At 45.3% G+C, this 68,855-nt stretch overlaps 5 protein-coding genes and 1 pseudogene across 26 annotated transcripts; 3 read left to right on the top strand and 3 right to left on the bottom strand.

Moving 5' to 3' along the window:
- Window positions 1-7,478: 7,478 nt before the first annotated feature.
- On the bottom strand, window positions 7,479-15,378 carry LOC120809179 (formin-binding protein 4). 2 transcript variants are annotated; one of them, XM_078082046.1, is made up of 17 exons: window positions 15,111-15,378; window positions 14,582-14,659; window positions 14,370-14,488; window positions 13,505-13,676; window positions 13,024-13,171; window positions 12,788-12,890; window positions 12,342-12,683; window positions 11,830-12,022; window positions 11,598-11,737; window positions 11,419-11,523; window positions 11,005-11,138; window positions 9,865-10,022; window positions 9,020-9,318; window positions 8,805-8,922; window positions 8,484-8,677; window positions 8,175-8,332; window positions 7,479-8,036 (listed from the first exon to the last, which is right to left on the bottom strand). In XM_078082046.1, exons 1-17 carry the CDS (start codon window positions 15,232-15,234, stop codon window positions 7,946-7,948), a joined length of 2,676 nt encoding a protein of 891 aa, XP_077938172.1. In that variant the 5' UTR covers window positions 15,235-15,378; the 3' UTR covers window positions 7,479-7,945. The 2 variants fall into 2 exon arrangements, with proteins under 2 accessions (XP_077938172.1, XP_077938173.1); XM_078082047.1 differs by having other exon boundaries at window positions 15,231-15,371.
- A 24-nt stretch (window positions 15,379-15,402) lies between these two features.
- LOC120809602 (seipin pseudogene) lies at window positions 15,403-19,128 on the top strand (annotated as a pseudogene). Its single transcript, XR_013451068.1, has one exon. The product of XR_013451068.1 is annotated as a seipin pseudogene (transcript).
- Window positions 19,129-19,515: 387 nt separating this feature from the next.
- lrrc10 (leucine rich repeat containing 10) lies at window positions 19,516-21,820 on the bottom strand. Its single transcript, XM_040163527.2, has 2 exons — window positions 21,607-21,820; window positions 19,516-21,362 (listed from the first exon to the last, which is right to left on the bottom strand). The coding sequence occupies exon 2, from the start codon at window positions 21,213-21,215 to the stop codon at window positions 20,373-20,375; it is 843 nt and encodes a 280-aa protein (XP_040019461.2). The 5' UTR covers window positions 21,216-21,362; window positions 21,607-21,820; the 3' UTR covers window positions 19,516-20,372.
- A 1,426-nt stretch (window positions 21,821-23,246) lies between these two features.
- On the top strand, window positions 23,247-30,298 carry LOC120809605 (CCR4-NOT transcription complex subunit 2). 8 transcript variants are annotated; one of them, XM_040163535.2, is made up of 15 exons: window positions 23,247-23,520; window positions 24,522-24,650; window positions 24,761-24,836; window positions 24,936-25,083; window positions 25,201-25,383; window positions 25,504-25,583; window positions 26,155-26,280; window positions 26,511-26,635; window positions 26,749-26,869; window positions 27,204-27,360; window positions 27,653-27,714; window positions 28,105-28,154; window positions 28,261-28,361; window positions 28,677-28,821; window positions 28,900-30,298. In XM_040163535.2, exons 2-15 carry the CDS (start codon window positions 24,534-24,536, stop codon window positions 28,984-28,986), a joined length of 1,578 nt encoding a protein of 525 aa, XP_040019469.1. In that variant the 5' UTR covers window positions 23,247-23,520; window positions 24,522-24,533; the 3' UTR covers window positions 28,987-30,298. The 8 variants fall into 8 exon arrangements, with proteins under 8 accessions (XP_040019469.1, XP_040019466.1, XP_077938179.1 ...); XM_040163532.2 differs by having other exon boundaries at window positions 23,293-23,520; window positions 24,740-24,836; XM_040163533.2 differs by having other exon boundaries at window positions 23,415-23,854; window positions 24,740-24,836.
- On the bottom strand, window positions 29,404-40,508 carry washc4 (WASH complex subunit 4). 9 transcript variants are annotated; one of them, XR_013451072.1, is made up of 34 exons: window positions 40,356-40,508; window positions 39,693-39,832; window positions 39,542-39,595; window positions 39,397-39,462; window positions 39,068-39,113; window positions 38,908-38,975; window positions 38,740-38,822; window positions 38,497-38,539; window positions 38,299-38,402; window positions 37,954-38,074; window positions 37,724-37,847; window positions 37,505-37,632; window positions 36,805-36,965; window positions 36,588-36,714; window positions 36,331-36,456; window positions 36,102-36,209; window positions 35,858-36,004; window positions 35,696-35,775; window positions 35,289-35,394; window positions 34,944-35,060; window positions 34,649-34,817; window positions 34,296-34,450; window positions 34,138-34,212; window positions 33,959-34,063; window positions 33,721-33,855; window positions 33,434-33,542; window positions 33,170-33,236; window positions 32,895-32,981; window positions 32,567-32,763; window positions 32,332-32,428; window positions 32,056-32,252; window positions 31,550-31,646; window positions 31,145-31,227; window positions 29,404-30,023 (listed from the first exon to the last, which is right to left on the bottom strand). XR_013451072.1 is itself a non-coding variant. In XM_040163530.2 (34 exons), exons 1-33 carry the CDS (start codon window positions 40,414-40,416, stop codon window positions 31,181-31,183), a joined length of 3,498 nt encoding a protein of 1,165 aa, XP_040019464.2. In that variant the 5' UTR covers window positions 40,417-40,508; the 3' UTR covers window positions 29,404-30,023; window positions 31,145-31,180. The 9 variants fall into 9 exon arrangements, 5 of the variants coding, with proteins under 5 accessions (XP_040019464.2, XP_040019462.2, XP_040019463.2 ...); XR_013451071.1 differs by having other exon boundaries at window positions 31,145-31,230; XM_040163530.2 differs by having other exon boundaries at window positions 32,567-32,714.
- A 63-nt stretch (window positions 40,509-40,571) lies between these two features.
- Window positions 40,572-46,196, top strand: LOC120809607 (solute carrier family 41 member 2). 5 transcript variants are annotated; one of them, XM_078082056.1, is made up of 12 exons: window positions 40,572-40,931; window positions 41,859-42,151; window positions 42,241-42,309; window positions 42,616-42,723; window positions 43,506-43,577; window positions 43,699-43,843; window positions 44,282-44,428; window positions 44,568-44,715; window positions 44,893-44,972; window positions 45,407-45,538; window positions 45,628-45,776; window positions 45,854-46,196. In XM_078082056.1, the coding sequence occupies exons 2-12, from the start codon at window positions 41,966-41,968 to the stop codon at window positions 46,028-46,030; spliced, it is 1,413 nt and encodes a 470-aa protein (XP_077938182.1). In that variant the 5' UTR covers window positions 40,572-40,931; window positions 41,859-41,965; the 3' UTR covers window positions 46,031-46,196. The 5 variants fall into 5 exon arrangements, with proteins under 5 accessions (XP_077938182.1, XP_040019472.1, XP_040019475.1 ...); XM_040163538.2 differs by having other exon boundaries at window positions 41,859-42,309; window positions 42,613-42,723; XM_040163541.2 differs by having other exon boundaries at window positions 41,859-42,309; window positions 42,613-42,723; window positions 45,876-46,196.
- Window positions 46,197-68,855: the final 22,659 nt, after the last annotated feature.

Raw genomic sequence — 68,855 nt, forward strand, 5'->3', positions numbered from 1 at the left:
CCGTGTCCCCGAGCCGCCGCCGCCGACTGCGGAGGTGTTCCGTGTCCCCGAGCCGCCGCCGACGACAGCGGAGGTGTTCCGTGTCCCCGAGCCGCCGCCGCCGACTGCGGAGGTGTTCCGTGTCCCCGAGCCGCCGCCGACGACTGCGGAGGTGTTCCATATCCCCGAACCGCCGCCGCCGACTGCGGAGGTGTTCCGTGTCCCCGAGCCGCCGCCGACCCCCCCGGAGGTTTCTCGTGTCCCCGAGCCGCCGCCGACCCCCCCGGAGGTTTCCCGTGTCCCCGAGCCTGCAATTCCAGAGACGTTCCGGAGCCGGCCAAATGGCCGTCCGCCAGGCCGACCCCCAGAGGCTCCCCGGTCGCCTGGCCGCCCGCCAGAGTTTCCCGGGTGGTCCGACCAACGTCTCGGGTTTCCCTCCCCCCCACCCCTTCTTTCGCTCTAGTGTGAGCCGCCTGGAAGTCGGCCCTTGAGGGGGGGGTACTGTCACGGTGTGGTTCACTTCCTGTTGTATTTTGTAGTTTTCTGCCACTCGTGTCCCCGGGTAACTTCACTTCCTGCCTTGTCCCGTCATCCCCTGTGATCGTCTAATAGTTTCCACCTGTGTTCAATCACCTGCACCTCCCTTGTGTATTTAAGCCGTGTGTCTCTTGTGTCACTTGTCGTGTCATTGTCTCTTGTTGATGTCCGTAGCTTCTTGCCAGCTGTTCTTCCCTTGGTTCCTGTGTTTTTCGGCCTTTTGACTATTAAAGTCCTTTTGTTTCCCGCAAAGTCTGCTTTTGAGTCCTGCCTCCCACCCGCATCCCTGACAAATTGTGGTTAGACGGTTTCCGTTTCCTAGTTTATCTAAAGATGATCTATACTGGACACGTTTCATCACTACTCAGATCAGACGAGCGGACCCAGAATCCATATTTACCAATATGTTCAAAGAATATAGCTAAAGGGATGTGGTTCTGAATCAAGGAGGCTCTAGTTGTTTGCGTCGCAGTGAATTCCAGACATTTCATTCCATCTTGAAACAAGCACAAGGTCGTTGTAGAGGATGACACATAAGCCTTGATTATTGCTTCATAAAAGCAGCTTTTTTTACCATAGCAAAGGATATCACTGTATTGATATTTTGATCTTCACCTGGTCAACATCCAAGACATGTGATATAATGGTGGGAAGATAGAGTACCGCCTTCAAACACAGCAATTTTCAGTTTGTGTCCAATATGTTTATAAGACAGCCACTCATGTTACTCAGTTGATCACACGCTTCGAAAAGTGTCTCCAGTTCCATCTCTGTGGTGCCTCCCAAAACACATCTCTGTGACAGGATCCAATTCCTCTCGCACAGACAGAAGCATCATCGCGAGTAACCGAGTTGTCCCCGTGGGGCGAGCAGTTGGAAGACAGAGAGACTCGAGACATGTTTGCAGAAAACAGCCCAGAACCCGAGCAGCGAGGCACAAAGCCAGCGTCTCGGCAGCCTCGCCAAGCGGCCGTGGAAGGTGCACGTCTTCTCTTCTCAGTAGCAGGAGTGAGCACGTGCACTGTCCCGCTGGACCGCCAGCAGAAGCGACGGACCCCAGAAGGGACGGCTTATGCACAGCCTGGGGTTCAAGTCCACGGCATCCTGAACTGATCAAATCAAGTGTTTGAAGTCAAGTGAAGATGATCAACCTCAGTGAATAATTGACAGCGAGAGTGAATGAAAACCATCACGCTGCAGGCTGTGAAACCAGTAAAGAAGATGAGAGCTAAAACGCTCCATGGAGCTGAGGCGGGTTGCAGGGTTTAGATCGTGACCCTCTGTGGGCGAGTGTGATCCATTATTAACAGGTGGAAACCGAGCAGCTGGAACGTGCGAGGCCAATGTCCCAAACGGGTGACACAGATTGTGTCTTTAATGGGAATCCTGTGTATTAAATGTTCATCTACACTGTTCTGCAGGGGTCCTTGAAACGTGCTCTTAAAGATTGCTCGAAAAACACGAGCACAAGCGGATTATATATAGATCAACTCTTCCACATATTGTGTGTTTCTGTTGCTAATTGAAAAAACAATGGTCCCCATCCCATCTTATCTGAATATATTTACACGTCTATCATCAGTTTTTGAAGTAAATATATTTCTGATTTCTGGCACCTGCATCACATTTTTTTCCATTTTCTTGGAGCACCACAGAAAGGACTCTTTTTAGTTGCCTTCAGGTAATAGTTGTTCATTATCCATGTGATTTCTGCCCACTTCCCTTCCCGTGATCCCCGGCTCGCACTATATGGATGTGGGCTTGAGAAGAAAGGCGGCTGATGGATGTGTGCTGCAGCCATCAGCCGCCTCCGCTGACACGGTAATTGAAATGGTAATTTTCTGATGCAGCATGATGACCTGTGTTCATCCAGAAATCCCAGGCCTTATTGGATAATGAATAAGGAGAGACTGGACCCATCAGACTCATTGCCGTAATCACTCACAACTCAGTCGCTGGAGAGCTATTTGGGTGTTTATTCACAGAGGGTATGAAGTGCGAGTGTGCGTCTCTGTCCTCTCCATTACTCTCCATTTCTGTTCTTTTTTCATTCCACATCAGTAAAGTCTTGGCTCTCATCCCTTAATAGGTGAAGATTCTTTCCTTACATTCACTTTGAACGCATTCAGAAGCTCTTTACTATCGTCTAGATGTGTAGCACTGAATATCTATGAATATCAGTTTGCACAAAGGAGTTTCCCCCTATTCTTTTTTTTTCACATTTTCTAAATGAGTTAACTTTCACAGAACAATTCTGTCTGCGTCTAGTCACCATAAGACCTGACCGGTAAATGCCAGAAGGGTACATCTGTGTTTTCACTTTCAAATCATTATCTTAATTGCTTCGCGTTGACCAACCTGCGTTGACCGACTCCTTTTTCATTGCGTCTCTCTGTCTCTGTGTTCACTTCCCAGACAATGATGCAACCCACCGCCCAGCTCCCAGCGCAAACGTTTAGCAATTAGTCTTAGCTAATTAACAATGTGGTCATTAGAATAATTACTTCTAACGAAGCGGAGGCACACTTGAGTTTTTAGTTATATTCTTATTATGCTCCAGTAATTGTGACTGAATAGGTTTTGTTTATCATCAGATTTAAGTAGATTCATCCTCTACCTCCGCTCTAATTCCTCATTGAACCTGCAATAATAAAATATGATTTATGGCCACTTTTGGGCAGCGGAGACAAGCTGTAAACACCTCTGAAATATGAGAACTTATTGAGTTGATCTAGGGAACTTCGAGGAAGCAAACAATTGCATATTTAAACACCCAGCGGATACAAGGCCCAGGCACAATAAAAGCATTAACTGAAGTTTTTTGATATGACCTCAGTTACTGGTCCTGTAGGCTACAGATAAGATAAAATGAGGTTTTTGTATAGGATCCTACATTTGCTTCCATATACCCAGTAAAGTCTTTCCCCCTCGCTGCTTTAACAGTTCATTACATTTCAACAAAGTCCATTCCATTGTTTCAACATACACACATACAATACCCCCAAGCAGTGGTTTCCATGGTGACCATACCTGAACGCGAGGGTAAGGGAAGGGACGAGTGATCCTGCGCTGTCCCGCGTCGCTTTGCAGTGTCTGTCTGCGTCTCTGCTCAGCAGGCTCCATTCAAACGGGGTGTAATATAATGTAAATACGGCAAGATGAGATTTCAGCCAGCGGGAACAAGCGGGGAACCAAGCAGGCACTGACTGCAACGGCCAGCCGAGGCTGACGTTATGTGCACAATAATTTCTTGGTTTTGTCCCCATTAAATGTGGCCTGTTGATAAATGGGTTGGAGGTGTAAATAAGGACTGATGGTAGGAGATTGCCCTGCGTACCAAGCATCATTTCACAGAGATGCTGATATAAGCACACAGATACGGGTTAATTTTCCTGCTCTGGCAATGCTGGGAAACCCCTTGAAGTTTTTTTTGGGGGGGAGGGGGGTTGCTCTTTTGCAGAAATGCAGAAATACTCAAGGAATTACTGCGAACTTTCAATGCAACGTTGCATTTGGGCTGTCAGACATTACTCGACACATCGTCTGGTGGTTAATGTTTATTTTGAGGTAATTCCCTTTGAAGGCTGGGTGGCGGGGGGGGGGGGGGGGGTTCATTAGCTCCCGTGCCCCTGTCTGACGGCAAACATTTTACCTGCACTCGTTAGGAATCAGACATGACACATCAGAGAGACCGTTCTGCCAGTGCTCAGGCTGCTGCGACGCCACGCTCTGCCCTCGCTGAGCGACCTGCCAGAGCAGGGAATCTCTTCTCTCACGTCCTTAAAAGATATTTGTCTTAAACTGAGTATTTAGTCATGGTTAAAAAAAAAAAAGTGTCTTCTCCCGCTTTGTGCCAGAATGTAAAGTCAAGGGGTGAAATGCACCTCAAGAGCTTCAATTCAAACCTTTTAGTAATAAAATGTGTGCCTCTTTCGAGGATTACTTTGCGCACAAACCTACTATTTGTATGCCAGTAACTCGCGGCCTGTTAGCTTGAATCCTTGAAAATAACTAAAATTGAATTGAGATGTTCTACTGGAGGTCTTGAATCAGTCCGTTTTTATGAACCGACTATTTTAGAAACACACAGATGTTTTTTTCATCAATTATACATTTGAACTTGTGGTGTTTTAGTTTGAGCGTGAACATTTTATTTAAAAAATGGTTAAGTTAAGTTTTGTAAAAAACATTTACAGCAAGTGTTTGATTTTAGCCTGTTTGTTTAGTGGCAACGTTGAAATACCTTTTTTCAAATGCAAATTTGGAATAAAACATTTGGATACATTTACATTTTGGAGCTTTCAGACTGCATTCAACCACTATTATAACTTTGACACCCAGTGGCTTAAAGCAGACTGGGGGGGGAGTAGACTAGAAGAGGAGTCTCCATTGTCTTCCATTACAGGCTCCCAGTGCCCTCTGGTGGTCCTCAGAGCAGAGGACACCCCAACTCCCCATGTCTTCCTCAGCTAGGCCCTCTATTAATAGCTTAGTGCCGCTCCAGCTCCCGTTGTTATTCCTCCCTGGCTGCACGCCGCTCTAAGGATGTCGCATGTTAATCCGACCACAAATATCGTGCGCCTCGGCTTTAAGAGAATGAACTTCTAGGGAAAGTCTCCTCTGAATCCAGATTTTTCAAGAGTCCTCCTCTTGAATTCTTTCTCTCTCTGCTCTTCAATACACGTAATGCCACGCCAATAACTGTCACATTGTGCATAATGCAAGCCAATGCTTCTCTGGCTATTCTGACCTACAATACTACGCGCAGCGACTGTAAATCAGCAAAAAGGTCAGAGTTCAGGGTACAATGTTATGAAGAAGTAGCGGGTCCCGATCGAATCCAACGGTACGCACTTTGTAAGGGCGGCTGCAGCGTGTCGGAGCAAGTTGGAACACCGTGTTAATCTTCGTTGACCTCTTTGACCTCGTCTCTGGCTGTCTGCGACCTCTCGGGAACGGCTCGATCATCGATGTCAGAGGCAAGCAGTGGGCCGACTCTTGCCCTCTCTCGCTGCTCAATGGATTGCAAAGATCCAGTTATATGTGAAAAGTGGGCCGCTGTCGGAGCCTTTTGGAAGCCGCTGCAATTGGATATAATAAATGCGTCAGCTAATGTTGTGCACATATATCGCACATATCGATCTGCAGCATTGTTTAGCACCCGTGATCGGAACGGGTAACTGTCATTGAGTCTGCATAACTAGGACACTGTGTCATCTGAAATCAGTCGGTCCGGTTAACGTGGTGATCCATCACTTTTCTTAGGTCAAAATTGAGCCTTGTGTGCACACGAGTGGTGTGTCACTGAAAGTGGGTCATAGCTTGCTGGCCTTGTTGTGACTTAAAAGCACAGCAGCATTTTGTTTTTGTGTGCAAAGTCTCATACAGATTAATACAGATGTTTCATTACTGCTACATGCAGAAGACAGTGAGCTACGTGTGGTCCCTGTTATCGGTTGAAATTTGTCAAAGACTTTTTCAAAACAGTAACAATTTATGTCAGAATTGGCTTGTTACTGTTATCAGAATGAGAATGAGAAGACGGAAAGACGACGAAGAACACGTGACATCCAACCCGAGTCATACGTCGCCTGCTCCCCATCGTTTTTATCCATCAAAAATATACTTCGCCACCGTTTTGTAGAGCTTCCTGACATTATTAATTATTACATGCATGTGGCCTTTTTGTTTGGATTTATGTGGGATCATTAGCAGAATAAATGGCTGTGTGTAAATGCTTTCTGAAGCTATAATGTGCGTGGATAACCTGGTGTTTGAATGCACTCTGCAGGCTATTTCAGGAACTGCAACCGGCAGTCCTGTGGTTTAATTAGAGTGGTACTAAAAACGTGTGGATTGCATCATCCCGTCTATTAGAACAGTATCCCAAAACCAACAGAATGCTTCCAAACAAGGCTTTTTTGTTTATAGTAACTCCTGCATTCCCTCGTTTTCCATCTGTAACATTTCTCCTGTCTTTTACATCGTTGTGCTTGGACTTCCCTCCCTTTTGTAACCACATTGTAAATATGTCAAATAAAACTAAAGGTAAGGCTGACCTGTCACCTGACTAAGCCTATAGATACATTGTGTTTTAAATAACTACTCGAATGTAATTTATTCCATGAGGGCCGATCCTTTCACGATTTAAGATCTTCTCAGAAAAAAAAAAAAAAAGAAGTACAAAAATGAACAGTACAGTAACGAGCAAATGGAATCCACTACTTAGACATTGGAAATAATACAAAAAAGATATTCAAAATAAAGGTTTATACCTTTATACAGTTATATCTAATTCATAGTTAAAGCTGTTTAACTGATTTCTAAAAGTTCTAGTTATGATTAAAATACTTTTGAGACAGTATCTTCTCAATGCCATTTCTAACTATTATCGGTAATAAGGATTAATGTGTGACCCAGCGCTGCTGCAGTAGGTCCTGGTTCCTCCTGATGGGCGGCATGCAGGCAGTACCTGGAGGACCTCAGCCCGACATAACGTCCCAGAGGTGTTCTGTCGGCCCATCAGAACACAACATATTGAGGAGCATTTTGAGTGGCAGAGATTTCATTTAGGTCCAATGGACGAGCCTCCCACATTTTTTTCACTTGGGATTTTTTTGAGGGCCTATAAAATGTCCTCTGTAGGTTGTATCCATCAAAAGATGCTGCATACTTTTGTTCATGAGACATTAAAGGTGTTCTGCTTTTTGGGGTGTTGTGCTTGTTTTGTCTTATATTTTATTATTAATTTGCAAAGTTGATTCTGAAAAATGTTGTGGCTGGGCTCGATTATCAACCAAGACATGTAATTATGATACCTCATGATGAATTATGCTTAATTAATGCAGCTTTTGTAAAATTAATATTAAGATAAAATTTCTACTTTTGACTTTAAAGTAAAAAGTAAATAGTCTATTGGTAAGTGATCATCAAATATACAGCAAACAAATGACAAACAAATGTAAAAAATGAAAAAAACTTTAATAACTTTACAAAATGTACAAGTCCAGCGACGCTTCCCTTCACAAATCATTGCACATAACATTATACATGAATGAACGGAGTTGTAAAAAAACTCAATAAAATAGACACACTCCCTCCAAACAAACTGCGGTGGTCATCGATTTCGTGAAGCTCGACAAAACGGCGGTGAAGTAGATTTTGATGAACCCCAATGAACCCAATCATTTTGGCACATTTACAACAGTCACTACAAAAACAAAAGAGCATTCAGGTCCTTCTGTGGAATGGCCTGCCATGTAAGGACCTCAAAATGTCTCCATTGTCCACCATAAAATGATAAAAAAAATCCAACGACCATAAAAATAAAACGTTAATCCTCATCCTCTGGGGCAGGATGACCTTGTATTAAGGGATGGAGCTGAGTAAAAATGATGGTGAGCAGGCGATTTATGACCCGGGTTGGATGTTACGTGTTCTTCGTCGTCTTCCGTTTCTTCAGTCGGTCCCTCCAGTTATCGGGCAGCGTCTCAAAATTAGCATTCTTTGAAGCTTTTCCTCTGTGGAGTAAAAAACAGTTAATGAAGTTCCTTAAAAAAAAACGTCATAAGAAAGTCCAGGAACTCAACAGCGTAGCTGCATCCATACACAGTCATCAAAACCACTAAAAAAAGAAAAATGTTACTTGGTAAACATACGTCATGAGCTGCTGTGTCTTCCAGTCCTCGATACTCCTCTTGTTGAGCTGATCTCTGTCCTCGTCGCTGGAGCTGCTTTTCTCCTCTTCGTCCAACTCCTTCTGGATGCTCTGCCACTTCTTCACCAGAGACGGCATTTTGATCTTACTCTTCTTTGACTACATACGAGGAGATATAGGACAAAAATGTGAAAGAATGTGAGAAGCTAAATCAACACTAGTCTTCAACCATAAGTTTGTGCTGTGGTTTATACATATAGTTTTTTTCTACTGCCCCTTTTACAATTGATGTAAAATGGCCAATACTGACCTTATCCTTTTTTATTTTCTTGGTCTTGTCTGCGGCCGGAGCTTTGACTCCAGGAGGTTCAGAGGGCGGCTGGATTGGCGGCAGTGGTGGCTGAGGAGGTAAGGCCGGGACAGGTGGGAGAGGAGGCTCACAGGGGACCAGGGGAGCAGGGACCGCTGGCACGCCCCAGTAAGCCGTTGCAGAAATTAGAGGAGCTGCACAAGGAGGAAACCGTCATTTAGCGAACAGGGCTCTGGTCTGGTTTCAGAGGACGTGGAGCAGACAGGTATGCATATTGGGGAAGTACATCATTTAACAGCAGATGTTGTGATCCCTTTTTACCTGCGCTAAAAGCCGGCTGGGTGTAGAGAATGGCGCCACTGCCAATAGTGATGGATTTACTCAGCTGGCCGGCTTTACGTTTCTGACCCTTCCCCAAGGGAACCGACGACTCCACAATCTGTGGGACACGAAACATTGTTAAAAAGGTTAAATACACACACAATCATGTCCATTATTAACTGCATATTGCTAAATTAAATTGATGTCTCCCATACCTTCACGCCGGCGCTGCCTGGAGGCAACGGAGGCCTCGCAGAGCCGTCCTCCTCCGTTCCAGGAGCAGGCGGCTCGCTGTCATTGTCGTCGTCCATCTCCATCTCCACCTCCATGATCTCTTCGTCGCTGTCAGGAGGAGGAGGTGGTGGAGGTGGGGAGCCGGGGGGGAGAGGCGGTGGTGGGGGCTGTCCAGGAGGGGGAGGTGGGCTGTCAGGAAGGGGGGGTTGGGGTGGGGACCAGAGAGACGATGCAATGGGCTGGGGCGGTGCTGGTGGGGGGGCGGCTGGGGTGAAAGATCCTGTTAAAAAGAAGAAGAAAAAGATAAAATTGTAATATTGGGAGAAGCATAATTCATACATTTTCATCAATGGATTTCCATGACCAAACATTTAGTGAAATCAATAAGTGAAAAATGTACATATTTAAAGCGACAATGGAGAACTCCAAAGCAGACATTGCGTCCCAACGGGCACAGCACGGACACGTGCGCACACACACGTTAGAAAGGTTGAATGTTTTGCCTCCACATAACACACACAACCTACATTTTGCTTGTCCCGGGTCTTTGTCTACCCATGACATTTTCCACATGTAGAGAGCGTACGCCTGTTTATATTTTGAGCGTCTCTCATGCATTCTTTCAAACTCATTGAAGAATATGACTAGAATACTTTCCATTTTAAAATCCCATGACTTTTCCCAGCTTTTTCAAGACTGTATGAACCGTGTAGATAGCTTTGTCACATTGTTTTGTTTTTTATTATGTAAGCCACATGTTCAGAGGAAAAACAGGACAATAAATATACTCGTCACTCTGCGGTTAACCCGGAGGACAGAGACTGACCTGCGACCCCACCAGGAGATGCGGTCAATGTTTTGGTGTTCTCTTGGCTGGAAGTCTGTGTCTCTGTGCCTTGCAGGTCTTCCTCCTTGTCCTCTTTTGGAAAATCCCACTGGGAGGCACTGGTCCGGTCGTTCACATAGAAATACCGCCTGTGCTCTCTAAAGAGTGGGACAACAGAGATAGGAGGCAAGAGTCTCAACGGCTGTCCCAGCAACGGCATGAGTGGCGGGATACCCTGGGACAGTGGGGGTGAGGGGCAAGGGAGTGGACATAATGGCCACACTAAGGGGCAGGAGTGTTGGTATGGACAGCGACTTTAGCTGTCCAAAAGCAGGGCCCAATTGGAGTGTGGTCAGGGATGTGGATAGGGAACCCACCTTTGCTCTCAAAAACAAAGAAAGCAAAACAAATCATCTCTAGGGTCCTGAAAGTAGCAATCAGCAGCTCAAACCATGGTTGTCACATTTGTTCCGTTTTAGACAACCATTCCCTCCCAGACACAGGAAGACGCCAGAGAGGAAACACCATCATGATCATCGAGAAGCATAGGTCAAAAATTACGAGCACACACTCAAGTCTTTTTACATCAGAAGGGAAAATAATAAAAACAGGAAGACATATGAAATAGAGTAGGTCTGACCTGCTGGGTTCCCGTCATTGCTCCATCTTCACCTTTTATTAGATGCGTGACACTCCTCGCTTCCTGGACATCACTGTCTGCATTGCATTCTGGGTGGTGTAGTCCTGTAAAGTTCAAAGCTCTCCCACGCAACCTTCCTACCATACACCCCCCCCCCTCCACCCTTCCAAAATTTCCACTGACTGGACCCATAATCAGTCTGCAAATGCCCTGACAACAAAGGGCTTAAGAGTCTGTTATGTGGACATGGAGCTTTTTGGAGGCAGGAATATTTAACAGGAAGCAGGCCGGCCCCGAGCGGATGCTCCCTTATCAGTATGTGCCAGGCAGAAACCTGCAGAGTCTGTTTCTGGAAAGTATTCTGATCCTCCCAGACTGGTTAAGCGTCTCCCCAGGTCATGAAACAAAGTCTGCAACCGCGGCACTTAGAAGGGTGTAGTTTTGTTTTTTTGGGTGGGGGACGAGGGAGTTTAGAGATGTGAAAGGTAAGGAGCGCGTACCTGTCCCAGTGGCAGGACCAGCCTTTAGGAGTGGCGTTAAGTTCGTAATATTTTATGTGTTCGGCAGCTTCCTGGAGCCTGCGACGAAGATAGACCCCATTCAGAGCGCCCTCTCTCCAGTCAGCAATCCGAGTCTGGGGGGGAGACAGAGCGGAATAAAACCCACAAAGTATAAGTAAAAGGATACAGGAGACATTAAAGCCAAAAGATAGATGTGAAACTTGGAAACGTAATTACATTTCCCGATGATGGATTATAATGAGAATTTTAAATATTAAAGTACTTTCGACGTGGCTTTGTGCAAAATGATGTGAAACAAAATGAAGCGTTAAATATTTTAAATGTCACACTTGGATTTCAACATCTGGAAACTAGGATGGTGTTGGTTAGAAAATGAACCGGTTTTCCTCTCACCTCAGTTTGTAACAGAAGAAACTGAAAGTTTGAGATCGCCCTTTTGTTTATCCCCAGGAACTCCATCTTGCTAGTCAACGTATTAGCCAGTTCTCCAATCTGAAACTAGACATTCATCCGCGTTACAAACTGTCCCAAAAAAAGAGCCACAATGGACAGTGGTAACCACGTTTTTTTACCTTGAGCTCAGGCGTTTCTACTTTCAGCTCCGGTGTTTCCACCTCTTCTTTAACCGGAGGAATTGTAAGCGCCTTCTCTTCTGAACCATCTGTTTCCTTGTCCTCCACTTCTTTGACGCTTTCTTGAGCTTTCGAAACGGCTACAAGAAAAAAAAAGAAAAGAGGCATTTAAATATGTTGGGAGATGAGAATAAAAATGAAATGAATGGAACGTGCATTCGTTTGGACTCACTTGTCTCCGTGATGTCCTGCAGGTCGGAGCCGATGCTGTTGGACTCTGGACTGGGAGCCGAAGGGAAGGCGGTCTTCCACCGCTTTTTCTTTAGCAGAATGCCTCGAGAACCAGAGGCTTCTTGGCTGGTCTCGGAACAAGGACTGGAGCCCCCGGCACTCACGTCGCCCTCCTCTAGCGCCCGCAGCTCAGCCTGAGAGTCAGAGAAAGGACACGTTGTCCCCAGTGCACACTTGGCAATACTATCACCGCAGCCTCAAACCAGAAAAGCGTCTCGTGGCCGTATGTCTCGGCCAACCAGTCAAGCAGCAGCTCACAAAATGTCATCACTTCACTTTGACTTTGTTTGAATTGATCAGAATTATGTAGTGACCTTCAACCTCTTAATTATGTTCCGCCTTGAGTCCAAGTGGAAGTTTGTGCCAAATTCGAATAAAATTCTCTCCAAGCGTTCCAGAGATATTGCGTTTCATTCAAGTAAACCTTTGCTGGAAGAAAAACAAAAAACTCACCTTTTTCCTCTCCAGGGCCAGTTCCAGCTCCATGGTGTCTTCTTCCGTCTCCTCCTCTGCATCAGAATTGTCCTCCAAGTCCTTGTGGCAAACGTCTTTCTGGACCGTGGGGATTGGGTCAGGGTCCAGCGGAGGGGTGGATTGAGATACTGCACTGCGAACGCCTTCCCCGTCAGAATCTAAACTGTTCTCAGTCTCATCCAAGCCTTTAAGCAGCTTTTTCCTCCATCGCTCTTCTGATTCCTTCACTTCAGAGGGGATCAAAGGCCCGAGCAGAGACGCCGCCACTCCGTGGCGCTCTTCTTCTTCACTTGTGAGGCCCACGACACTCTCAATAACCTCCTTTTAGATAAAACATCAGGTAACAATATCAAAGCTTAGAATGCTTATTTTTATTTAAACACCAGAGTCAAATTTTATTTATTAATGTGTGGAATGAAACTTGCCTTCACTTTGGTCTCCTTCACGGACAGCGGGGCTACAACAAATGTGGCATTTTCCTTGGCCTGATAGGCTACATGCGCTGTGCCGTTGCCGTTGATACTCGAGCTACAAAGACGAAATAGAAAACTACATCTTACACCTCTGAATGTCTTTACTTGAGACAAAAACAAAACGTTCAAAGAAAGGGTACTTGGGATGAGATAGGGAGCGTGGCTTCAGGGGTGCCTGTTCCTCCTACCTGTTGGTATTCTGGCCCAGAGTTTGCACCTGATCAGCTAGATAGTGCGGCAGCTCCCAGGACACCTCGTTGGTCCGAGTGCTCCAGTAGTAGTAGCAGCCAGAGTTCTCGTCCCACACCTCCTGCCAGTCTCCCATCTCTACACCCACTGCAAAGCAAAGCTGATTTTAGGTAATGCTAGCACACAAAATTCCAAAAGTCAAAACAATCTTCACCAATGTATAGCAAGGTAGAAACAGGCGATCATCAGGACCGATTCATATGAAAAGAGGTTGCTGAAATGTAGGCAGTTTATTTGTAATGTGAAACTTATATTAATGTTATTAAATGAAGGGATTGTTTTTCTTCCTAGTAAGCAATAATCTCAAAGCAGAAAAGATTTGCAAACAAATATCGGCTTATCAGGTCATGAAGACAGCTATAATTAATATTATATTGGGCTCTTGTGAACACTTCCATCTTAAACATAGCACACAGTTACCTCCAGAAAGAGAGCACTGAGTATTGTACTCAAACTCTGCGCTTTGTTGGTTTTGAGCTGCACTGGCAGCTGGCTGCCGAGTGTCCACATCAGGTCTGGGTGGTGCGGCGGTTGGGACCGAAGGTGGAGTTGCATCTTCAGAATTTGGCTGGGTGGTGATGGCATCAATTTCCTGTGGTGAAAAATGGCCAAAAGGAATGTATGAACAACACACAAAAGATTTGACCCTAACGTGGACAGTCCACACTACCAACAATGGCCTAGCCTGAAGATCTATTTACGATCTCTCCTTTCCGTTGTCAACTACGTACTGTGCTGTCAAATTGCTCATTTAGAATGATAATCAAAACATTTATTCCAGGCTCATGGTCCAGATTGTATTTCATTCTATTTAATGTTTTGTACTAACAAAATTCAAAGTACACAGACCTACGAATGCTTTATGTATCTGTAGCAATACAGCTGGGCCTTGTAGCGCGTAGTATTAAACTAGGTTTGACAATTATAATTTTATTTAGACAGTTTGTAAAGTATTAAATCTTGCAGCCACAAATATCGCACTGGCACTGCACCATCTCTGTCTCTTTAGTATCCTCATGGCATTATGAGCTACTTGGAGGCTTTTTGGTAATTAGACCACAAGTGTGCAGTGTAGAGTGGTGCGACATCCTCACTCCATCAGTACACGTACTAAACTTACATGAGAGGATGTTTGCTTGTGCATGCATCCTAGGACATTGCCTATGGATCAGTGATGATGCATAAAGAAATGAATATTGTATTCTTGGGTGCATTTCAGAACTGGTCTGGTCATATATGCATGAACTTATCTTCCGATACAAGACATTCAGCAAATTATACTCACAGCCATGAAATTGGCCAATGTACTGTCGATGTCTGTTGACTTTGCAGTGGAAAGCGGAAGAGCGTCTCCAGCCTCCTCTTCATCGCTGTCCTCGTAGGCTCCAAGCAGAGACAAGCCCTCTACAAGTGGCGGCAAAGCAGCTTGATCAATCATACGTGATTTGCTTTAAAAAAGTTACAAAAAACATCTCCCTGCATATACTGTTACTCTACCTGTGGCCTTTACTGCGGCAGTCTTCATGTTTGTGAGTCTTTCTCTCATAAATCTGTGTCCATCAACCTCCTGTTCATCTGCAAAAAAAAAAATGTCAGCCAAGAGGTTAGCCTTGAGTTAGCTACAGCAAGCTAACTGTTAAAAGCTGACGTTATTCTCCCACACGGACAACATCCTCACACTGACACACGTCAAACGTAATGGCGACACTCGCGGTGTACAGCTAATCACGCTTGGGTCCACAGCCATTCGTGGTAAGACTATGTTGGCATGCGCACAGAAACGTCTAACGTTAGCTTAGCATGCTACACGATAGCTTCTGGCCGACCCGTTAGCTTAACGTTAGCTAGCATACTGCTATCACTTGGGGTTATTAGCTATTGGTGCTGATGATTTATCCTTGCACCTAATGTTAGCTAACTCGATATGAGCATTTTGTCAGGTTTTTAAAACATTGCCACATGCTTCACAACTCCAGTACTTAGCATTCAGCTAACAAGCCACTGAGATGACATTATTAAGAAATACCATCGGATCCCGAGGGGGCTTCTTCCCTCTCTCCGACATTCCCGCCGCGCAGCCCGGGAGGGGAAAGCTGTAGGATCGTTCTCCGACCGACCGCTCCTCCTGTGAGGCGATTTTTCTTACCCATCGATGTCCGTCAGTCTAAAGGGCCTGCAGACTTCCCTGGCGTCGTTGTTGCGGCTCGGCTCGGCTCGGCTGCTTTACAGTGGCACAAAAGAAGGCATCGCCTTCCGGTTCACGCGGTCATGCCTTGGAAGAAGCTAAACCCGGTGACTGGGTGGCAGCTAACATGCTAACAAAGCTAGACAGACTGGAGACACCAGATGGGGGAAAAAAGTTCGATTGAGGTTCAAAAGGTGGAGGAGAAGTACAATGTTGTGGAGATTTGAATAGTACATAATGGTAAAGTGGTGATGGTGGCATTTGAATGGCTATTAAAGAGCTTCTGGATATTTAATATAGACTAATGTAAATTGTAGGAAGTGAGAAACTACTTAACACCAGAACAGACATTACTTTAACTATCTGACTCGGAAGGGGGTTAGCTTTTGGATTATATGATGAAGCAATTAGTTCTTCAAGCTTTTGAAGTAAGTTTTCAGAATTTTATTGAATATAAAAGGTGGATCATTCAAATACATAAAGGAAAGAAATTGTGTCACTATATAGGGAGGATGGCAAAAATGGATAAGTATGGACTTTTTTTTTTATCCTAACATGTGGCGAAAAAAAACAGCAGTGCGACATGAGGAAGCCGAATCTTGGAAGAAACCTTTGATCAAATTCGCAGATCAATTAACACATCAAGGCAGAGGGAAGCTACAATAGCGGTGAATGCATATGTACTACAGCGACATGAAACTACAATAGTGGTGAATGCATATGTACTACAGCTAAATGAAACTACAATAGTGGTGAATGCATATGCATTACAGCTAGATGAAGATATTAACGAGGAAGACAGAAAAGGACGATGATTTTTTGAGTTTATTGGAAAATGGTTGAAATTAAATCTGCACGAAGAAGCATGAGCAATCGGACACCGCAGCAAGGCAAAAGTACATATACAGATATAATCGATACTCTGCAAAACAACAAGAAGTGGGTCTTATCAAGTACTATTTTAGTATGTTAGACTAACTAATATTATTTAGAAAGTATGTGCCCATTCTTTTATTCATTTTGACATCCTCCCTCCCAACCATCTGGTGGCGCTAATGCACCAACCCGCAGTTTGCCACCTGCCGATAACCTTTAAAGAAGGAGAAGAAGAAACGCGGAAGGAAAACAAGCTTAGACAGCGTTAAGTCAGGTGGACACCGTCACAGTCTAACCTTCAGAAGCAAATCATTTCATTTAGATTTATTTGTTTCGGGTAGTCTTAAAACACGTCAGCTTTGCGAGCCGACCTAGCTTAAACACAAGCTCGGCCCTCGACTAATGCTCCATAATGTAGCCCTGTGAACAGATGCACACCGACGTTAGGCACGGGAGGCATGCGAGGAGAAGCGATCAAACGGTTTCGGACGGACACCGCCCACTGATGTACGACCACAGGGATCCACCGCCGGGGCTGCAGTCTCAGGGAGCCGAGGGAGGAACAACCGACCAAACCAGGACCAGAAGAAAGTCCGGATCGGACGCTATCATTAGTACGATGGGAGCGGTCCTCCACTGGGTCCACGACGTGGCCTCCGTCACTCTCCTGAAAGCACGCCGGACTCTGCTGCAGGCCGCCATCCTGTTCTGCGTCCTGCTGCTGCTGCTCTGGGTGTCCGTCTTTCTCTACGGCAGCTTCTACTACTCCTACATGCCCACCGTGAGCTTCTCCACCCCCGTGCACTTCTTCTACACCTCCGACTGTGACGCCTCCGAGTCAGTCCTCTGCTCGTTCCCCACGGCCAACATCTCCCTCATCAAGAACGAGAGGGACCAAGTGATGGCCTACGGTCAGCCGTACCGGGTCTCGTTGGAGCTGGAGATGCCAGAGTCCCCGGTGAATGAGAACCTGGGTATGTTCATGGTCAAGATGTCTTGTTACACCAAGGGCGGGAGGACCGTCTCGTCGGTGGGCCGATCCACGATGCTGCACTACCGCTCCGGCCTCCTGCAGAGCCTGAGCACGTTGCTCTTCTCTCCCTTCTTCGTGACCGGGATGGCCGAACAGAAGCAGCTCATAGAGGTTGAGCTCTTCTCCGACTACAAGACCAACGCTTTCCAGCCCTCCATCGGTGCGGTCATCGAGATCATGTCCAAGCGAGTGCAGATCTACTCCTCTCAGCTGCGCATCCACGCCTACTTCACCGGCGTGCGATACGTTCTGTACAACTTCCCCCTGATGTCCGCAGTGATCGGCGTGGCCACCAACTTCGCCTTCCTCAGCGTCATCGTGCTGTTCGGCTACCTGCAGTTCGTGTGGGGCGGGCTCCTGCCTCCGGAGCAGGTCCGGGTCCGGGTCATGATGGGGGACAACACGCGCATCCAGCAGAGGAGGGAGGACGCTCGGAAGCGCATGGAGAAGGAAAACTCTCAGAAGGACCTCGGCGCTCCTCAAGTGATCGGACCTGCGAACGGGGCGTCTGGTGCCCACGAAGGCGGCACGGGTCCGCCGGCGTTTTCAACGGGGCCCCCGGAAGCCGCGGATCCCCCCGGGGGCGACGCGGCCGACGGCGAGGAGGAAGGGCCTCCCGGCTCGAGGGCGTCCGAGGAGGATGTCGGCTCCGACGCGTTGGATGGATCCAAACGGCCTGGAGAGGGTGAGACGACACTCCGACAGAGACCCGGGGCGTGGATGAGCCTGTGAAGCATGCCGCTGCACCCAACACAAGCACTTATATAGCATATGCTCAATGTTAACACAAATGTAATAGATGCTTTGGGAGCCAACTAACTACTGCGTATCGTCCTTGGCCTAGTTGTAACTTTTGACTTCTTCTCTGTTCGTTCTGCATATTGTTTTACCATGTGTGTTGTTGTTGTTATTATAACGCCCATATCAGAAGATACGACATTCCAGCTCTGGCGTGGCGTCAAGCAGAATATGAACTAACCACTCGGATGTCAGCGTGACATTTCAGCGCGTGCTTCAGATGTCTGTCCAACTGCGTATGTGGCGTATTTCTCATAATCGCGGCCAGCCTTCGATAGCGGAATGCAGACATCCCGACATTTCTCCCGCGATAATACAAGCAGACAAGTCTTTTATTTACCGGTTCATGCATCCGTGGACGGGATTTTGTTTTTGAAAGTAGCCGCCGCGTACTTGTTACGGAGATTAGAGACTTCCTAGAATGTTTCACACCCTTTTTTTAAAGGTCACAGATGAGCGAACCTCGTGCTGCTCTTTCACAGAGTCTCTTTCAGAGCGATTGGATTTGGAAAATGTGCAACAAAACACGGTCTTTGTTTTTAATTGCTCACTGTACAACGTATGTGAAGCCTGAGGGAGACTTAAGACATTTATTTTACTTGTTCATTCAGAGACGTTCCGTCTCAGTTTCATGAGTGATTTTTACGGCTCTTTTGTACTTTAGAGCTGCAATGCTTTAACAAAGCAGGTTTTCATTCCATCAGCACTATTCCTTTGTATTCAGTATCTGTTACACTGCAATTTTATTGTCGGGAAAGTGTTATTTATTTAGTTTTCAAAAAAAACACCAATATTTTAGATGTGTCTTTTAAGTTGTGTCCAACATTAAGGAACAGTGTAAGAAGCATGAATAAAGTTACTGTTTAATATACTGGCCGTTAAAGCTGATGAAGTCAAGATGATGCAGGAATTGTTGGGAATTAAGAACTGCCTCCAAGTATTTATCCTGCACTCCGGGGGAGCCAAGGGTTTAAGCCTCAAGGGAGCTTATGCAAGAGTTTTGCAGGGGACATAGAACTCTGTACCAAAGAGACTGTTGAGTGTGATGCACTTGTATGATGTCATGGAAATATCCTTGCAAATGCATCTGAAATGATATGAGTAGGTGTTGTTTATGTGTTGAACAAATTAAATAAACATGCAGTGGCTCACGTCCCGTGTTTCATAGGGTCTTGTTTACGTTTTGGTGACATCTCTGTTTGGTTCTGCATCGGCATCACTCTCACAGAAGGTAGCAGCTCTCAACTCAATATGTTTTGTCTGGTAAAACGTCGTACTTCTTAGACAGTAGAACAGCATTACCACCTTTAGCCACTGCGTTTTTTTTCTTCATTTTTTGTTTACTTAATGTTTTATTAAACACAGGGAAAAGGTCATGTGGAAATCTGGCATGGTTTTTTTTCCCACATTTCATTCATTTGATAGAATAAGTTAAGTTTAAAATCAGAACAGCACTGCGCCATAGCCGTCTAAGGCCTGAGGTGTGAAGGCATTGCGGGTCTTTGACACAGCATTTAAAGGATGAAACAGAAACATGTCTGTGTATGTTCCCTAGAACCTCTGGGAGATTCACACATGGATCGTTTTATTGACATGCTGAATTAAAGGCAAAAAACAGTAGCTCTGTGTGTCCTGACGTTTCCAGTGAAAAGACTGATATGATTCCGGTAATTTATGACACATATTGTGGAACAACACTTTACTCTGTTCAGAGAACACTTTCCTGGTACCCTGAGGAAATCGACAATGACATTTACGATCAGTTTCAGATGAAAACCTTATGGCGTACGATGTTATGGCCCATTAGCAGCCTCTATTCAAAGCCACAGCGCCAATCTATCTGATGAATTATGCATTGGTCTGGATGGGAGTGCACTAATTGACTTAAATCATCCATCATTTGTATTAAAAACCTCATGTCAGCAGGTACAGATATTATCTGAAACTGGCTACTTTTCTTTTTTTCAGTCTCTGCTCTACTGACCAACTTCACAGTCAAATTTACTAGGAAAGTACATAGAAACATGTGTACTGTGTGCCTGTAATATTGTGTAAGAGAGCTTATGTTGTGTATGTAATATCAAGTAGTATATTATAGACGGAAGATTTGATGATTTTTTTAGGTAGCTAATGGAAATTGTGTATATAGAGTTTTACTAATTCAAATAAGACACAAACCTTTTACACAGGTGTAAATAAACAATCATTTTCAGCTGTTTTTTATTCCTGGGTTGACATTTCTCCTTTTGCACGTTCGTAAACAACTCGCGCAACAACCTGTCATGGCCGTATATGGTCCAAATGCCACCGGCCCGATAAACAACACTCCACTCAACTTTCTAAGTGTTCCACTTGAACGTTGTCTCCGTACTGCCAGAACTCTCCCAGGCTGAAGGTCACTCTGTTCCTTGACCCCGTACGCTAGGCTCCTCCTCCGGCTGCACCTCCGTGACCTGCGCCGCAGTCTCGCCCGCCGCTTTGGACCCGTCCCCTTCCGGCACATCGTCCGGGCTGTCCGCCCACCGCCCGACTCTTCGGACTCCCTCGCCCACCACGGGGGGATTAACGCAGGGGTTGTGGTCATAGATGACCAGTTTCAACCCCTGCAGGTGAGACAGGCCCGGGAAGTGACGTATTTTGTTTCGATCCACGTCGATGACGGCTAAGAAGTGCATTTCCAGCAACACCGACGGGAACGCCGCCAGCTGGTTCCCGGCGAGCCAAATACTCCGAAGCTCCTCCAGCAATCTCAGCTCAGTTGGTAAACTCTCTATCTGGTTATAACCGAGGTGCAGGGTCTTTAAGTTAGGGAGCTCACAAACTACCTGTGGAAAAACCGTGAAGCAATTAGTCTCGAGCCACAGAGTGTTCAGTTCCTTGAGCTGGCTCAGTTCTCCGGGGAGGCTGTAAAGCTTGTTGTTGCCCAGGTAAAGGATGCTGAGCTGAGGCAGTCTGCAGACCGCCGCAGGGAGCTCCTCAAAGCAGTTAAAGTCCAGGGCCAAGAGCTGCAGCTTCTTCAGGCCCTGCACCTCGGCAGGTAGAGTGCTGAGGTTGTTGTCACTCAGGTAGAGCTTCACCAGCTCGTGGAAGACGCAGGCGGCGACCGGCAGCCGGCGCAACTGCCGCCCGCTGAGGTCCAGGGTCCGATCGGGGGGCATTTCCCTCAGGTCCCCCACCAGGTAGCGCTGACAGCGCTCCGAGGGAACGAAGGCGACGGCGCCTCGCACGGCGTTACCCATCTCGCCGAGTCTCGGGTGCAGGGCTGGTCCTCTGCGCCAGCTGAGTGCCGGACGAGGGTGGCTCTGAAATGGGCAGTTGCCGTCTTGAAGTCGATTTCATAGCATCCCAATAATTCCCAAACCACAGCCCCCTCTGGAGTTATTGATCTTTGGGAGAAACCAAACAAGTTTTGCAACAATGTAATGGATCTCTGTCATACTGCATCAGCGTTTAAAGCTGCCATTTAGCAGCAATTACAGGATTACGATGCTGAATCGCATCCGTTCGTTTGAAAAACAGCACAAAAACGCGGTGGAAATAAGCATCTTTTATAAAACTCGTCGACAAGAAAGAAGAACACACAATAAGTGTGTGAGGATAGTCACAATTGGAGATTTAAAACGCACCTACCTCCCAATGTTTTCCTGTTGATGTCCATGACTCTCACCATCTCTCAGCAGTGAGCCATTTGTTTATCCAATCTAATGGGCTGCAAATGTATTGTATTCCCATGGCAGATGCTCCCCAGTGCAGTCCTCTCACCATCTCTCTGTGGCTCTGAGCTTTGCCCTGACTCTCATGGAGATAGCAACAGCTAGCCACTCTCTCCTCCCTATTTGTGCCTAATGACTTTCCCACCCTACTTCACTGAGATGACAGAGGTGGGGGAGAGAGAGAGAGAGAGAGGGAGGGAGAGAGGGAGGGGCAGGGTGCAAAGCTTAAGAAGGGCCTTGTGATGAAAGAGCAACGATGGTCATTTACATCATGTTTCAATCCACCCAGGCAGATTTCTGGGTTTGTGCCACACAGGCAGTCAAGTGGGAAATTACAGAAGGTGCAGAAGACCAGAGTTTGTATGTCTGATGTTGATTGCGGTAATTAATTAAGTGTTTTGCCAAGGAGGAAAAAAATTTAATTACAGGATCCCAGAAATATTAAGAGGTGCACTGAAATGTCACTGACACGTTGCTCTGTACATTTTGTAAGTGTCGCTTTTTAAACTGTGTCGTCAATCATTGCAGAGACAAGATTTTAGTGCTGTAATCCCGCTTAAACCCTCCAAGTGGGCTTTTAGTTTTCCACACTTAAGAACTCAATATAATTTCCTATTTGTTGGGGGAAGTACTTCTCTGTTGCCCAAGGTGTGATTTGCAACGGCTATCTTGCATACTTTAATTAGAGCTACTTTCCAACTCGATAAAACTGAGAAGGAATTTCATGTTCCTTATCAGAAGGGATACTGTTTGCCCCCTTGTCTGTCTTCACTCACCGCCAGACCGGTTTTAGCACTGGTCCTTCTCCTTATCCACTGCCTGGGGGCCCTCAAACAGGCAACAGTAGGCCCACAACCCTGTAGAACCACGTTGGTGCCATTATAGACCCTGTTCATGTGTTCATGAGTTTAAATGTGACTGTAAAAGGTGTCGATGTTCCATAGCAGGGAAAGCAATGGAGTAATTAATTGTCCTATTAAGTGATTACCGGATTACTAATGTGATTATGCCCTCATTTATGTCATCTCTGAACTGCTTTTCCTGAAAGAAAAAAAAACACATAAAAATGTATGGCTGTCAAACTGTCCATGAAAGGTCTTCTTGACAAAAAAAAGGAATTTAATGTTTCCGAAGTGAATAAAGAGCTTTCAAGATCTTTCACAGGCCTATAGTTAGCCTAAAGTATAGCAGTTTATTCTACAATCTAGTAATAGTGAAGATTATTATTGCAATCCAAATGTAGTAACTAGAGGACATGAACATCAATAACTGTCAATTGCATTATCCTGCAAATGATTCTGCCCAAATGCCTGCAATTTAATGCATTCTCAATTCAAGGCAGGATCTCAAAATCAGAATCAATTTTGATTTAACACAAACCAGTTAGTGAACTTTAGGGGCCCCCGGAGCCGCTTTGCCTGTTTCGTAAGGCCAATGGAAAACTGAATAAACATTACTTTGATGACGATGTCACCATCTTGAGTTGTAAAAATATATATATATATTTTCTTTCAGATTGTTCTGACATTAGTATTAGAAGACTCCTGTGTTGGGACTGAAGCTACAGAGCCAATGATCACAGGACTTGTCACTTGTCATTAATATTCACTTTAAAAAAAAGAAGCACAACTCTGTTCACTGCTGTGTTTTTCGGTGACTGTTCCGCACGCCGCCTGATCACAGAGTGCACTTTCTGTTTGTGACATGTTGTGTGTTTTGTGTACGGAAGTGGTCAGCCGGTTGTAAGGTCAGAGGGTAAAGGCTATCCTCCTTTGATTGAGAATACAACACAGCCATCTTGGATCTAACGTAGAGAAGGGAAATTGATGCGGTGAGGATATATATATATATTTATATATATATATACATTTATTTTTTTTGTCAAATTGAATCGGCTCGGTTCACGTTTCGGCTTTGCGCTACGTGACATTTATTTGACGGGTTTCCTCCCCTTCGAAACGGCCCGACTCTTTAGCCTTTAGCTCCGGCAGCTTGTCACCGCTGTTCTGGCTGCTGCTGCTGCTGCAGCAAACGGAGCGTAAACTGAGCCGCGAAAACGGACAGCTGGCCGTGGATATACGGAGGTCCCGAGGGCGCAGCACGCTGCCGTATAGCCACCGCTGCTGGGGAGCGTAGTCGGGTTGTTTCGGAGTTGAAAGGTTTCGGTATGTTGCGGAAGGCAGTGCGCTTAGGAACTCGGGCTAGCTACGCTAACGCGGATTGAATAGGAGCACTTAGCCTGCTAACCTTAGCTAGCTGCACTAGCCCTGGCTAACTAGCAGGTTAGCATTGCTGCTGTTCATTTTCACAACTGTCAAATTGGGTTACTATTCACCGTTTAACACGAATAACTAATACCAGTGGTAGTTTAAAGCGGGCAAAGTCGACTGTTGTTGCTGCTGTCACTTGATTTAAGTGAATCGTGCTATGTTATAGTATACATTGTTTTGTTTTTTTTAAAATAAAAGTTCAACACGCTCTTCCGATACGCGTGTACATCATTTTGAAATTAGACACATACTTTGAAAACTGTGTAGCGAAGCCCCACGAAGACAAGTATATCATTGCGATTTGAAACTGAACTAGAATAAACAATGCATACCGAGTTTTCCATTTTATGTTGAAGTGCATTTAGGAGTTGCAACGACCAAAAGCCTCAATCATATTGTAAAGAGGCGTTTTACAGCAGTGGGAAGACTCAAGGTAAAAACTATGCCAGATAAAAGGGTTCAACGTACTGAAGAAATGTGAAATTTACCCTCCAAAACTGTGTACCTCCCAGACTACTTTCCCTTGCACGTCTTTTAACAGCAGCGCTTCTCTCTTCCTCAGGTGACGAAAGGCATGTTTGGTGCTAGAAAGAAATTTGTAGAGTTTGTCGAGGTAGTCGATAATGACTTCGCTGACGAAAGCATGTACTACAGCCAGTCGTCGATGTTCCCACATCGGTCGGACAAAGATGTAAGTTTTGTCCACGTATCCGCACGCTCCTGCCGTGTCCCGATTCGACAGCCGGAGGAGGAACTTTCTGGTCGTCTTACTCTTTCTAGTCTTCAAATGTTTTCCTTCAGATGCTGTCGTCTCCCTCGCCGTCGTCGTCGTCGGGTCAGCTGTCGCAGCTCGGTGCAAGTTTGTATGGTCCGCAAAGTAAGTGTTTCCTTTCTTTCTACAGTCAGCCCCCACAGCTGATGAGGAGCTTAGCTCTTAAAGTTTTTCTCCTGGTTTTCCTTCCGTGCCTTTCCGCAGGTGCACTTGGCTTCTCGGTGAGGGGCATAGGGAACAGCACGCCGCAGTTAAATCGAAATCTAACACAAGGCACGCAGCTACCAAGTCATATCACCCCCACGACCGGGGTCCCCACCATGTCCCTCCACACCCCTCCGTCACCAAGCAGGTGGGAATGAAGGCAGACCCAGTTAAGATGCGTACTTGTGTGAATAGAAACGACATTTGAGGTGCCACGTGTAAAGACTTAAATGCACTTTAATCAGACCGGTCCATGTTTCAACAGGGGGACGTTGCCGATGAACACGAGGAACATGTTGAACCACTCTCAGGTCGGTCAAGGCATTGGGATGAGTGGCAGGACCAATAGCATGGGCAGCTCGGGGCTCGGGAGTCCCAACCGCAGCTCGCCCAGTATCATCTGCATGCCCAAACAGCAGCCGGCACGCCAGCCGTTCACCATAAACAGGTAGACGGATCCGGCCAGAGCTCCGCGCTTCTTTGTGTCCTGATGGAGATGTTTTTTAAGGAATATCTTTTTTTATTTTTTGGCCTCATCTTTTGTTTTCCTTTTCTTTTTTCTGTGCAGCATGTCAGGCTTTGGTATGAATCGCAATCAGGGGTTTGGGATGAACAACTCGTTATCAAGCAACATCTTCAATGGCACAGGTTAGTGTGTTTACTCGTGATGTATCAAGGGATCATTAGTTTAAAGTTGCATTTAAATAAACACTCCGGTGTTTGTTTTGAATATGACAAATCCATCCTACGTGAAACTACGTGAGGATTATATTTCTTCAATATACCTTGCTGCACAATTGTTGAAACTGAGCTGCTGACATGACGAGACGACCTTGATCACTGTAACGTGCAGTGAAGTGTGTCTTCTTAAAGCAGGAAGCATCGCTTCTTCTAGACGCATGCGGTCAGAGTGATCAGCAGTTTAAACTGATGTGTCTCTTTTGTCTTTAAGTAAAGAAATAAAAAAAAATTAAAAATTAAATTTCTGGAAAAACTGAAAGCATTGTATCTTTGACTGCTGAAGGAGACGGTGAGTGAATATTATTGTAACTAGCTGTTGTGTTCAGCAGTGTCTGCTTAGAGGAGGGCCATTTATTCCTAGAATGACAGGGTAACACAATTAGACCGACAAGTTAATAATCGACACATTACTACACAGATGCAGTGAGTTGCAGGTGACATTACATATTACAAGCTCCTAACCTTCCTATTACTGCAGATGGGAGTGAAAATGTAACGGGACTGGATCTGTCAGACTTCCCTGCGTTAGCAGACAGGAGTCGGAGAGAAGGGACTGGAAACCCAACACCGGTGCTCAACCCACTGGCTGGACGGGCTCCTTATGGTAGGCCATTAGGCCATAGAAAGTGTCTCACATTTACCCACATTAAGCTTTAGGAAGAAGGTTCCCCCGAATAGAGAGAAAATTAAAAATAGCTTCTGGATTTGAGTTTATAGCATTAGCCAAGGTTTTCTTTTTAAACAGGAATATCTTATGATTCCTTTTTTCATTGTGTTTTATTGGGGAATTATAATCTGTACTTCACTATGTTCATCGTCATCATCATCATCAAGTTGGCATGGTGACGAAGCCGTCGACGGAACAAACACAGGATTTCTCCATCCATAACGAGGACTTCCCTGCGCTGCCCGGGCCGAACTACAAGGACCCCACGTTGAACAACGACGACAGCAAAACCGTAAGTGTGAGCCACCGAGGACTCTGCAGCTCAGTCTGACCGGTTGTCAAGGTTACTCGTTAAATCTAACTATTGTTGTTTTGGTTTTCTGGTTGTTGTTGTTGTTTTTTTAGAACTTGAACTCAAACACAAGCAAGAGCACATCCAATGCAGATGGGCCCAAGTTCCCCGGAGACAAGACGACCACAGCACAGAACAACAACCAGAAGAAAGGGATCCAGGTGTTGCCCGATGGTGAGACCTCTCAGCCAATCGTATCGCTCCAATTCCACTGAGACATCCCTTCTTAATCGCACAACTTGGGTGAGGCAGCTAGGCTCTCTACCCTGCATTTGGGGTTAGATAGTTATTGGATAGGCTGCAGTGAGGAAACCGCAATAACATTCAGTGTGAAACAGACCATCATCATCTTTACATTTGTCTGTTTGTGACCATCACCGTCATCAAGAATTGGCTTGGTTTTCTCTCCAATGCTTGCACAGAGTGTGGGTCTAAAACGTGGAGGTAATGTATTGACGGTAAGTACTTCCAGCGGTTTGTTGAACCCTGAATTATCCTGCGGCTGCAGGTCGGGTGACGAACATCCCCTCAGGAATGGTGACGGACCAATTCGGCATGATTGGCCTGCTGACGTTTATCCGGGCAGCGGAGACCGATCCGGGGATGGTACATCTGGCGCTCGGAAGTGACCTCACAACGCTGGGACTCAACTTAAACTCACCGGAGTAAGACCTCTGTTCTACGCTTGATTCTGCAGCTTTTAAATTGTCTTCAAGATCTAATCTCAAAGAGTTTAAATGTGACTGTAAAAGGTGTCGGGGGTACGGATGTTCATTTATGTAAATCTTCAGTTTAATTACGCCCCAGCCTCCTTCTGTTTCCCCACCGTTAGCTGCGTTTTCAACATCTCTGTATTGATCTCAATAGTTTTTTGTTGTTATTTTGAAGTGCTTCTTTGTTACTATGCATCAATTGTCTTTCGTACCAGGAACTTACTCCAATTTTCTTTCTTTACAGAAACCTGTACCCAAAGTTTGCCTCTCCTTGGGCCTCATCGCCATGTCGGCCTCAAGACATCGGTAAGACGTACACCTCAATTATGTGGGAGAGGATGACATTTGAATCTATTAGAATAAACCTAACTTAGTGATCCAGATGTTTCAAGATTTGACCGAGCTGGCGCCAAACCATTTTTACAACAAATTACAATGCACACTGTTGGCAACAGCTGTGAAGGTGAATGATTTCAAAGGCAAATTTGAAGGCAGGACGCATTCGATAAGCAGTGACAGCTGATATTTCAAAGCAATCGCATGTGGCAGTTCCGGCATCGCGTCATCATTTTTTTTCCCCACCACAAAGCGCTCCGGTCTTCACATCTCTCTGTTGGCATGACAGCAAATGGAGAAAAGGTCTATGACCAATTTAAGATGACATGTTTTAGTCACTCCTACTTCTTGCCTTTGCAGACTTCCACGTTCCGTCTGAATACTTAACCAATATCCACATAAGGGACAAGGTAATTACGAGCCTCAGAACAGTGCCGATGGCAGCGGTTGCAATCTTCAGGGTGTACATGTCAGCACTCAGCTAATGCTCTTTATTCTTTGCCGTCCTTCCTCCAGTTGGCTGCAATTAAACTGGCACGATACGGTGAAGACCTGTTGTTCTACCTGTACTACATGAATGGGGGAGACCTGCTACAGCTTCTGGCGGCAGTAGAGCTGTGAGTACTTCACAAGTCAACTGTAAATGTATTTCTCTGTCCGAACATCGCCGACGGCTTTCGAAGGCGTTCAAGGGAATATTTTGGGGCGACCGCGGCACACGGACACCGCAGGGCTGGTGGTTCGAATCCCCCCCCCCCCCGTGTCCCTGCGCAAGATGCTGAATCCCTAACGAGCGGCTTTACGGCAGCGCGCTGTGCACTTTCTTCTTTTGATTCTTGTTGCTTTTCGAAGCTGTCGGGGGTGAAAATTCAAGCCTTTCACTCTGCGTCTCCTCATTTGTCTTGTTCCTTGTCCATAACTTCACCCTCCAGTTTCAACCGGGACTGGAGGTACCATAAAGAAGAGCGGGTTTGGATAACGAGGGCGCCCGGCATGGAGCCCACGCTGAAGACCAACACCTACGAGCGGGGAACCTACTACTTTTTTGATTGTCTCAACTGGAGGAAAGTAGCCAAGGTAGGAACTGGGCCTCTCTAAAACTGGCACAAAGTTTGACTGACCTCCCGTGCTAATGTTGCGTTTGCATCTCGAAAGGAATTCCACCTGGAGTACGATAAGCTTGAAGAGAGGCCTCACGTGCCAACGACATTCAACTACAACCCAGCGCAGCAGGCCTTCTAAGGCCCGACCAGTCCAGAGGGCCGCAACGGTTCCTACACACAACCCTGTTGTCCAGGAGGGGCGCTGTGGTTGACGCGGCTCGGTTTTTATTCCTCGAGGATTTGGCTATCTGACTGTGGGGGGAGGGGTCGTCGGCGCCACCACCACCACCACCACCACAACCACCACCATCATCAAAACTGCCGCCTATCCCAAATTTCATGCTGGCCAGAAACACCAACACTTGTTCCGTTTTTATTCTTTTCGTTCCTCCTGGTTTTTTTTTTGACTTGTTTTGAGCAGGGTCTGTGTTATGTTTACGTCTCTGAATCTGAAGCTCGTTTTCTTTTAGAAAGGAGGACTGACCCTGTGACAGAACGAGGTTTACGAACAGGAAAAAAAAAAAAGGCAAGGAGAGTTAACATCCTCAGACGCAAGTGAAAGGGTGAAATAAATGCAATGTTTATTGTTGCACTATATTTAGTAATAAAAGAACACAAAATTTGTTTGTGATTTTTTTTATAAACACTCCCTGAATATTTTTTTCCCCTTTTCCTTTGTTACGGGTCGGGCGGGTTCATGCAACTACTCCAAATGCATCCCTCTTCATCTCATCCTTTTTATTTTTCTATCTTCCACTTACTGACTTCCACCTTTTTTGTATTTGCAACAACAAACTGTTTCCTGTCTCATCCTCTGCTTCTCCTTCTGTGCCAGTTGAACATGGACACTAATCTGGGAGATTACTTTGGTTTCCACAAATGTGGACAAATCCCCCACGTTGCTCCTGAGCAAAAAATAACAATTTCCAGTCTTTGTTACAATTTTGTAAGAAATGTGTACATTTTTGTTGTTTCTTTGCATCACATAAATTAGTATATATGTGTATATATGACTGCTATATATATATATATGTATGTATATATATATATATGACATCTATTTTGGAAGAAATTTTGCCCTGCCTTTTACCTCGTTTTTCATGAGGTGAGCATGGATGCAATATGTGGACGCAACAGGACATTTCTTGATCTGCTGGACAGGGTGTCGACTGGCACCTACATCAAAAGAAAACAAAATTAAAATGTAATTTAAGGAAAGGCCTGATTCCCAGCTGAAAAAAAGCCCAACAAAATATAAACATGGCGATCACCCCACGAATTTGTCCAACGTAAAATAGATGTATTTCGGCTCAAGCTGTTCGGACAGCAGCATTTCATAGGAAACTGAAAATTGTCAAATTGAGGAAAAAAAAAAAATGAACCAGACCAATCTTGTATTTTCAGAAGTTCAAAGCTTTTCTTTGTAATAAAGCAGAAAAGGCTTTCCTGAAGCACTGTGTGTTTATTACTGTTAAAGTGACAGAACCTCTGAGTCATTTCTATTAGAATGAACTAAACCACATGTGTAGTTCAGCTTTGTTCACAGTTACACTGACAAGCAGAATATTAGAACATGTCATCGGGCCCTTATACATTCAATTCAGAGTGCAAGTTTCATTAGTCATGGAATGTACCACAGCTAGTAGATATAAAAATGGGACGACGCTGCAGTAACCGATCAAGAATCTATTTTTTTGTAATATTTCTATAAGTAAGTTGTTGAAGTTGAAACATTTTATGAAGGCACATTCACAACTTGTACAACGTATAAAATGGATAAAACAATAGCTGTAGACAAATATGGCACATGAACAAGAAGATTATACAATGAATTCTCAAGAGTCCTCATCACTACTTCAATTTACACAGGCATTTGAGACAGCGGCCATTAAAGGCCGCGAATGAAAGGATGTGGCAAATAAACGAAGACGCAAACTGGTCGCTGATCACTAGAGGTCACGCAGAGCCGTGACGTCCGCTGCAGAAAGCCCACCCGTCACAACTGAAAGTGCGCGTGTTAGAAGGCAGCGTGGCAGAGGAACGGGTCGACGTCCACATTACACCTGCTAAGCCACCAGGCCACCTGAAATTGCAGTCGTTTGCGTAAATGCTTCAAATTACTTTTTTTTTTTTTTAGATGTTACAGACACATTAAAAGTTGGAGATGTCCTGTAGATGCTTCCTGCTGTTGCACTTCAAGTACGGGACGTAATACAATATCCGTCGGCTGTCTGCTGTTCGTCAGTAAACGCTCTTCAAACTCCCTCCTCCTGCAGGGCTCATGTCGCAGCACTCACGCTTTGAACACTGAGCCGCTGTTCTGACGGGGAGAGTCACTTTGCGATGGGATCGGTGAGGGTTGAGCCATCTGAAGGACCTCCTGCTTTGAATCGGGAGACAAATATCATCTTTACTGGCCCAGTATTGAAATGTAAACAAACAAGGACAAAGAAGCTGGGCAGAGAATAGCTGTGAGCGTGCATCAAAGCACTTCTGACCAACAATAAACCAGGAAACAAAAAAGTAACGTGTAATGTATTTTAAATGAACGGCAGGAGAGTTATTTCAGTAATCTAAAAAAGGAGCTTAAAGACACCGACCTCCTCCTTCATTAATCCTCTACAAAAAGCCTTCAGAACAGGTTGGGTGTGCCGGTGGTTTTGCATAATTAAAAGACTCCATTAATCAGAACACAGCCAAACCTTTCTCTTTCTTCTCCTGTATCTCCTCGGCTGCGGTTTTATCTGCTCTGAAGAAGATCCGCGCGCTGCTCAAGGAGAAGTGGAGCAGCTCAAACTCCTGAAGGGAAGAAGAAACAACGATCTCACATCAGAGGTTGTCCGACGCCGCGAAGTGAAGAATCTGCTTGAGATGCTCGATTGATTCATATGATCAGCAGCTGGAGCGGTTTCTGTGACAAACCGCTCAAGGGGCCATTAAAGAAGTAAAAAAAAACCTCCCATTAGCTCAGAATTGCTGCAATAACCGTCCAAGATTGTATCATCTGGAGGAGTTTCTGAAGACTAAAATGTCAGAAACCTTTTCATCATTATCTAAGTGAGTGGGAGTAGTTTGCACATCCGTGGCTACATTACAAAAAGAAACGTCAAAAGATGATTTAATGCGGCCAATCAGTCAAGAAATACCTCACAGAGTCCATGACAACGTTATATTTCCTGTTGACATCCCCCCGCTAGAGGGACTGTACCTGGAGATAGACATCCAGCCTTTTCTGAGTGAGGTTCATCGTTTGCAGGAGCTTTTCATCCTGGCCGGCAGTCTGGACGCTCTGCTCCTTCACCACGGCGTTCATCTCCTTCTTGTACTTATCTCTGACGGCCTGGAACCAGTGCAGGGAGTCGAACTCCAGGTACTGGTCCAGCAGCTTCAGAATGTACGCCACACCTGCGACGCCGAGAGCGAGAACGGCGTGTGAATCGCCACAGCGAAGCGTCGCCGCCACGCACATTGAGACAATACTCACCCATAGCGAAGCCATCGTCTGTGAACGCGGCTCCGGTTTTGTTCTTCTTGTTCAGTTTCTCTTTGCAGCTGATGGAGTGCTCCACGAAATTCACCGTCTATGGGGGAGATTAGCTGTGCATCAAAGTACCGCGAGCCCCCCGCATAGACTAACGATGAACAATCCAAATCAAATGCTGCGCAGGAGGGGAAGTTGGACAAAAACAAGGGGACAGAGAAGACGTCTCAACACTGACCAGCGGGGGTACAATCATGTAGAAGTTCCTCAGGTGCATATTCTTGGCACTGCGGAACTCGGGTGCAAACACCGCCACCAGCTTCTTGAAGTACTCCGTGCCCTCGGCAGAGTTGCTGGTCAGATCCCCCAGCACGGCGTCCAGGACACTGGAAATGACCCAACATGTCAGGTATTGTTTTATAGCTGGGGCGCCCTCTGCAGGGGCAAAAGTGGAAATGTACTGAAAGTATCTTGACCGAGTCTATAACTGAAAAACAGAACATTCCAAAACTGATTTATGAGGCTAAAGCTCAACTTAAAATGAAGGCAGCTTAAAATGACCCTACCTAGCAGCTTTCTGGGTCTCCTCTGACAGTCCCTCCTCTTTCACCAGCTCCTCAAAGTTGACTATATCCTCCAGGTCAGGGACAAACCTGACACAAAAACACACCAGTGAGATATGACAGCAACTCAAGGATTTATCCTAATATTTCAATAAATCATTTTAGAGGCTTTCACAGGCACATTTTGCCCAATATGTAAAAATAATATACAACATAATTAATATATAAAATAATAAAAAATACAATAGCACAAAAGCAGGATTTGGACTCTCGTTTACCGGATAGCACTGCTGCAACAGTGGAGTCCTCCAGAGCGGATCATACGCACATAGCCCATGGCGTTACCTGCAAAACAAAAGTTTATATATAAAAGTTTGAAATATATATATATACACATATACATATATACACACACACACACACAGTTATAAATGTAAAATATATATATGCACATTTTATAAAATGTGTAGTTATAAATGTAATATATATATATGTATATATTATACACACACACACACACACACATTATATATATTTCTCACCAATTTGGCTGATGAGCTGTCTGAACTGGTCCAGGTAGCTCTGTCCATCCGGAGTGATGCCCAGCTTCCTGATACCGCGGTTAAACTTCTCTGCTCGCTCGAATGGATACTGCAACAAAAACATGGAACATGAGTGACGTGAAAACGCATTTTTTAATTCCAAGAATAAAAATACAGAAAGACCATTTTAAAAAAACTAAACAAGCACAACATTTTGTGAAACAGTCCAACGTGCTACGTTTGTGCGACCGCGTGCGGCCTCTGAACAGACACCAAGCGTTTCCTACCTTCTGATCAGACTGGTCCTTTGTTTCCCTGAAGAAGCGAATGTCCTTGATGAGTCTGGACTTGATGTGTTCGTCGTACATGAATTGACTGAAGATGTAGAACTTCTTGCGCAGGAACTGGTAGGTGAAATTCACCTGATTGAAAGAAGAGTGCAGCTGTGCAACATGCTCCGCGAAACACTTTGCGCCCACATCCGAAAGAAAAGGCCACAGACGGACACCTGAGCTGTGAACTCACCGTTGTGTTCATGATGCCCGTGCCGTGGGTCCGGATGGAGTTGGCGATGTGACGGATGTTGATGGTGTTCAAGTGCTTGTTGTTACTGGCCTTCTCTACGAAGATCTGTCGGAGAGCAAAAACCCGTTCAAACCAGGTTCAGGGTCCAGAAGGTGGACATCGGATGAGACATGTCTTACCTGGTTGTTGAGGTTATAAAGGTAGCGGGAGACGAAAACGTGAATGTTCCTCATGATCTCCAGAACGTCCAGACCCTGACGAGGACACACGGTTATAACAGACCACATATGCGTCGCCTGAATCAGAACTCCACCGCTGTCCTGATGTGCACACTGACCTGCTCCAGAGTCTGGCTGGGCAAGTGGGCCTCGGTCATCATGAGGCCGTAGCGCTGCGTGGCCAGGTTCCTCATCTCACTGTAGGTGGCCCAGTCGTGGAGAGCGACAGTGGTTAGGTTGTAGAAGGTTTTATCCAGGTAGTGAGTCACATAGGCTGCATGAAAAAAAAAAGGAATAGACTTGTAGTCTTGCAGTTGTCAGCAGGTGTCAGCACTTCACCTCCTCCTACCATGAGGCACTTGACACACTACCAGCACTCAGAGAACGCACACTTCAGCAAACATTGAATTTGATTACATTTGAAATAAATGTACATGAAGAGAAAAAAAAAGCGTAACGCAACGTTTTTCACCTTTGATAAAGATGAAGCGGTTGAAGAATCGGATGGGTTTGAGGGAGAAGAAGTGGGCCAGGTCCTTCATGCCGACTTTGAACGGGTTCCTGTCGTCCAGCTTCAGATGGGTGTGGACAGACAGACGCAGGTCCTTCTCAATCTCCTTGCACAGCTTGTCCAGTAGGTGCTACAGTGAGAACGAGATGTGTAAATGCACATGAAGGTTAAGGATGGGACCGCAAAGCTCTTTGATTTGTACAAAGTAACCAAATTCCTTAACTTTAAGCCTCAACTCTTTGACATGCGTTCTTACCTCGTTGAACACGTCCATGATCTCCTTGTCGTAGCTCTCCAGTAGCTGGTCGCATGATTCCATGTGTTTGGCGTACAACATGGAGGGCACGCTGTCCCTCAGCGCACTGAACATGTACTGTTCCAGCAAATCACAGACGACATCCGGGAAGGCGGCCGATCAGACCCAATCAGAAGGGAAACCGGTAACGTTTAAAATCAAACTCGCAACAGACAGCAGCTTATATGAATTAGAACATATTCAAGCTTCCAGGGATCCGGTAAAGCAGTAAATCCAACATTCATTCAGCTTCCCTTGAAATTTGAGATTTTGATTGAGTGCGTGCGATCGCACCACACTGCTTACGTGTATGCGCGCGGCGTCCACGGCGTTGTCGTACACATCGTCTAGGTAAATGGGAAACACGGCTCGGTGCCAGTAAAGGAAACTACAGTCACACTGCAGCTTGACCCTAAAGGAATAACGGAGAACAGGTCGTAAGCCGGGAAAGTAGATCACAGAAAACGTGAAATTGCTTTCGTGAAAGGAGCTCTGATCCAACATCAGCCTCCGAGTGTCAGATGCAATTTCAAAAGGTTTGTTTCAGCAACTAATCGAGCACAGTGAGGTGCCGAGGTGATGCATGTGCAGTTCTGCAATGTTTCTATGAAAATCACTTTTCCGGTTCTTGGCAGACGACGCGAAGGCCGATTATGTCACCGACACGTTTGAATAAAGCCCTTCAAACGTGATCAAAAGGAGAAAAATCGCACCTCTCGCTCAGCTCACTGATCAGATCCAGCTTCTTCAAAACCAGCTGCAGGGGAAGCAGCTCCTCATCTTTGAAGGTTTTCTACAGGACGGCGAGAGACTTCAATGTCAGGCAGTGGAGACCAAGTGTTTGCATAACATGGACGAGGAACCTGGAAGCCTACCAGCTGAGTGCCGACACACAGGGCCAGAGACACCACGAGGCGCCGCTCCTTGGTGCTGGGACCGCTCAGAGCGTTTTCTGCCAGAACCAGAGACGACAGCACGTCCAGCCTCTGCTCGCTGTACTTCTTGTCGGAGATCACCCTTTTCTACGGGGAAAGTTGATTAGAAAAGCAGAAAATATTTCCGTCACAACTCTGCAAACCCGCTATGAAGATCAGGGTTTTTTTGTGGGTGTGCATTTACTTTGGCGACGCCGATGGCGTTGAGAGCCTGCGACTGCAGCTGCTGAGTGATGTGAGAAACTGAGTCCGCCACAAACATGGAGCGCCTGTGAAACATGTGCTCCACGGCCTGAAGAGGGAGGGGGGGAGGAAGAGACATGTTAAATGACCCCGTTAGTTTCTTTCTCAAACTATGCACTGGTGAAAAGTACAAAAGGCACAAGATGGCGTGCACACATGCGCACACGCACCTTGAGCAATTCAACGAGTCGACACAGAGCCTTGACGGAGGTCTTGGTCATGGGCCGCTGCATCGACATGTACATGTTCATGGTGGTTTTGATAATGGTGCCGATGCTGTACGCGTACAGGATGCCCTGTGAGGAACAGGAACCTTTATTAAAGAGAAGCTAGATCTTCAACAAGCTACGCCATCGGTCAGATAATCTTACACGAGTAGTTTATGTCCCGCTAGGCCTCGCTGAGCGATGACATCGCCGGCCCTTACCTGCACAAACACGTTGCACCTGCTGTTCAGGTCTTCTGACAACTTGCCACTCTTATGCTCCGTGGACAAGATGGACTCCATCTTCATCATCCAGGAAGTTACAAACACGTAGTAGGACTGCACATCCCTGAGGGGAAGACACAACGGATGCAGTCACATTCTACTCATCTAAAAATAAACAATGAAGTGAACGTGACGGATCTCTGGCACCACTGACTTTGTCAGCGTCTGTGCTCTTTGCTGCAGATGGACGTCTCTTTGCGCTCTGATCGCCAGCAGACTCTTCTTGTCCATCAGTTTAGCTGCCGCCGGGACCTTAGCGACGAGGAAGGCGTCGGGAAACCAAATGATGTTGGCAGTCAGAGTGACAGCCGGAACCTGGAGGTGAAGGCCGACACAATACGCAGGTGATAGAGACGTTCAAAGACAGAAATAGTGTGAATAGATTTTCTCAAACGATCGTGAATAAATTATAGAGTCTCTTGTGAATCAAAGTGGTCTATTGTGTTTATTTCTTTGCAATTCATGCAAGGTAGACTAACAGCTACACGTGGACAGACAGTGGCAAGTGTCATTCACGGGGGGTAACACCTTGATTTTCTTATGGTAAACCGAAGAACACAGACTTGAACGTAGTCGCAATACACGTCTTATTCAACGCCTTTCCTGACACCTCTGCCCGGGTCCTTTGTCTCAGCGTAGGACTGAATACACATTCACACTTTCTCCTTCCTCCACTCAGCTGCGTCATGCATCGACAATCCGAACAAAGAAGTGCTCCGACGCTGCTGCTGCTGAGGCCGTTCCCACACACACCTGGTGCAGTCAGCTTTAGACATTTAATCTAATAAAACAATTCATTTTTGCCATTACAGTAGTTAAGGGAGTGCTGTGAACGATAGAAAACGGAGAGGTACCTTTTTACAGATGTCGAGCAGCGCCTTGTAGAACTTTTTGTCAACACTCCTGAAGATGTGAAAGTGCAGCACAAAGAGACCACAGACGGAGGCGTACTTGTCCCTCTGGTCGATCTCCGAAGGTTCGCCTGAAAACAACACCGACACACACACAGCCATAAATCACCCCCAAATTTGCAGAAAATTGCCAACGAGTCAAGCCACAAAGGAGAAACTGACCAATTTTGGACTCAACATTGGTGAATATGGTGCGGATGTTGAAGGCAAACTCCTCGGCAAAGGCACTGTTTTTGGCGACAGCTCCTCCTTCCCCGGGATCATTGAACCTCTGCTCCACACAGGTCTGTCACACCGGGTGAGGTGAAAGGTCACACGCAGAATACATTCAACCCGAAACAAAGGAAATGTATCCTTCGACACAGCAAAGCAGCTGAGGGAAGTGAAGTCACCTGGAATATCATGCCATCCAGCATCTGCCCCTCGAGCCTCAGCAGGAGCTTCTCAAAGGGTTTCAGCTTCTCCTCGGGAATGGAAAATTTCCCCGGGTTATGGTGCACAGATTTCAATAACCTACAAGAAGGTGATTACATATTAAGCACTTATAGATCATAAAACGATGTCTGGTTTAAACAGATGAAATGTATTATTATTTTCGTTTGAATGGTTTCAATTCGAGGTGTCCTTCGTGATCATCCAGATAATTTAACACGAACAGATGAATTTTGCCTACAGCAGCAAAAAAAAAAAAAAAATCATCTTCATCTTCTCTGATATCGCACTGGTTGCATATTTACCTTTTATACATCTTCCAGTGATCTTTTAGTGTCCCGTGATTTTCCATTATCTCATCGAGTGTGAGCAGAACCACTAACAACTCCCCGAGGTGTTCGTACACAATCTGCAAAAAGGGAACACAAAAACAGACACAGTAAGAAATATTTACATAGATGACACAGAGCAACTGCTAAAATTGACAAAACGTTAAGACCCACCTGGAAATGGACACCAGATGACTCAATGATTTTTGTCGAACCCCTGAGATTTGAGAGGAGAAAATACTTGAGTACATTTTGTCACGCGTCGTAGGAGACACAAACAATCAGTGAGCACTTAAACTAGAAATGCTGTCTTGTCAGTTCTCGCTCCGTCTGCACAAAGCGCACAAAGGCTCCTTTTGACAACACGGGTATCCGAGCCAATCAGACCAGAACAGTGCATCCGCTGTGCAACATTACTTGTTGCTGTTGTAGAGGGCAGCCAGCTGATGAACAATGTTGACCACCACTTCATAACATCGGGATACAAAACAGGACAGTTCCTGCCAAACAGCGAAAACAGAAGACGTTTAATGGGGATTTCAACAAAATGCTGTGGGATTCAGCAGAGAAGTCTTCATTACCCACCTGAAGGAATGAGATGAATCTGCCCATTTGAATCTGGGACTCTCCTTCAACAACGCTGGTGTTAGACACTTTAACAGAAATGCACAAATCGGTTTTATTTATCAGTTGATCAGGAAAGCAAACCAAGAATGAGAGCAAAATGTAATATCTGACGGATTACCTCCCTCTCCGTAGTACAATAAACCATTGTAGAACTTGGTTTCTGCCTGAAAAGGAAACACAAAATCAGGACACAGTCACAATTTGCCTCTTACATTACAACACAAAAAAGGGATATGGACATTTCTTTACACTGCAGCGTCACAGTATTTCTCTGATCAACGAGTACTGGGAAATGCAGCGATGTTCAAGGCATTCATCACATTTGTTAGACCTCCAGAAAGAACACGACAACATCATTCAAACCCCACAAAGCACCTTCAGGCCAGATATGACGAAATACACAAACCAAACCCATTGCGATAGCGCAGCGTGTGTGATTATGCTCACCTCGTATTTGAGCTTCTTCACCTCACTACAAAGCGCGGCATAAACTGTAATGACTTTGTTCAGAACCTGCGTGAAACACAACATTAAATTAAAATAAATGAGAAAACTGCAAATTACAATCTGGGTTTGTCTTTAACGGGCCGACCTTGTTGTCCGTTTTAATCAACTCCAGCAAGGACGACTGCTCGTATGGGAGAAGCTGAGAGAGAGAGAAGAGGGAGGAAGGAAGTTGCACAGGTGTTGTTGTTGTGTCAAAACAACGCCGGTATTTCCATGTTGGTGTCGCGGTGTTTCACCTTCAGGGCGATGGGGTCCAGCGTGAAGTCCCACACGTCCCCGATGGAGTCGTCCAGGGCCTCCTCGATACCCCTCAGCTGGGAGGTGTACTCCTCCAGAAACTTGCTGTAGTTCTTCAGCTGAACCTCTGTGTGTATTTCTGCACAATGGAGGGATTGATCGAAGACACTTCAGCAGTGCACAGCCTTTTATTTGTTGTTGCTAAAATCTCACAAAAAGGAAAGACTCTCTTTATCGATTATGAAAAATAGACAGAAAATCAATAACCCCCCCCCCCGTTTCGTCTCTGCTGGGTGGACGGGGATATCAACCCTCAGGCAGGAGACCGGACACTGTGGACACTTCCCCCACTGTGAGCTCCTGTCAAAATTAGCCGAGTGTGGCCGACTGTCAAACTGCGGTGATTAACGTTAGCAGACGTTTGGCGTCGCTTCGCTTTACTTGCGCATCCTTTTACATGACAACTTGCCGCGCAGATATAACGTTACATTTAACGTTCTTACTCGACGAGCATTAGCTTAGCATTAAACAGTCAGACGTGTTTGTGTGCCAGCAAATAGACGGCGCCCGGTGACAGGTCAGCCCAGCTAGCAGCTTAGCACCGGATGCTAATGTCGTTAAGCGCGTCGCTACGCGACACGGCGGGACGGGACTGTACTCACTTTGAGAACCGTCGTCAAAACGGTCAAACTCCCAGTCAGGTGCGATGGTTTCTGCCGCCATGGTGCCAGCAGATCAGACCCCCAAACACTGCTGTTGAAGAGCGGGGTTACACGGGTCCCATGACAGGTCTCATGATTTTGTGAGTGGTCGCTAGCGCTCATGGGAAATGGAGTTTTCTTTTAGAGAGACGGACGATTGATAAATGGTTGGCTTGCTGGCTCCCTGAACTGATGATTTGGCAAAATGTCCTTATAAAAACAACTAATGTTACACTATGATGCTGTTAGATTACAGGACACAGGGTTTTTATCCTGCAATCTGTCTTATAACACGCTATATTTCAATATGCATGACATGGACATTTTAGAGTCGTGTGTGTGTGCGCGCGCGTGCGTGTGTGCGTGTGTGTGCCTGCGTGCGTGTGCGTGTGTGTGTGTGTAAAGGGCAGTCAGGATAATGTCACTCTAAAGAGTCTGCATAACATCCCGAGGACGACAGAGTCCACAAGGAAGAGTCATGGTTGGCAGAAGAGTGTGAGAATAGAAGCCTTCTTCTGCTATGGTTTAACATTAACGGTAAGAGACTTCTTTCACTATTCTATTATTCTTCTCCAAACTATAAACTATTTGTTCCTCAAACTATCATACTGAAATCCATGTATACATGTGGACAAATTGATCTTATATCCGTGAGAGCATATTTGCCGAAGAGGCGGACAGACATGAAGATGTTCCGCATGATAAATCGATTATATATTGGAGAATTGATACGTTGCCTTAAGTTCTTAGTTTATCCGTAACCCGTTGGTCATGGCTTGGGCGTGACTAGTGCCTAACTGTACGGATCCCTTGTTATATAGTGTTTCATGATGCAAAATGTTTTTCTTTGGACACCCTTTTGCATCTGTAGATCATCATGTACACAACTTCTTGACTTTGAATGATTTTATGGATTTTTCAAACAAGAAGGTTTGGTGCAAGTATCTTTTCTGACCATTTTGAGCAATTAGAAATTGGTTGACTATGAATAAATAACATGAGAGTTTCTGTATCCTGACTTCCAAACATGTTATGTTAACACTACATTTTTCTGTCAACCGTGCTATTCAGAGTATTATTGACACATTCTGACAGACCTCTGAACAGCATGTTTGCTGATGTTTTGCAGATTGGGTAAAGGACGCTACACATTTTGTACTTTGTCTTGCTCACAAATCCATAAGCTCAGCTGTTTATCTCTTAGGAATTCCCAATGAAGAGTGTAGTCCGAGTCAGACAACACAGCCTCAGTGTTGGTGAAGAATGATAATGCAGGCAATCTGTGTCATCGGATGACTCTGCCAGAGCCGAGCTCTCAGAGTTGCCAGTTTATTTTTCAAAAGCGATATAAGTTTTATTCTTTAACAAGACATTATTTAACTTTTCAAATTTATCTTGTAAGTAAATGCTGGCTGCATCCACCAATTATAAACATCTCTTTGGTGTTTGTCGTTGTCTTTTTAGGCCAAAAGGTTTGTGACCAGCGTCGGTGCGAAGCTGTTTCTCTGGACCCAGAGGAGTGGAAATAACATTCTGCCAGCTTTTCACCATGGTTGACCCAGAGCTTGGAGATGAAGCCCTGTCCCCGAGTGGCTCCGTGGGCCGAGGCATCTGCCAACAGACTGGATCCGACCGGTCCCAGTCACAAACCTACAGTCCACGAGATTTTAGTTCTAATGGGAGCGTTTCACCACTTGACCCCAGTCTCCATTATGAGCCACAGGAGACAGACTTTCTGCTCCCAAATATGCTGTACGGTAGGTCAACAGTCAGCGGACCCCCGAGAGCAAAAGATGCAGGTGGCTCCGGTGCGCCTGCTGAGTCAGTCTGTTGTATGGTGCTTCAGATCCTGGTGCCTTTTGTCCTGGCCGGGCTCGGGACCGTCTCTGCCGGGATGCTGCTTGGACTGGTTCAGGTGAGAAACGTAGTAAAAGGGAGGAGGACAAAGGGGTGTTTTACACATTTAGGTGTCTTTCCAGATCTCTGAAAGCTACATCACGAAGCTTTAGAACAAAAAACAATCCTAATTTTTCCAGAAAGCAAAGAAATAGAGAGAGATGAGACTATAGAATGAATACTTTTTTTTTTTTTTTCAAAGTTAGTGGGTTTATTTTAAGTGTGCGTCACCCTGGCTGAAAACAAAGATGGTTTACTGTGTGTTTATTTATTTTGAAAGCGGTTCATCAGCCGTGTTCAATCTGCGAATTTATTTTCAAAGCAGAACTGGGACGTGTTCCAGGAAATCCCAGAGATCTTCATCCTAGTCCCTGCCGTGTTAGGCATGAAGGGGAACCTGGAAATGACTCTGGCCTCAAGACTCTCCACTGCTGTGAGTGTCTGCTCTTGTTATCGCACAAACACACGCACACATTCAGTACATTACGCACACAGCCCAGCGACTAAATCCAATCACACTCGTACAGTGATGTACAAAAAAAGTGACCTCATGTCATGTCGGTTCATGATAGATACACATGACAAAGAAATACAATGGGAGGTTGCACAGAACATAAGATAACGTTTCAGTAAAATGGGCAGAGATGGGAAATTAAGTTGGAGGGAAAGTAAAAAACTTGCCCTTTAGCGCCACTGGAGGCAAAAACCCAGCTTTTTGTTCATGCCATGTTGGTAATGTAGCAATTACTTACCTTTGCCTTTTTTTTATTAGTTAGTTCATTTATTAATTAGTGCATAATGTCCTCGTGAGAAATCAAAAGTATCTTCAGTTCATTTGTAATTAAGTATTTATTACAGTCTTACGTAGGAAGATAATAAATCAAACATGAGCCACAATTACAGCACAGCACAATCATAGCCCTACCCGTCTGTTTGACCGACAAACAGAAGATAAAGAAATGGATCCATCACATGTGTTCAAGTTGTGAAAAACACTATTCCCACCATTACTTGGTTTCAAAGGGTAAGAGGTCACAGAGTCCATGAGATCAGCAAACTGAATAAAAAAGATTATTACCACAGTTTTCAAGACAGTACAAAAATAAATCACATCAAGACCCAAAATAGAAGCTTCTCGACCGTATTACTTAACCTCCATCAGCATATTGAGTTTGTCCAGTTTTTAATCAGTTCATCCATATCTGATATTCTCAGGTGAATGCAGGAAGAATGGAAACCACGAGAGAAAAGTGGTTGCTGATCATTGGGAACCTGGCGCTCAAGCAGGTACAGCTACTTTGTGATTAATTAATCTTGTAAGGGAACATTTTTGTATCATTAAAAGTTCTCCTGCATAATTCTGTTGTACATTTGGACTTTGTTTTTGAATATTTCTCTACCACCGTAGCTCCAGGCCACCGTGCTCGGCCTGTTGGCCTCTTTGATGGCGGCTTTGCTGGGCTGGATGGCAGAAGGAAATGTTCCCTTAAACCACGTGATGCTCCTATGTTCAACCAGTGTTTCGACTGCCTTCATGGCTTCACTGCTGCAAGGTAACAACACAACCTGCCATAAGCTCGAACCGCTGCATTACAACCACACCTGTTAGTGTTACGTCAACCCTGCTCTGCTTCACCCTTGACCTCAGGAATAAATTAAGCCTAAACGACAAAGGTGTAGCTTTTATATGGGATCTATTAGCAGACATTGTTCATTGTTCACAACCTCGGTGCAATAGAGTCAAAAGTGTAGCGAGGTGGTAGTAATGGCTGCATACACGAGCCGTCTTCAAGCCTCCACTTTCCGTTCCCTTTTTTTGGCCCGAACCTTTATTTTCCATGAAAAATAATTATACCAACCTCAAGACTTAACAGCCACTCTTCCATTCACGTTGAAGTTAAACTTTAGCTCTTTCCAACCTAATGAATTGCCTTTGAGATTGATCTCTGGACACCTCTTAAGAACATTCTCTTGTCTTTAAACCTTTCTAGGTATTATTATGGTAGCAGTGATCATTGGCTCAAAGCGAATGGGAATCAACCCCGACAACGTGGCCACACCTATGGCTGCAAGCTTTGGGGATCTCATCACTCTTGCCTCGCTGGTCTGCTTCAGCCAGTGGTTCTACTCCCTCATAGGTAAAGAGAGACCAGCACCTCGCAGCCAGAGGTCATGTAACCTTCACTTCTGGCCAACGGAGGGTGCTTTGCAACACAGCCATAAAGAACAGGAACCTGGTTTAAACGAATGGCTACATAAAGGCTCTTGTCTCAACAGACCTGTATCCGCACGTGTTGTACCTGGTGGATCTGTTGTTTTTGTGCCTGATTCCTCTTTGGGTGGTCATCTCCTCCAAACATCCAGCCAGTCACATCCTGCTCCGCACAGGCTGGGAGCCAATTATTACAGCTATGGTCATCAGCAGGTACTAATCTTCGACCTGGAAAGCATCCACATGTCTTCAAATGTTTATCTAGGTGTTGGGTGGATTTTTAAGTTTTTAAATGAAGCCTTGACTATTAAAAGGCCAGGGCCTGGAGTTTTAAATCTGCTTTTCAAAAAAACTTTGTATGCTGGTTTCTTTTGGCTGTCTTTCTTTTAGTATTGGAGGACTTATTTTGGACAAGACCGTGTCCAATCCAAACCTGGCAGGAATTATAGTTTATGCTCCGGTCATAAATGGTAAGTTTCAAAATGTCAATTAATGGTAATTTAATAAATCCTTCAGCTAGAACCCGACTCACCACTCTCCCCAACACATGCAGCCCCCCCACTAGATTCATAGTCCCCCCCCTCCACCTCAAGACACTATTTTTATTATATAGTTTGCTTGGAACATTAGCTCATATCCTCCGTCTGGAGCCAGATCTCCACAGTATTCTTAATTTATTCTTCTGTTGCCTTGGAGATAATGGTACAATTTGATGGAGATAACATCTTCCCTGCTGTGATAAGACTTGTGATTTTGGGCTCTTATGGGGTAATTTTAAATCATTTAGCACTACTTCCGCTATATTGTGTGTGTAATTAAAATATTAAATATCTTTGATTGGACTGTTTTACCATAACAAATCAAAACAAACCAATTTCCTTCACCTTATCTTTTCTATATTCAGGTATTGGAGGCAACCTTGTCTCCATTCAGTCTAGTCGCATTTCTACTCATTTGCATTTGAATTACTCACCTGGAGAGGTTCCTGAAGACCGTACGGGTTGCTACAGCCCGTGCCGCACTTTCTTTGGTTCAGGTAAAGATTGAAAATGTCAAAACATCTAAATGAAGAATGAAGCCCCCCCCCGCCCCTACACACACTGATGTTCATCTTTGTCATGGCAGGAGCAAACCATCGATCTGCTCAGGTTCTGCTTCTGCTGGTGATCCCAGGTCAGCTCATCTTCTTACACGTCATCCACCTGATGAAAGGAGGCCAGACTTTGCCCAGTGCTCTCCTGACCGTTGCCTTCCTCTCTGCTTCCCTGATTCAGGTGAGTGAGACATCTCGACATTTACCCTTTGCTTACCTCCCCCCTGTTTCACAATGTCTCCCTGGTCTGTCTCTTAGGTCTTTTCCCTCTTGTGCGCAGCCGACTGTATGGTCCATGCTCTATGGCGGAGGGGTAAAGACCCAGACAGTTACTCGATACCTTACCTCACGGCCCTCGGAGACCTGCTAGGGACGGCTCTCCTCTCTCTTGCCTTCTTCATGCTGTGGTGCATCGGTGACTCAGGCAGTGTGTAGGTTCGCACTGTTTTGGTCCTGCCGCTGTTTTAAAGAAAAATCCAACTGATGCTGGGGGAGTAAAAACATTTTTTGCATGTGGTCCATTTGATCTTCCCCGCTCTATTGATATGGCTCACTTTAAAAGGAATGGCAGCACCTGATAAAGGTAATACAAATCCCCTTATCTGTTTGAGAGTCTTCTTCTTTTTAAGTCTGACCCTTTTCTCAGCAACCAGTTAAGATAAGAGTCTTCTTCTTTAACAGATTGTACTGTTTGTTAGTCAAAGGAATAGTACCTCTGTGGTGAAAATGATGAGTGGATGATGTCCTTTTGAGAAATCAAATGTATCTTAAGCTTAAGTATTTACTTACTTATTTAACTGTTTCTTGTCCTTGAGAGGAGGAAGAAGGACAAAGCTTCGAGTGTGAAGCTTTAATACACATCAGAAAAGTCTATGTTGTCCTATGTTGGACAACCCTGCACAAAAGAAGAAGGAGGGGTTACGCACTTCAACAATGTAATAGCAATAAATACAACTGTGAATAAAAATACAAAATGTGATAGAACAGCGGTTCACAAACGTTTAGGCCACGCACCCCTTCTACATCCCAACAGGGTTCATGCACCCCCATACCCCCACACTGTATCATATTCATTTTCTAACCCCCAAAAACATTTTTCGATCTTCTCCAACCTCCTCGAACCCCCTAGTCCCCCCCCTTCTTCAGGGAGACATCTTCTACAATCTATCGCACCTGACCTTCTTCCTTTCCTCACCTGTCTCATCAACAATGCTCTGTTATCTGGCTGTTTTCCCAATTCTCTGAAGGAGGCAAGAGTTAACCAACTCCTGGAGACACCTACCCTCAATCCTTCTGAAGAAAACAACTACAGACCGGTCTCTCTTCTTCCCTTTTTGTCCAAAACCCTCGAACGTAACCAACTCTCCTCTTATCTTATGTCCAACAACCTCCTTGACCCCCACCAGTCAGGCTTCAAAGCAGGCCATTCCACAGAGACTGCTCTCCTTGCTGTCTCAGAGCAACTCCACACTGCTAGAGCCGCCTCTCTCTCCTCTGTCCTCATCCTTCTGGACCTCTCTGCTGCATTTGACAGTCAACCACCAGATCCTCAAGAGGTGGGGAGGGGGGGGCGGGTGGGTGCACGAATGACAGGCTTGAGACACGAAACGTGAAATACTGGGTGTATCCGACGTAACGAACCGAGCAGCTTTAATTTGACGGTTACCGGGTTAAAAACCGTAACAATGGAAAAGGGACCGACAAAGCGAGGCATGAGTTTCCGTGAGCCTTCGCGTGTGGGCAGATTGCGAGTGGAGAGCCACACCTTCTGCCCACAAACGTATCTGGGTGCCTTTACACGGCGGCGGTTGGCAGCCTTACAAGTGCGCGTTCTGGTGCGACATAACCCTAACCCGCTCACCATCTGAAAATCAACCCCGACAAGACTGAACTACTTCTCTTTCCAGGAAAAGACTCTCCGACCCAGGACTTGATTGTCAACTTTGGCAACTCCGTGTTAACGCCCACTTTAACCGCTAGGAACCTCGGCGTCACAATCGACAGCCAACTCTCCCTGACTTCCAACATTACTGCGACAACACAATCCTGTAGATACACTCTCTACAACATCAGGAGAATACGTCCTCTTCTCACTCAGCCGGCTGCCCAGGTACTGATTGGCTCTTGTCATCTCACGCCTGGACTACTGCAACTCGCTCCTGGCAGGTCTCCCTGCTACCGCTATTCGATCTCTACAGCTCATCCAGAATGCAGCAGCTCACATCTTCCGCCGCAAACTAGACACATCTCCTCAGACTCTACCTCGACTAAAAGACTAACAAATTGTAGCACTTAAATTGTACTTTATGAGATGCATGTAATAGTAAAGTATGTTACAACACTGTCTTGTGCTAAAGCCATGTCTCAAGTGCCTGTATTTGACCCTGATGTGCAAAAAGCAGAAACGATTTAAGGCCTCCATATGCAGCTGTGTCTGAAGAAGGGAGTTAACTTGCACTCACACAGACGCTCGCCTAATTAATAGACCTGTGTTTAAGATTTGACCAATTTAGGTTGATTGACATTTTGATTACAATGGTATTCAACTAATTCTTAACTGAAACATAAACTATATTGTTAATAATTGTATTCTTAAGAGCACTTAATGATTTATGTTCAGCGAAAAATGACACAAGTTTAGTTAGGGAAAAATATTTTGCATTATCAAACAAAAAAGTGCAACAAATAAAGTGCTTAAAGTGCTTAAACAGCAGCCTTTCAAAGCAAAATAATGGATACACATAATATAAATACACATAAATAAAATAACAAAAATGAGGTATTAAGAAGGAGATCAGAAGCTGGTTAGTAATTTTTTAAGATTTGTGGGCAAGGTTGTACTGGCCTGTGGCCTTCTTGGAGGCCTTGAAACACAACTAATACTTTCTTTCAAGATTTAAAGTTTAAGAGAGTGAGTACTTAATTGAACCACATGTCATTAACATACCTTAGTCTTTGCTCCTCCTGAGTTTCTCCCGCGGTTGTGTCTGTTTGAAAATCTTCTTCTGTTGCTAACTTCGGGACTCTTTTGGGAAAATGGGATGTCTATGCATCGAATAGGTTTACAGATGCGCTCCTTAGCGCCATCTATCGTCAGGGAGTTTGAAAAGGAACGAACGCGCTTTGGCCCAAAATCAGAATTTTGTTTTGCCGTGAGAAATTGGTTGTGTGGCGTGAGTGCGTGTGAAAACATGCAAAAGTGTGTGTCACACGGCAAAACCGTGAGAGTTGGTAGCTCTGAAACCATGTCAAGAACAAATAGTGGCACATGCATAGTCTCAGAAACAGATATGAATAATAAGGGAAGAGTCAACCTGAGGATTTCACACACAGCGCAGCGAGCTCAGGCTGCAGCGAAAGAGCGAGAGAGAGAGGTAACGTTAGCGAGTAAGAGAGTATTAATGCTCTCTCTGTCCCTCTCCTCTCTCGCGACTGATAGCTTCAGATGTCCACCTGACAGTTTCTCGATTTCAGCCAAGTTAACCGAGCCGCATGTTAGCTGTTAGCTGTTAGCTGTTAGCTGAAGTTAGCTGCACAAACTAGGCTAATGTTAGCTAGTGTGTACGTAAAAGGAAGAGCTGAAATGTATTCATTAAATTGTACATTTTTAATTTGATTCTTGCAGGGTAGATTTACAAGTCATGTCTCCATTTTATGTAAAAACCATATTGATTTTTTACAAATTGAATTTAATATGAATTATTACTCCATTTGACCACCATTACATGTTTCCTCGCGCACTCCGTAGAGGCCGCTCACGTATGGAACCAAATCCAAGTCAATGGTTTTGTTTATTTGAAAAACAAATATGAACCTGAAAGTTTGAGTTTTGGTTTTGAACATTGAAAAATACAACAATGTATTCAAATAAAAATAAGTGCACAAGTATTTTCGTATATAGTTTTGACTCAGTTTTATAATTTTTTTGAATATTTTATTTAATTCTTCACTTGTATTTATTTTTTGATAATCACTAATATATGTTTCGGTTGCAGATTCAAATCTTATATTTTCAGATTCAAAACATAGATTTTCACTTTCAGATCTTTTTTTCGCGTTCTGACCTTTTTTTTCACATTTAACCCTCATGTGATGTAGGGGTCGGGGCATCAACTGGGAGGGGCCTGTAATCATGAGTGACAGCTTAACAAATAAGGCTGACGACAAATTTGGACATCGCGGTAGCTCGTCAGCGAAGCATTGTTAAAGCACAAACGACACCTCTCTGTAACCGTAGAGATGAAGAGTGTTAAGGGTTTGCAAAGCCCTCGAGGGAGATCTCACTCCTTTGTTCTCGTCCCGGCCGGAAACGATGAATCAAAAGATTCAACTTAGACCTAGAATGTTTATTCGCAACAAGAGTAAATAGGTCCGTGCAGTTGAACAACAACATGAAAAAAGGCGGTTGATACAAAGTGCGCTCGAATTATATAGTATCTAGGAGCATTTCTGATTGGTTATTAAGATGGAGGCGGCTCCTGCTTAGAACCCTCGGAGCCCCATTGGAGCACAGGGATATCCATCCCTCTGGGCTCTCGGATCAACACGCCTCCCATTGTTCATGAGTTCTTCATATCCGGATGTTTGCAAGGATGTTTGCAAGATGTGTGCAAGATGATTTGCATACGAGTGATTGGTGCAGTTCTAGGTATGGACATGTTATTCTTAATATGGGGAACAGGTGTTTCCTGTTTTTCTGCATTTGACCCAGATAGTGTGACGACTCGAAGAGACAGTGAAGATTAACTTCCTGTTTTTATTTTTGTAACCACTGCACTTTGTTTCTCACCCTTCGTTTCTCCCCACAGCTGAGTTCAGTTTGCAATCACCTCCACCTGTATTTAAGCCTCAGTTCCCCCCCACTTGTCTGTGTCAGGTTATCTTTTGTCTTTCCCAGAGGTGCATGTTTGTAGTTAGAAATTCCCAGTGCTGTTTTTGGTTATCTTGTTTTTACTTCGTTGCCAGGCCCTCTTCCTTTTTGTTTCTACAAGAGCGTGTGGATTCCGCCTTTGCCTGTGCACCCTTTTGTCTTTCATTAGTTTATTTTCCTAGTAAAAGATTCCAAACCTGGAAAGAAGTTTTTGTTGCCTTATTGCTCTGCACCTGAGTCGAAGTCCTGACCCCTCACAGATAGTGCATGCATCTTTTTGCAACATGTTTCCATGCCCCCGACCCGACCAGTACCGGCCCCACGTTCCATGCCCCGACCCAACCACGTGTAAGATCATCCTCTACTCTTATTGTGTTTTCCTGCCCTGCTCGTCCACCGGCTTGTCGCCCTTCCAGTGCGCCTACGGCTACCAACCGCCGCTATTCTCTGCCCTCGAGAGAGAGGTGGGAAGGATCTCCCTCTGCGCACCGAGAGCCGGAAGTTGGCCTCTCGGTTCGTGGGACCGTTTCCCGTTACCAAGGTGATCAATCCTGTGACTGTCCGGTTGAAGCTGCCCAGGGCCATGAGAGTACACCCCACGTTTCATGTGAGCAGAGTCAAGCCAGTCCAGGAGAGCGCACTGGTTCCGGTCACACCTCCCCCACCCTCCCCCTCGCCTTATTGGCGGAGGCCCTGTTTATACAGTGCGCAAGCTGTTGGCAGTCAGGAAGAGAGGCCGGGGCCGTCAATTCCTGGTGGACTGGGAGGGGTATGGCCCAGAAGAGCGGGAATGGGTGTCGGCCAGCAATATTGTGGACCCTAGTCTCATCCGGGACTTTTACAGGACGCATCCTGACGTGCCTGGGCCGTCCGGGGTTCGGCCCTAGAGGAAGGGGTACTGTAAGATCATCCTCTGCTCTTTTTGTGTTTTCCGTCTGTTTTCATGCACTTCCTGTCTTATTTTCCACCCACTGTACGTCCCTATTCACGTCACTTGTCTGCCTGTTGATTGCCGGTCTTCACTCTGCTGTTTCTTACCTGTGTCTAGTTGTCTTCCCCTCCCCCGTGTATATAAGCTCACCTGTGTTCACTGATCCCTTGCCAGATTGTTGTAGCTCCATGTCGACTCACTTTCCAGCGTTCTCTTGTTTTGTCTTCTTGTGTACCCGGACCTATTGCCTGTTTCTACGACCACGTTTACCTGCCTGTTGGACCTGCCTGCATCTCTCTGGGAGCAATAAACCGATTACCCTTATCCCTGTTTCCTGAGTCGTGCATTTGGGTCCGCCATTGTAGCCTGACACCACGTTCCATGGCCCGGACCCGACCAGTACAGGCCCCACGTTCCATGCCCCCAACCCAGCCTGTACCGGCCCCACGTTCCATGCCCCCGACCCGACCAGTACTGGCCCCACGTTCCAAGCCCCCGACCCCGGTGCCGGCTCCACGACTCATGGCCCCGACTCGGCTTGTACCGGCCCCGAGACTCGCTCCCGGACTCAGGCTCCCTCCCTCCCATCCCGTGGTCCTCTCCCACCCTCCCTTTGGTGACTTGGGGGCCGTCTGAGATCAACCCTTGAGGGGGGGGGCTATGGCGGGGGCTGAGCCGGAGACTCCGGAGGTGTTCCGTGTCCCCGAGCCGCCGCCGACTACTGCGGAGGTGTTCCGTGTCCCCGAGCCGCCGACGACTACTCAGGAGGTGTCCCGTGTCCCCGAGCCGCCGCCGACTACTCAGGAGGTGTCCCGTGTCCCCGAGCCGCCGCCGACTACTCCGGAGGTGTTCCGTGTCCCCGAGCTGCCGACCGCGGCGGTGTTCCGTGTCCCCGATCCGCCGCCGACCCCGGAGGTTTCCCGTGTCCTCCAGTCGGAGGTTTCCCGTGTTTCCCAGGTGGCCATCCCAGAGACGTTCAGTGCCCTGGAGTCGGCGCTCCGGAGCCGGCCAACTGACTGTCTGCTGGGCCGACCCCCGGAGGCTCCCCGGCCGTTTACCTGTCCGCCGGGCCGACCCCCGGGTTAATGTCTGGTTTTATTTTGTAGTTTTTTGCCTCTGTTCTCCCTGGGTCATGTCACTTCCTGCCTTGTCCTGTCCTCCTCTGTGATTGTCTGTCATGTCATGATTGTTTCCACCTGTGTCCAATCACCTGCACCTCCCTAGTGTATTTAAGCGTGTGTGTCTGTTGTCACTTGTCGCGTCATTGTCTTTTGCCACGCATGTCCCTGTCAATCGTCCTGCCTGCCTCTCGTTCCTGCCTGCCTTTTTGCCCTTAGTTCCTGTGTGTTTTTGCCTGTTGGCCTTTTGCTTTTTGCCCGTTTTGACTATTAAAGTCCTTTTGTTTTCGAACTCTGCATTTGAGTCCTGCCCTCCACCCATCCCTGACATGTGTTTTTGAACTACGACAAGCCGGAAGTAACGAGGCTGTCTTTAAAATAAGTAGAATGTACAGATATTTGCGTGTGTAAGGATGTAAGGAGTAGAAGTAAAACGTCGTCTGAAAACGAAATACTCCAGTGAAGTATAGATACCCAAAATCTCTACTCAAGTACAGTAACGAAGTATTTGTACTTGACACCTCTGGGTGGGGTGGGGGGGTGTGCATGTGACCTTTGACCTTGGGCACGCGCATGCGTGTGTGTACAGAAAGTGGGCGTAACCGCCGCCATTTTGCGGTCATGCCCGGAAATGCGTCATTTTACGAGTGGAAACGGAAATACGTCATTTTGGGGTGTGATTTGTCTGGGGGCGTGCACTGTTTAAGCATAAATTAAGCACAAATACGCCATTTTGACGATGGCGTGCGTGGTTTGGAAATTCGCCATTCCACGGTGTGTTTCATGCAATGGGCGTTAGTTTTGACAGGAAAGACGTCACTGTAGGAGGGGTTTCATCATATATATCTATATTTATAGATGTGTTATTCACCTCCACCACCAACGCACTCATTTTAGACTCATCCTCTGTTGCTGCTGCTGTTGGTTCCGCTACTATTGCCGTGCACTTTGCAAAATGCAGGCTGCATATCGTATGGAGCAGATCCCAGAGACTGACATAGGTATGGCTACAGAAAATAGACCATGCTATGCAGATGTAGATGCTCCCCCGCGCCGGAAAAAGCGTGAGGGATGTCTTTCTAGAGAGCCTGCTGTAGAGCTAGAGCTGGTAGGTACGTGTATAATGTTAAATACTATGATGGCACGGTCACGATGATTTCTAGAATCAATGCCCAAGACAAGCTAGGAGGGTGTGTTGGTGAAACAGTTGATGATGAGGCTGTGGGGGGTCGACAGTGTATGTCTGTAAAAGACTGGCAGCAGTGTCGGACAATTGTCTGCATAGATCTTGAACAACCAGGCTTTCTAGAATCTCTATACTCTGTTCAGTGGTATAGTACAACAGGGCCTAAAATACATGGAGATGGAGAGAGCATCCGTACCCTCTTACCGTTGAAGAGTTTAATATATGGTTCCCCCTCGTGTTCTTTGTTCATTCTTTGTTTGCGATATTGTCGACTATCAATTAGTGGGGGACAGCCATGTACCGCTTCTAAGATGTATAAATGTGGCGGACTAACAACGGCGCATACCCACTCTGACTTACGACAGGCCGCAATACACATCTCTCTCCAAAAACGTTATTGATGATATTGAGATATCCATAAAAAACGATCAGAACGGATACATACCCTTTTTATACGGAAAGGTCATTGCTAAGCTGCATTTCAGACCTATAAAACAGCGTTTCTAAAAAAAAAATACTATTGGAAGATGAGGCATAGCCACTGCACACACGATGATGGCCGATATACAGCATATTATATGAACCAAGCCGGCGGAGAACTACCGGGATTTATAGGATCTCAGAAACAATATGGCAATGGTTTGGGGTGTATATTTCGTGGGCTGCTCAGGATGGCCCTTCCTCTTTTAAAACAGGGATTCAGCCTGGCTAAACCACATTTGAGAAGAGCCGCTACTAACATCATTGGAGATGTTGTATCAAATATAGCTAAAAGACAGTTCTCTGGGGCTCAACAACAACAAGAGCAACAGCAGGGACATGGCATGCTAATACACACCCGCAGGGCTTTGAAAAGACCTCCCACAGGCAGGGGGGTGCGGGGCCAGGGACCAAAAAAAGTAAAAGGGATGGTAGGAACAAGACAAGAGTCAAAAAGCAATCTGGCACAGCCCGAAGAGGTTCTCAGATAAAACGCGTCCGGATTTTGGCTAAAGACATATTTTAGAGGTAAAAACTATGGCGCTCATCCATAATCAGTCGGCGGATCTCTTTACTGTTCCTTATACGCAAACGTCCATAGAGAAATATTCCTTCATCAAAATCCCGCCCGTTTCATCCATTACAGACAGAGGCTCTTTGGAGTTTCATATCTCGGCCAGCAGTGAAGATTACCTGGATCTGAACGACACCTTTCTGTATATGCGTGTAAAGATAACTAACGTGGACGGGACCAATTTAGCAGCTGATGCTGATGTCGGCTTCATAAATTACCCCGGATGTACCTTATTCTCCCAGGTTGATATCATGCTAGGGGATAGGCTCATTTCACAATCTTCAAACACCTACCCATACCGAGGCATAATCGAATGTTTGATTAATTATGGGAAAGACACCCTGGAGACGCAGTTTAGTACAGCCCTGTTTAGTAAAGACAGCATATGGACGAGACGTCTATAAAAGGGGACAACGGGGGGCTGTCCGCGCGAGGAGGACACACCGTTGGAAGCCGTATAGTGGAGTTAATTGTACCAATACATGCCGATTTGTTTTTTCAAGAGAAGCTGTTGCTTAACGCCGTTGATATTTCCCTGAAATTTATACGGTCAAAAAACGAATTCTCTCTGATGACGGCTGCAGCGGCTCAATACAAGGTCAAGATAGTTGCCGCTAGTGTATTTGTAAAAAAGGTCTCCGTAGCTCCGACGGTCCGACTGGCGCACAGCAGGGCTCTTCAACACACAAACGCCAAATATGCCATCGACAGAGTAGCGCTGAAAACATTCTCCATTCCGGCGAGGACCCGAGTCTGCAACCAGGAGAATCTATTCATGGGACAGATCCCTAAATTTATTGTTTTAGGGTTTGTTGACAACGAAGGATACACGGGTTGTTAAACACGGAATCCCTTTAATTTCCAACACAATGACATCGAGTTTTTAAGCATTTACGCTGATGGCCATGCACATCCAGTAATAATAATAATAATAATAATGATGGTCTGTCGTTTTGTTAACAAAATCCAACCCTCTGGGTGTTGTGAGGATGCTTTTACGTGTGTACAATGTGTGATCTAATGATAAACTATCCTGTGATACATTTTACATATATATAAGACAACTCAGCAGTGAACACCAATTTTATTTTTTCCATCCACAAAGAACACACTAGCAGATAATACACAAGCACTATAAACACAAAAACCAATATGTACACATCAGCAAATTGTCATAGAATATTAATAATACACAGCCATTACAAATATTGTGTCATAAAAAAGTAATATGTCATACATGTTGGTGAAGTTTATTTTTGTGTCCCGCCTTACGGCTGATTTTGAGACTTCCTGTTTTATTGTGGCGTCTAAACCCCCTCTCGTTTCAGGTGTCTTGCCCTTCCTCAGGTGTCTCCTGTCGATTGTCTCCCCTGATTCCTAATTGTCTCCACCTGTTCCCTCACCTCCCTCATGGATACTTATTGTCTGCGTCTCCCTTTGTCCTGTGCCAGTGTGTCTTGTAGTTTTGCATGTTCACCCGCGTTAGTATTGTGATGTGAAAAGGATCGTTGTATTTTTGTACTATTAGATATATGATATTATTTGAATAAATCTCCTGCAGTCAAGCCTCTCTGCGTCCTTGTCCTCCTCCCCGGCTCCGGCCTGACTGACAGCATATGCATCCAGTACAAACTTAAAAATAATAATAATAAATAAAAAGACATGTGTGACACAGTCATAGCACAACACATCTTAAAAATCTTCCCACGAATCATCACTCCTAAATATTTTTGTCTTTAGGGATTTAGGTGTCTTAAAGGGGGTGCTGTCTATAGATCGGCTGGTCCTAGATTTTGTTTTGAATGACCCCGAAACATTAAAACCCCCATCATAAGCTGCATCACCCCCCTTATATTCAGCAATAGACCTTCGAACTTGCACGTTGGGGATAGCGGATAGGGGGATATTTAAATCTGCTAGTGTTTTTAAAAATATCTTCCATTCGATAGGTCTAGATTCGTCTAAAACATTATACAAGGACGTGGCACTTTTCACCAGATCATACAGATATGTGCCTTTGATCGTTTGATTGTTGACAACGATCTCCCCCGGTCTGTCCAGGATAGGCCGTTTTTTGCATGGTTCAAAGCATCCAAAATATATTTGGCATGTTTTTTACTTTTTTTTTAGGTATGTGCCTGATCACATTGCCTAAAATCACGTCTTTTCCTGGTACGTCATCTGCTGAAACGACAGGATTTGAGACTGTAAGAATATGTGTTCAGGAATTGCAGCCTGGTCGGGGTTATCAAAAATTCAGCCGAACAAATTCTCTCGTTCTGGGAAATTTATTTGTCAGATCACAGGTCAAGTATCAGCGCTGCGTTTGCAAAGGCAGGAGCAGTTCAGGCAGCACACAGGCCGGAAGAACGACTAACTAACATCAGCAAGAACATCATGTTTTATAACCCTTGAAAGACAGAGAAGGAAAGATTTCTATTGGCCCTAAACTGGCGTAGAGGAGGACCTTCCACCCCCCGCATCTAAAGATCCGGTCACATCCAATGTCCGGATTCCTGACTTAACGTAAACATCGTAAACAGAGTGTGTATGTTGAATAGTGTTGGTGTGTCTCTAAACCCCCCTTTGGCTGGCAAATCTGCTAGTTGACCCGCAGACCTTGCATTCCTCAGCCAAACTGACTCCACATCTTTTCAGACTCGTGTCTGCCTGCTCGGCACATCCTGCTTCCCCCCTTACCTAACTCTTAAATCAAGACAGCGAACCCCCAACTAAGCCCATGAAAAGAACTTTTGATTATCAATTCCCCCTTTTTACATAATTCATTATGTAAACCAAAAAAATCAAAAGAGACCACTAATCTAAACGCTAAATATCTATATTAGTGAATACGGGTGAATGCAGCAGTCATGGAAATCCCTAAACAGTACAAATAATACTAAAAAATCGACACCACATCTAAACCGAGTATAATAGACACAGAATACATCCTAGCCTAAAAATATCACACCATCTACGTGTATGCATCCACTATATATGATGTGATGATAACAGTTAGCAGATCACGCGGACAGGAATGTTGAACCTAAAAGGATTTCTTCTTCAGGTCCCTCGAAGTCGGTTCTTACCATACCTATCTCCTCTTCAATCTCCTCCAGCCCTAACAATTGGATCCTTTCATGTAACAAAGCCATCTGGTATGGCAGGGGTATTTTAGCATCTATTGCAGAGGTGATGCATCGGAGACATAGTTGTCTGATACAGGGGATGCAGCAGCATCCACAGAGGGCAAAAACCACTATCGCGATTACAAAGGTCAGGAAAACTGACAGGAAGAAGCCCTTCCATTGTCCAAAGTATTTACCAAACCAATTACCAACAGTGCCGTCTATACCAGAGTGTTCAGCTAATTCAGTAGACATGGCTCTTAGTCCATGTAATGCTCTAGTAAAGGATCCATCTGGGGCGGTGTTATTGGGGATAAAAGTGCAGCACGCTTGGCCAAACATCGCACACACTCCTCCTTTCTCAGCTAATAACATATCCAAAGCCATCCGGTTCTGGTAAGTCATCAATGAGGTGGCCGATAGTTGGCTGTGCACCCCTTCCAGAACATCTCTCGTCATATTGGTGAGGCGCTGGATAATGAAATGTACATAATTTATAAGTCGATCCACATTTTTGTTTACAGTTATGAAAGGGAACAATGATTCCCATCCGGCCGCTATCTGATCCGTTAACTTGTATTCATCAGGTACCCCTCTTGGCACCCCAATAGCATTGAAATAAACAGGGGATCCTTCTGTTTGGCTAAATTCTCTTTTACTGCGACTGAACGAATTACGCCTTTTTGCCTCGTTACTCAATGTTTCAGTGGTTATTGGAAATATTTTAAGCGGAACGATGAGGGAAACTGAGGTGCATTTCCCCTGCCACTCAGCTGACAGTACATTAAGTAATCTCCTACCGCTGCAGTACCAGTAGATATCAGAGCGGGCCTGGGTCATATTTGTCCAGGTGGTTACATCAATTGTCACATTGGACCATGAATCGGTTAAGGAACCTACGTTCAGTCCCCCTTTAAGATGCTTAGTGAAACAGGTATAATCGCCAATTATGGGAGTGAACATGGGAGGGATTGCTTGTGGTTGTAATCCTGGAAAAATAGTTACCCACGACTTGCAACCTTCACTTGGATTCTCTTCAGTATGTAATTCTATCAGGCAGTCAATGTTACCGTCCTGGCTAAGGACCGAGGGCACTGTCCATAGGCTGGGTCTTGCACCTGCACAGGCCACACAGTCAGCGGAGTCCGTTTGCTGGGACGCAGTTGTGATCCAATCCACCCAGTAATTTGTCTGGGAGAACCCCGTCTCTGCGGAAAGTTTGTCGTGGATCACAGCTAGATCTTTTGCTATATTTTGGCCCTTGGGGTTCTCAGTGACTTCTTCAGCCTCAGCAGTAGTGGGTTTCCCCTCAATGTCAGGTGACACATATTTAAATTTAATCAAAGCCAATGGATCTTTATCGGCCACATCTACTCCTATAACCATGTACCAATGAGTAGGATCACTCTTCTCATGACTCATACCGTAATAGGTGCCCACTGCTCTTGAAAGAAGGCGATGTGTAACCATATGGGCCTGTGTTCCATCCTACCATGTCCCAGGATGTACACCAATGTTTTATGAGCCTCCCCCGCTCATCCTGTCCACGCCGGGTGATTGATTGCCGCTCTGCCTGGGCTATGACTTCTAGCAAAGTTTCTTCTCCTAAAACTCTTCCTCCCCCTACATTAAATCAGGTCATAGGTCTGTGCTCGGGTTGCCGCTTCTTTACGACTGTCGAGTGACCCTGTGGTGTGTTAGGATTACTCCAATCGACAGGCGCCGGCTGGGGCCTGTCCTCCAAATATTGTACCGTCTCTGAGAGAAAAGCAGAAACCTTATCCACCCCATCATTCTCTTCATGTGGGTATAGGGTTACCTGTAACAACCCTTTTTGAACTCCCAAAACCTGAGATTCTCCTGGATTAGTAGCTTTCCCTTGCCTCAGTGGCATCTAATGTGGTTAATTTAACAACCGATTAGCCTCCGCATATGGGCCTGTCGAGTAGGGAGGAGGCGCACTAGATTTGCAACCGGTCTCTTGCACTTTTTCTTCTCCTGCTTTGGTTTGCGGCAACTGCATTGCCGTCTTACTCCCGAATACCGCATTTATTTCTCCCAGAAATGTTCTACAGTCCACTAGGAACTCATCTGCCTTTTCTGCACTTTTCTTCTCTTTTCCACAAAATCTCCCCTTAACGGCAAGGAGCGCATGCGCTTGGTCTTTTCCTCTTCTCGCCATCCTAAGATGGTCCTGCAGCTGCTCGCCTGTTGGTTGAGAATCTGTCTCCCTTCCAAACATTCCTCTTTCCTGCATCTGTGCAACCCACTTCACATATTTTTTTGTTACACATTTCCTATCTTTTTTTAGGGTTTTATCCATATGTCTCTTATAAGTCTTAAATAAGGCGAAACCCAGAGTGCCTTCTTTACACCCCTCCCATATCGTTATGGTTTCCTCCATTTTCATCACAGGTTATTTATTTATTCACATGTGGTTTTTGAACACAAGAGAAAGGACTCAATGCCTGATACTGTGAACCCAATCAAGAACCTTCTACTGTATTAGAGGAATACAGCGCTCGATTGTTGAGGCTTATAACACCAGTTCACTCGTATTGTTTTATTTCTCTCGTGTTTATACCACCATCATTTAACTATGATTTTCCCCTTTACCCTTTAATACATATCCCCACAGATGTGTAATCCGGTCAAACACTTTTCACTGTCGGATTCTCAGTTCTTTTTCAAGTCCTGATACGCCCAGCTTCCAGGTTCGGTAAAACACCAGGAGTTACACCAACCACCCACACATTTCCCTGTATGAAAAACAACAAATCTTTCCCTGTGTCCTTATTTCTTCATCTAATATTCTAACCTGCCAGTCCACGAATCACACAAGTGGGACTGCAGGACCAGAGGTATCAACATACCACACGGATTGTAACTTGGATTTCTACAGACTAAGATTAACATAAATTTACCTAAATCCCTAAACCTATGGACACTTATTCACCTTCCCTAACGTTGAATTCAGTGTGAGTATGTGCTTATACTTTACATGTGATCAACAGAAAATTTTCTAATTTAGTTTTAAATTTAGTGGTCTTATAACGACCTTATTCAGTCAATGGACAGAGACAAATTCTGCAGTTGACAACAAATCTTTTAGAAGTATCCAATCACAGACATTTTATTCATTTAGAACAAAAGGTTGTCTGCTCACATCTGAGAATGAGAACTTGTGCATTGGTCCAAAACACAACGATCTATGTAGTTGAGTTGCAAATCTCACTTTAGCTTGCAGGGATATGTCTGGATGATTAAAATGTGCTAAACGGAGCGAAAAGCACAGGTTATTGTCAGTATTGTCAGGGGTGTGTAGAAAACACTTCTTTGATAATATCGCATCATATGGTACATTTGCTAATTTTAGATAGACCCCACGGTTTCTATTTTTAGCTATGGTGATCACTAATTCTAATTCGTCAACCGTTATAGACTCATCATTGCTCTGTATCACTTGTGCAATTTGCTCCATAAACAAGTCAGAGTTGTACGACTCGTTTACACGTAGAACAGCTTGTATATCATTAGCCAATGAAGGCCCCCGTAACAAAACGTTCAGCACACTACCAGCCGGAGAGGCCTCTACAGCTTTATCAATTACACCCGCCACTCTTTCTCTGACCATGTTGGGGATTTGCTCGAGGTCAGTAAGATCCACGTTTCTGAAATCAGCCCTTTGTCTAATCTCAAATGCATTGAATGAAGGCATCTCTCTCATGGTGACTGTCCTTCCCTCTATGCCTGAGGAGGTCTCACCCCCCCTCATTATCTCCCCTCCTCCTGTTAGTGTATCATCATGCCCCCCTTCTGTTCGTGCCTGCTCCCCTGACCCTCCCTCTTGAAACTTAGCAGGCCCCTCAACACCCTGTTCATGCTCCACATCTCCATTTGTCCCCATCTGATTCAGCTGGTCGTCACATATTTCTGCCGACACACACCCCACAGCCCCTGCATCATTGTTTGTGTAGACAAGTGGTCCGTCTGCATGATCCAATACATGGCTATTTGCACCGGAGGTATCAAACCCAGGGTCTAGGACACTGACCAAGTCTGCATACCCGCTATCTAGATACGATGAATGTTGTTCTGTATAATGAATTCTGTCAACATCATGAAAGGCTTCTGCAGGGTATGCAGCAGCAGCATCAACGTGTGATCTCTTCACCAGTGCTTGTAGGCTTTTAAGCTGTTCCTCTGTATTCTGTAACAGGACCCTATACCCATCATCATTTTTATGATTATGGTTATCCCCTGATCGTTGTATATCACCTGTGCCCCCCTTCAAAACTTTTCTGGGGGGAGGCATACTACACGTCTGTATTGTTCATTTAGACACCACCCTTTATAGACACCATCCCTAGTAGATTACCTTGGATAATATGAATTTGTAAGCAGTGCTGTAGTGGTAAAATTAGAGGTGGGTAAACTCTGAATTTTGTGATCATACAGACCTTGATGCGATGCGAAGCAACGCGATGCGAAGCGTCGCGACTCTGTAAGGCTGTCCTGGCAATATTGCATTATGTTAAATGTTAAATTTAAGAAAACAGTAAAGAAAAGTATGTCAACACAACACAAAAACACAATTGCAGATTAAGAACTATCTACATACGGAGTCTCCTTTTTACAGTAGTGCCCAGAGGGCCTCCTTGTCCTCCACGTCAGGTCCTGCCTTGCACAGAGGAGCCATGAACGTTCATGGCTCCTCTGTGCTTCTCCTCTCTCTATTCGACCTGGTGTTTCTCCTCTCCCTGTGCTCTCTGCATCATTGCCTGTCCTCCCACTGCCTGAAAAAATATGTTGAATTTAAGAGTTAACCAGTTAAGCAGCCTGTCAATTACACTGACAACATAAGTTAAAGGAACACTCATGTACTACCTATGTCATCATAAATAGCCTACAGCATGTTTTTTTCACATTGAGAACCGACTTGTTTTGGTTGGGGACCACTGGGCTGATCCAACGTGTGTGTTTACACACCTCCTGGATCCTGATTGGTGTCGCTGGTGCAGCCGGAAGGCACTGATTGAATGCTCACAGACCGTAATACAGCGCAGATGAAAATGATTCAGACTACGGCGCAGGGAACTTTGGGGTGCGTAAACGCTATTTATAGGTGCGTAAACGCTATTTCCAAAATTCTAGAGGTGCGTAAACGGCGTTTACGTGCGTTTACCCTCCACTACAGCCCTGTTTGTAAGTAAATCTATGATTGCATATAAGGTGTTAGCGGTGTCCCGTGGGTGCACAATCACAACCGTGGGTTCTGTTTTGTTGAAATGGGGTTACACTCTTCTGATGTTACTTCTACTGTAGTACTCTTCTTCATAGTCACAGACCCCCTGCAGCATTTCCTCGTCAGTCAAGCATCCTGGATAGTTCCATGTGTCCTTTGTTGGTGTAGACAGGTCAAGCTGCTCCCTGCTGTACAAGCATACATGTACAAAATATGTTATAAAACAATTGTCTATATATATATATACATATATATATATGTGTGTGGATGATGTCACATACCTTGTAGAAGGTCTCTCAGACTGGTCAACCGTACTTTTTTTTCCCCTGTTTTTCCCGAGATGTCGATTCTTTCAAGAGAATTATAAAAATCACCATGAATGATTCGTCAAATAATAGATATATAGAAATCTTGTATCATACTGCCATTTTCCCTACCTGTGCCAGCTCCCTGGTTGGTGCACGTAGTCAATGGTGGTAGACCATTGAGTGCATCAATCTGTTTGTGCTTTCACATATATGCGTCGAGCTGTCATCTATTTGTCAGTATATAGATGACAATATAACAGTTGTCTTCCACTCTCAAACTACTAAACGTACACGCGACATGGCGCCCAATGTGGTGCTCTGATTTAGTATCTCACCACTAGTGAAAGAGGTACCTGATAGCAAGCACCGCTACCACCCGTGCCACACCAGAGCCGACACACGACGTAATGTGTCACAAAAAAGTTAATAAAGGTTGCGGCAGTAAAAAGGGGCTTGAAGGAATCCCTAAAATACTGTAGATCGAATCAACACATAATTTACACTTGTTCGTGGAAGTTGGAAACTTCAGAGATTCATGGCAAGTAGGATCCAAAACAGCTCGCTAAACAGAACTTTGTCTCTGGCGTTAAAGGTTTTACCTCCAATCTTAAATATAGTAAAAAGAAAAGGTGGATTCTTAAGTCTCGCGTGCCTACGTCTCCTCAAGGCAATGCGGTTGAGGAAGCTGTCACTCATGATGACACACCCCTCCCAGTTCATGCCCCGCCCACTATGCCACATCAGGGTTAACAGTCTGAATGTGTAAAGAAAAGATCCGATGGCGAAAAAAAGATCTGAAAGTGAAAATATAAGTTTTGAATCTGAAAATACAATACCTCGAATATCAAAAAATATATGTATGTGAAGATTGAAAGAAAATATTTTATTAAAAAATAATATAGAGCTGAGTCAAAACTATATTAACCCAAAACTTTTGACCTGAATTTGGCTCCATACTCGCGCACCCCAAGGGGTGCCCGCACCACACTTTGGGAACCCCTGTGATAGAAAAATGATAAATGGATCGATTGAGGACACATGTCTTTCAGCTGTGGAAACACCATACCATTGTGGATTAGTTTCAAGCCAGAGTAGAGGTCACAAAGTTAATGAGAGAGGTCACAGTTTATGGGAGAGGTCACAGAGAGGTGTGTGAGATCTATTTCCCTCAGGCACTCTCAACACCTTGAGGGGTCTCTCTCACCTTGTGTGTTTGGGTATTGTTGTGCGAGCAAAACAAGGACTAGACTGGAGACTTAAATCAAAGCAATATGACAAAGTTCATTTGCAACAAGAGTATTCGGTCCTGCAGTTTAACGTGCACAGACCTATTTTAGGCAGTTTAACAACAACATGAAAGAAGGCGCTTAAAACAAAGTGCGCTCAAATTACATAGTCTCTAAGAGCAGTAGGCGCAGTTCTAGGTATGGACATGTTAATCTTAAAATGGGGAATAAGTGGTTCCTGTTGAACTGCATTTGACCCAGATAGTGCATGCATCTTTTTCCAACATGTTTGTGTGCTGGTGTTGTGACTTGTGACCTGGGGCGACTGTGGGTGAGTGGGGAGCACAGTCGTCCTCCAATCAGAGGGTTGTCTGTTTGATCCCAGGCCCGGCTAACCCGCATGTCGTTGTGTCCTGGGGCAAGACACTTAACCCAACATTGCTCCTGTAGCTGCGACTACAGTGTGTGAATGGTAGTTACTGATGGCTGTGTATGGTTATCCTGTCATCAGTGTATGAATGGGTGTGAATGGGTGAATGATGTCATGTAGTGTTAAAGCGCTTTGAGTGGTCAGAACACTGGAAAAGCGCTATACAAGTACAGGCCATTTACCATTTACTTGAAATACATGTTGTTCGTGCAATCCGGCCTTCACCCATTATTACTATGCATTTATAGTTTCAGTGTAATTTCATTCTAACGCAAGCTGGCATGTTTATATTTTAATACTGAACAGTTCCATCTGTGCTTGTGTGGAACAGAACAACCCAGACTCCTTAGTTACTGTCCTTGGGGACTCTAACAAAGGAAACCTAAGCCAAGAACTCCCCAAATACACACAATTAGTTAAATGCTCCACCAGAGAGGAGAACACTGGACCACTGCTACTCTACTATAAGCAGGGCCTACACGCCGTCCCTCGTCCGGCACTGGGAGACTCTGACCACGCTTTAATCCATCTGTGTCTTGCATACAGGCAGAAATTCAAACTATGTAAGCCTGTTGTCGGGAAATCAAAGCAGTGGACCAGTTATGCCACGTCAGAGATGGCTGTACTCAGAGAGGCTCCAAAAGCAGTTCTCTGCTAACGACTCTCCATCAGTCTGGAGAGGCCTCGGGCAGATTTCCAACCACAAGATCTTCACTTCATGAACGACCTCCGCCTGGCTAACGAGCTGAATGCTATCTACTGCTTTTTTGATAGACAAAGGAGCAGTCCTGAACTCATCCACAGCCTTCACACCCCCCAGTGTCCCCCTCCCAGCACAATAGGGGCCCATGCCCCTCCAACAACCCCCCACATCACACATTGACGCCTCTCTCTATATTCCGGAGAGGGACGTCAATAGGATATTTAAATCACAGAACCTCCAGAAAGCAGCCAGCCCAGACTGTTTCTCCGTCCCTCATCCTAATTTTGTGCTTATCAGCTTTAACACCCCACTGGAGACCTGCCATGTGCCAGCCTGCTTCAAGGCCTTGTCCATTGTCCCCGTCCCCAAAACAACAAAGATCACAGGACTTAATGATTACATGTTCGTCGCCTGTGGTCATGAAGTGCTTTGAGCGCCTTGTTCTGTCCCACCTCAAAACCTTTACTAAACCGCTCTTGGACAGTTTGCCTACAAATGCTATTCTGGTATTAACGTCACCCTAGGTGCTTTCCCCGAGTTATTTGGAGAGGATGATCCTTTTCCTAAAACTGCCATTTTGAAGACTTTTACCAACCATCTGGTTGTATTTACTCTAGTATCAGCGGGTCATGGATTTTGTTCCAGGGCCAAGTAGTCCAACGGGTACAGAGAATAGTTTTCAAAACGTTTACAGATAATTTACCAAATTCCTGGTTGGTTGGGGGAGAATTTGTTGATCTGCATATTGTGAGTCTCTCAGGAACTTGTGTGTGACCTTTCTTGGGAAACCTCTGACCTGACCTAGTTCAAGGTGGACATCCTCTTTTCGCAGCTGGAATCCATTTGGTGCCTTCCGAAGTGTATAAAAGTTCATGTTCTCCCCAAGAAGCTTGGTCAGATCTTCCTGCTTCTCTGAAGGAACAATCTGTCCATTTACACCTGCTTCAAGAGGTGATTGTGTTGTTTCACATGGTGCAAGCTTATTTAGCGAATGTAAATTCCCCATGAAGGCAGCATACTGGTGCTCTGATTCCACACATACGCGCACTGTTACGCTCCCTGGTGGCTCGACCTGGAGCGCAACATAAGGGCAACAGGTCAAAGCAAGTGAGGCGCCAGCCACACAAATCCACCACACAAAATGTAACAAAAAAGTATTTATTTTGCAAAAGTGCAACACAGGGATCAACAAGGACTTTCAGTGGCACCAAAGAAAAGAACCTAAACAAACCGCCCCTCATTGACCGGTGCTTAGCACCCAAAAGTACAGTGGGTGGTGCTCACTCTAGCCTAGGGTACTAACAACAGGTACACCTACGTGTATGCAATATGTAAACCCCGGAGTATCTTACCTGTCCTCATTGACCCTGTGCACACCACCAAAAGATATTACCACAACTACCACAAGACAGTGCTCTTCCAACCGAGAGCCCAGCTCAACACAAAATAGCCCTCCTCTCCTGAAAACAAACATTGACTATATAAAAAGGAATGGTTGATGGGAGATCTGGAACAGGTGTGGTGATTGGATGAGGGGGACCAGGTGTGCACATCTGTGAAGTGAGAGAATGGAAACAGAAGGGGGAGACAAAAACACAAACCAACAACACAAAAAAAGAACACCATATCTGTAGACTTATTCCCTTATAGCACTGTACGTAACACTCCCCCCCATAAAGAGTCAGCCCGTGGCTGACGATACCTCAGTTCATGGGTTAAACCCAGCTTGAAGTCAAATCCAGAAAAAAATAAAGGCCAAACAAAACTTAGCAACCACTAACCCACAATGGTTACACCCGGGACAGAGTGTCTGCAAACACATTTTCGGTGCCCTTTTTGTGGTGGATCACCAGGTTGTAATTGGTGATAATCAAGGACCAACGCATTAGTCGTTGGTTGTGATTGTGCATGCGATGCAGATACACCAGCGGATTGTGGTCCGTGTAAACCATCACAGGCTCCGCACTAGACCCAACATAAACCTCAAAAAATTGGAGCGCGAGCAGCAAAGCCAACGTCTCCTGTTCTATGGTCGAGTAGCGCATTTGGGCACTATTGAATTTCTTTGAAAAGAATCCCACAGGGTGGACCAAACCCTCAGAATCCATCTGAGTTAGAACTGCCCCAGCACCAATAGAGCTCGCATCGACTTCAATGGAAAAAGATTTATTGAAATCAGGAGCACTTAGTACCGGGGCATTACATAATCGCTTTTGAATGCTGTAAAGCGCTATTTGACACATATCTGACCAGACAAATTTTACCAATGGACTGATCAAGTCAGTCATCGGGGCTACAACGGAAGAGAAGTTCCTACAGAACCCTCTGTAGTAACCAGTCATTCCGAGGAATCGCCGTAATTCCCGCCGAGTGGTGGGTACTGGAAAAGACGTGATTGCTGCGATCTTTTCCTCCAAGGGTCGCACTTGGCCTCCGCCCACCTGTTTACCCAAGTAGGTCACAGTTGCCTTTCCAAACTCACATTTTGCAAGGTTTAGTGTCAGAGATGCATCCGCTAGTCGCTGAAACACTGTTCTTAGAGAGTCCACATGAGCAGTCCACTCTGACGAGTGTATTACCACATCATTCAAATATGCCGTACAGTTAGGCACACCACTGAACACACTACTCACCAACCTCTGGAAAGTGGCCGGAGCGTTTCTCATCCCGAAAGCCATCACGAAATATTGCGCAAAATTATCAGGAGTTGCAAAAGCACTGATGGCAGAAGCCCTTGGTGAAAGGGGAACTTGCCAATAACCTTTCAATAGATCCAACTTTGTGACATAGCGAGCGGATCCTATGGTATCCACGCAATCATCTACGCGGGGCATAGGAAATGAGTCAGGCACCGTTACATGGTTTACCTTACGATAATCTGTGCAGAATCGGACAGTACCGTCAGGCTTTGGAACCAATAAGCACGGAGAACTCCATGGACTGGAGCTGGGTCGTGCAAAGTTATTCTCCAGTAAATAATCAACCTCTTTTTTCATCAGAGATCTGTTGTATGCATTTACTCTGTACGGGTGCTGCTTAATAGGTCTGGACTCACCTACAT

The sequence above is a fragment of the Gasterosteus aculeatus genome, chromosome X, assembly GCF_964276395.1.
Source record: "Gasterosteus aculeatus chromosome X, fGasAcu3.hap1.1, whole genome shotgun sequence".
NCBI lineage: Eukaryota > Metazoa > Chordata > Actinopteri > Perciformes > Gasterosteidae > Gasterosteus > Gasterosteus aculeatus.

Coding starts and splice junctions, on each gene's coding strand:
- lrrc10 (XM_040163527.2), bottom strand. CDS start 21,215: ATGGGTAACGCCGTGCGAGGCGCCGTCGCCTTCGTTCCCTCGGAGCGC.
- washc4 (XM_040163528.2), bottom strand. CDS start 40,416: ATGGCGGCAGAAACCATCGCACCTGACTGGGAGTTTGACCGTTTTGAC. Junction 36,457..36,587: donor GGTGCAACGTGTTTGTGCAG/GTAAGGGCCGGC, acceptor TGTTCCTCACAG/GGCATCCTGTACGCGTACAG. Junction 35,061..35,288: donor TGGACGCCGCGCGCATACAC/GTAAGCAGTGTG, acceptor TTGCTGGAACAG/TACATGTTCAGTGCGCTGAG.
- LOC120809179 (XM_078082046.1), bottom strand. CDS start 15,234: ATGGGTAAGAAAAATCGCCTCACAGGAGGAGCGGTCGGTCGGAGAACG. Junction 11,524..11,597: donor TAGAAACGCCTGAGCTCAAG/GTAAAAAAACGT, acceptor ATGAATGTCTAG/TTTCAGATTGGAGAACTGGC. Junction 8,037..8,174: donor AAGACACAGCAGCTCATGAC/GTATGTTTACCA, acceptor TTTACTCCACAG/AGGAAAAGCTTCAAAGAATG.
- LOC120809605 (XM_040163532.2), top strand. CDS start 24,534: ATGTTTGGTGCTAGAAAGAAATTTGTAGAGTTTGTCGAGGTAGTCGAT. Junction 25,384..25,503: donor CAGCCGTTCACCATAAACAG/GTAGACGGATCC, acceptor TTTTCTGTGCAG/CATGTCAGGCTTTGGTATGA. Junction 28,155..28,260: donor ATATCCACATAAGGGACAAG/GTAATTACGAGC, acceptor TCCTTCCTCCAG/TTGGCTGCAATTAAACTGGC.
- LOC120809607 (XM_040163538.2), top strand. CDS start 41,944: ATGGTTGACCCAGAGCTTGGAGATGAAGCCCTGTCCCCGAGTGGCTCC. Junction 43,844..44,281: donor CATGGCTTCACTGCTGCAAG/GTAACAACACAA, acceptor AAACCTTTCTAG/GTATTATTATGGTAGCAGTG. Junction 44,716..44,892: donor ACAGCTATGGTCATCAGCAG/GTACTAATCTTC, acceptor TCTTTCTTTTAG/TATTGGAGGACTTATTTTGG.